At 41.7% G+C, this 72,089-nt stretch overlaps 3 protein-coding genes across 4 annotated transcripts in view; 2 read left to right on the top strand and 1 right to left on the bottom strand.

Annotated features, from left to right (window-relative positions):
* The window catches only part of LOC139699881 (extracellular serine/threonine protein CG31145), a 326,691-nt gene extending 317,786 nt beyond the window's left edge, over positions 1-8,905 (top strand). Inside the window, exon 7 of the mRNA XM_071598307.1 lies at positions 8,683-8,905. Within this exon, the coding sequence (XP_071454408.1) occupies positions 8,683-8,905 (223 nt within the window). The remainder of the gene's footprint in view (positions 1-8,682) is intronic.
* A 22,657-nt stretch (positions 8,906-31,562) lies between these two features.
* On the bottom strand, positions 31,563-63,212 carry LOC139699875 (solute carrier family 35 member E1 homolog). Of its 2 annotated transcripts, XR_011703615.1 has the most exons (6): positions 62,713-63,212; positions 62,422-62,630; positions 62,059-62,184; positions 58,725-58,967; positions 50,826-51,044; positions 31,563-32,590 (listed from the first exon to the last, which is right to left on the bottom strand). XR_011703615.1 is itself a non-coding variant. In XM_071598301.1 (5 exons), exons 1-5 carry the CDS (start codon positions 63,053-63,055, stop codon positions 50,892-50,894), a joined length of 1,074 nt encoding a protein of 357 aa, XP_071454402.1. In that variant the 5' UTR covers positions 63,056-63,212; the 3' UTR covers positions 47,921-50,891. The 2 variants fall into 2 exon arrangements, 1 of the variants encoding a protein (XP_071454402.1); XM_071598301.1 differs by lacking the exon at positions 31,563-32,590 and having other exon boundaries at positions 47,921-51,044.
* A 295-nt stretch (positions 63,213-63,507) lies between these two features.
* Positions 63,508-71,237, top strand: LOC139699876 (pre-mRNA-splicing factor ISY1 homolog). The gene is made up of 7 exons (XM_071598303.1): positions 63,508-63,610; positions 63,731-63,753; positions 67,023-67,186; positions 67,263-67,466; positions 68,422-68,571; positions 69,638-69,777; positions 70,422-71,237. Exons 1-7 carry the CDS (start codon positions 63,608-63,610, stop codon positions 70,662-70,664), a joined length of 927 nt encoding a protein of 308 aa, XP_071454404.1. The 5' UTR covers positions 63,508-63,607; the 3' UTR covers positions 70,665-71,237.
* Positions 71,238-72,089: the final 852 nt, after the last annotated feature.

The raw sequence follows: 72,089 nt of genomic DNA, 5'->3' as shown, positions 1-72,089 counted from the left end.
GCTCAGTTGCGGTTGCCATGATCAAGTCCGACATAGCTCGAGTGCATTGCAAACGCTCTGCGATCAAAGTGTCGCCATGTACCCGGGGGGGAGGGGTCGAACTAATAATCTTCCGAAGCCTTTAATGACCCTTTCGACTCGACGATCTCTGGCGACCTCTACGCGGAGCCTTCTCTGGTGGCGCCACTGTCGATGCACGAAACGTGAGTGTGCATTTTCATCGGGGGAGTTTGAGATTCATCGGAGGAAGTCGAAGGGGAGGAAGGGTTTCACTTCAATATCTGCGGGAGCGAAGGGTTTAAGACGGGGGAGGGAGAGGGGGACTCGCCGAGGGATAATTGGTTGCCACGTGACACCACCCCTTCGATGGAAAAGGGACCCTTTCGCCTCGCTGCGGCGGTAGGTGGGAAAAAGAGGGGAAAGGGGGGGGGGGAGCGAGGGGTGTGAATTATTGAGCACACACCGCCCCTCGCCACCCCCGCTTGGAACATCCGCCAACGGCGCGCCATTGTCCGACAAGCCCTCCGCCCTGCTCCCCGCTTACCTCACTCTCGGCACCCTTGATTCCATTACTACACTCTCCGTATACCCTTTGAAATTCTCCCGTCGCTCTCCTCTCTCGCCCCCGCCCCCAAGGAGCACCAAATAAAAACAAGGAAGGGGACCAGAATGTCTTCCTTCGCCACCGCCGAGAAAGGCCCCGCATCGGCCACCACAGACGACCCTCCGTCCTCCCGGGGCCTCTTCGAACCGTGTCACGGCGGGTGCCAGGTCAGTCGGCGATGCCCTGCTAATTGCGCCGCGTGCCATGCTGACCGACGGTGCTTCGCGACAATGCGTGAAGGGTTCCTATTTCGCGAATCCCTGCCCACTCCTGCTCCCCCTGCTATCTTTCAATGTCCCTCTTCATTTGAAGAACGTCCGGTGGATGGCGCACGGAAGGGTTAACTTAGGCGTCAGCTGTTTTAAGAGAAAGTCTGTGATGGGGGGATCATTTTATGCTAGGACACACCATAAAATGTACCGGTGAAAATGTTTTTCTGAAGAGTACGTGAAGTACTGCATTCAGACTGTCGGTAAAGTTTGCGCATAATCGCAGGTCGAATTGGCATTGATAAGAAGGCAGTTCACGCGCCATTATCACTGAAAATTTGCCGATGCGAAATATATGCGCTAAACTCGTCCTCCGAAGGTCTTTAGGCGAACGGCCAATAGCAGAGTCGGAAGTGTCTGCTGGCGAAGGCCTTCTGCAACGGCATTGCGACGATTCCCCAAGTCCACAAATCAAGTTCAAATTCACAGTCCCAACTCGGCACCAGTGGACTATTTCCTATTCCCTATAAAAGTGAAATCCCTGAAAAGACCTGGGACCATGGGACCCCAAGTGCCGTCGAAGAAGCTTGGACACACAATAAAGGACCTTCCGCCGCCTACCAGGGAGCCTCCCGAGTTGGGGCCGCGGGTACAAAAGTCGAGATGCTCAATGCATGTGCTTTGAAGAATTTTGAGGTTTTATAACAACATCTGAAATAAATCTCTTTTTCCGATACTTCTTGTACAAACCACACATTGTTGGTTTTTGTTTCCTCTCTGTCTCGTAAAATTATCAGGCCATTCATGGCTTTTTTTCTTAAAGCGTGTGTCGTAATAGTTTCCAAAATTGTGAATTTACAGACATTCAAATAGTAATCCCAAAGAAAATTGGTGTAACTTTTTCAAACCTCTTTTGCGTAATAATGATGATGAAAATGAAAATAAATATCGCCAGAATTGTCCAAAATTCACCAGAGAAGGACTCCGTATTTCAAGAACAATAATTTCTATTCGTGCTTCCTTGGGCACAGTATTCTGTGATTTGTCATGATTATTGATAACTTAAGTGATGGAAGTGATTCCAGAAAATAATGACGTCCTATACTTTGGAAAATAGTTTTGTCTACTTTCCTTCTAGAAAAATCTCTTCCTCTAACGCATACACGTGGCTCGGGTATTCATTTATCCGTCGTTTGTGTCCGTAATATTCCGTCGCCATGGCATTCTCCTCCTCTCCCAGCGTCGCACGAAGAAAGAGGTTATTCGTATTCTCGGGGACGGAGGCCTCCTTTGCCAAATAAGCCTCCCGCCACCCCTCCCCCACTGCTCGAGAGTGCTTTCCCACCCACCCACCAACAGTGGAAATGGAGGCAACAAAAATTATTTTGAGTAGCCATTATATATTCATGGGCACTCCAGCAAGAAGAAATTCTTTTTAATTGGCTACTTGATAAATCATCGGGGTCGATGGCGGGGGTCAATTTGACCCCAATTAAATTCCAACTTTTCCTTCCACCCCTGCTTTCCTTCCCGCCCCTTGCCCCGCCCTCTCACTCGCACACCCTCCCTCCCTTCACCCCAGCGTTCACCGTCGCCATATCTACGAACATTTCGGTTTGCGCTCCATGCAGCTATTCCCATTGGCTACCTGAAAAATCACGTGCCACGGCAAACGGCAAATGTGTCCAGATTTTTGAATTTTCTGAACCGATTGCCGCAGAAATGTCTTTTCTCGGGTCGTCGGACGTCACCCCCTTGGTTCTTTCGATCAGTTATCATCCATGACTTATCCTCTTTATGAAACTTCTTTATTGAACAAAGCTCGCTACAAGGAGGCTACAATTAATAACTTCGAGTATTATAAGCAAAGCCGTGAATTCAGTAATCGATCCGAAAGTCGGTTTTGTAGGAGATGACACAGTTCACCCAGGACTGACTAACCCCAACAGTGGCATGTGTAACTCACGCATTAGCAGGGCAATAAGGGCGAACAGTGCCCACTGTGGTTTTCCTGGAATCTGGTACCCGAAAAATCACACAGTTTGTGTTAAACTGTGGGTTCCCAGAGAAACGTACCCGAGCATCGAACCCGAGCCCTCCGGTTCAACGCTCCACCCCTGGGTTACCACGACTCCTACTTAAAGTTAAATTTTAAAACGTAATATCGCCATGATCGTAATATATTTTTAAAACAATTTTATTCGCTGAGTCGAGTATCGGTGTCCGAAGCCTTGTTTTAGTTCGGGGTCCTCGCAAGAGGTTTCACACAGTTTGCGACAGTGTAATACGACCAGTATGCATGTGCTCAGAGAAGGAGCGACTCCAACGCCCAACGGGTCAGCCCTCGAACGAGGGAATGGCGGCTGGAAAATCGGGTGGACAGTCCGTCTCCACTTCTACCGTCCCCGTTTCACACTGGAATCGTGTTCGAACCGCACGAGAACCGTACGATGAGTTCCACATAAATGAGCTCGGGGACTGTGTCCGCCTTCAGGTCACTCGTGAACCCTGCCGCATCGCGTGGGAGAGGTCGTACGACAGCGTCCGGGCGGATGGACGGAAGGGGCGTCCTCGCCCCTGCCCCTTCCCGGTGAGCGACTCCTCTCGTGGAGTCGGAGCCACGAGAGGAGTCGCCCCCGCACGACGGTCGCCTCGGACGGTTTCTTTGGGCAAACGAGAGAGATGAAAGGAAGGAATTGGAAGGGAGGGAGAACGGAGGAGGAGAATGAGAAATCATTCTACGCTCCCTCGAAATAAATAATTAGCCGTGCCAAATATAGACTCCCAAACCGCCCCCCACTCCCTCCACCATCCCTCTCGGTTAAATTTTGTATTATCTCCGCTTAAAGTTTGTCATTTGCCTCCCGGCTGACGTTTTTCTATTTGCCGCGACTTCTCCTCAAGCGACGGATCGCGAGCAACTTGCCCCATCCCCCATATTCTCTCCCCTCACAACTCGGGCGAATGCAAAACCGTTGAGTCCCGTCGCGTTGCTTCCGTCGATTTCTCCCAGAGCGCGGATTGAGTTTGGACTACTTTAGTCATGTCACCGCCAGGGTGGCCTTTCGCGTGTTTTTTAATCGCTTCGCGTGCCCCAATGCGACCGACGCACCAACCGCCCCTCGTGTCTTCACAGCGCCATGATGCGTGTATCCATTTTCGCCTCACTGCATTCATTTCATGACATTTTCAATTAGGTAGATCCTTCGCCATTGCCCATTGCCTCCATCTTATGCAGAATCACCTGCCGAGGGAAACAGTTTAACATTTTTCGGGCTGATTGATAGTTTTAAAGTTATATTCACTCTTTCTTTATTGATTCATTTTAGAGTTTTTCTGACTAAATTTCATTTACATATATATATACATACCCAGGCGCCTGTTTTCATACTCTCTTGGAGCAAGTCCAGTCTGGCACGATGAAATGAAAGTATCTCAGTGCACAATGCAGTCAGTAAAGACATACGAATTAGTTTATCACAAAAGGTGTGGTGAAAATATTTCACTGTCTGAACTTTACTGTTTTATTGGCTGAATTGGCTGAGCAAATATCCAAAGTGAACGCATTTAAACAACCATTTCTCGGCATTGAAAATACTTTTGCTAGTAAACAATTCTTCGCTTTTGGTAGACCAATGATTTGGGCCCCAAATAAGGTGTGATCAAAAAAGAGAGGACTCATTTTATAACTTGTTTATTTCGACGGATACAGCTTAATCGAATGTTTCGCCCTCAAAGTACACGCTTTGGCTGATGACACACCTTTGTCACTGTTTCTTCCAGCTCTCGAACTCGAAGGTGGTACCTTAGGGATCCTCTTCAGGTCCACCGCACTATTAGTTTTAATATCCGTAATAGATTCGAAAAGGTGCCCTTTCTAGGTCGATTTTAATTTTGGGAATAAAAAGAAAGTTTTAAAAAACTCTGGGTCGGACTTGGCTCGATCCAGGAGTTCCTGACAAATGACCACACGTTTTTGTCTCTCTGCATCGGTCAGCACCAGCGGGACGAATTTTGATGCGACGCGCGTCATGCCCAAAATGTCAGTCAAAATTGTCTGACTGGATCCAAAACTAACTTCCTCGGCTATCTCCATAACAGCTAAACGGCGATATTTCCGCGCCAAATTGACGTGGTTTGGGTCTGTCGAAGTGGAAGACCACCCCGTTCGCGAATCTTCATCTATCGAGGTTCTGCCCGATTTACAACGACTGTACCACTGGCTTCGACTCATAGCTTCATTAGTAAAGGCTTGCTGAATCATTCCAAAAGTCTCTCTAGCACTTTTGCAAGTTTGAAACAAAATTTCACGCAACCACGCTGTTCCTTCGCTTTTCAACGTTTGTGTCAATCGGGCGACAACCGTCCAGTGAACCAATCCTCATCGCGAGAGTAGTCCTTTGGGCATCGGATTGGCGAACTTGGTCCCCGACGATGATGACTTGTCGCCCTCGAAGACATTTTAATTGTTAAGGAAGGGAAATTTTGATCCGTTGCCCCGCTGGGGGGTGCAGGGGGGAGGGCGAATTAAGAATTGAGAACTCCCCATCCCTTTCCGCGACCCCCGAGAGCCCCATCGACCACGGTTTGGTTGGCCCATCGCCAGCCAACCCCTCCCCCACGACCGAATTCCGCATTCGCCGCGGCGGTTAGAGAAACGAGTGAAGAGAGGAAGGGGGCGTGCCAAGGTGGGGGAGGGATATGGTCAAGAGAGTCCTGTGCCGAGATTAATGTTTGACCCACTCCTCCCTCTAAATGAAGCCCTTAATGACTGCGCTGACAGACTCCTCTTGAATGTTTAACTGGTAACCTCCCCCTACGCCTTCGTCCATCGCTTTTCTCTTCGCACGTCTCTCTGTTCCCACGACCCTCTCCCCTCGAAACCCCTCCTCCAGCCAACAGCACCTCTCCCCCCCACCGTCGGGCACTGTGCTGGTGCCAGGAGGGACACGAAAGTACGTACGCATTTGGGGCACCTTCCTGGATGAATGGGAGCGATTAGGGCTGCGACGAAGTAGGGCTTCGATCTGAGCGAATCCCACAATTTTTCAATCCCGAGATTCATTCCCGATCCCGGAAAGAAATGTCTCTTCAAATCCCGGCCTCCCTCGATTCGTGTTTTCTATTGATGGAAATTCCCGCTTCACCCGTATGTCTCTCGCTCGAATTTCCTCCCGCTGGCGGGCGCTATGCTTTTCCTGTGGCGACCGCCTGAACACAAAAAGAATTTAGTGAATCGTGCTTGAAACTTTCCCGAAAGAAACTTGAAAAATCAAATTTTGTAAACTCCAGGGAATTTTATTTAAAACGATCGGTTTCGTCGAACAGTCAACGCCTTCAGCCAAAGGTCTACAGAAGTAGGAATATGCTATTAAAGGGATTTTTATCTCTATTAGTTTAACATTAGTCCGAAATATTTCTCGAAATATTAATTTTTTGGGAGTCTTTTTTGAAAATAAAAAGCAAACTTTCTTAATTCTGGGCCAAGCCGAAACATGGTAAAAATGAATTCATGGATATATCACTAGGGATCTGTTTCTATAAGCTTGCAAGTATTGAGAGTCAATTGTATGTTTAGCATTGTGGAAGTATTCCGAGTCCGCTAAAGATGAAGATTGGTCCGCGCATATCCACCCACGAATGCAAGATTGACTGCGCAGATGACGCAACCTCCCTCCTCTGCCCTGAAATATTTCCTCCATTTCTATTCTTAGGAAATTGGGCCGGGCGACATTTTTTCGTCTTTTGTGCTCTTCTGGTGTATTTCATTAAACCTTCGAAGCGTTTGTTTGCAAAAACCTGTGGCTTTTTAGAAATAATATATTTCCCGTCATTCGACACAGATGCTGTCGACAAACAGACAATTTCTACAGAGTCGAATGATAAAATAGCTCTCTATGAGGTGCATTCTTATCGCCAATTTCGCCATTATTCTTCAGTGTTGCAATAAAAACCGCATGTACTTGGTGGTTTGGACTGATTTTCAAGATCTATGTACTTTTAATTTTTAAATGTTTTATAAAGTTTGCCAGACTGTTTTTCTAATAAATAAATGTTCTTGAGGAATCAAATTAGTTATTCAATTAATTTACCTCTTTCGGTGCTGCTGTTTTCTCAATGTCGCATACAATCAGCACATGAGCATAAAGCATAAATATAACCTTTTTTCAGGATCAACATTAAACCATTTTCATTTCAAAGGAAGAGAGACTCTATCTTGAAAGCATGCTCCCGACATTTTATCGTAAAATATTTAAGTTTTGGAGATGCGAATGATGCTTTCATCGAAAAAAGTGGGTTTTCGCTGTTTTTTTAAACATTATAAATCTATAGCATCAATAAACAATTTCTGCACGACTGAATCATAGAAAATGCATGTTATTGTATGATCAGTCGAGTTCTCAAAGAGTTTTCGCTATTCATAAAGAAATTTAGCTGTGTTTCGGTGTGGTGGGATCCAACAGACCCCATGCGTCACCATTAACGAATGTATGCATGCCATGGCTGACCACAGAGCCCGTTTCATTCCCTGTTGCGTTTTGCGAAGGTGACGAGAGACTCGCACAGTCAAGAGCTGCGTCATCTGCAGCCGGGGGTATAAGCAGATGCGTCAGCCGGGGTTCGATCCAGAGGGCAAATTGTCTCTGTGCACTTGGCCGGCGTGCCACTAGGCTACCCGTTTCTCAAATTCTTCAAAAAGTAAAATATTGTCTCCCGAAATGAGAGCCGTTTCGGGAGACAATATGGGTTGCATTACACAATTAAATATTACATAGTGCCCTACAAGCCACCTCTAGGATGTGTGGTAGGGGGTGAATTTACTAATGTGATCATGACCGGGCCGGACAGGACCGGGTTCGTGGAAATAATGGAATCTTAAATCTACAGGGTTCGTCCGGAAAATAAGTGTACTGAGCTCAGGAAAAAAAATTTATTACACTTTTACATATCTTAAGCTAATATTCCTCAAAATAGGACCCTTGTGAGTCGATACACTTGTTCCAGCGGCGTTCCCATTCCTGGAACGCTCCCGCGAAGGCATCATCGGGAACCTCTCGAAGACTCGTCGTCGACCTCTTCTCTGCCCTCCACGAACACCTTGTTCCACCGAAAGATCATGTTTCTGGATATGGCTGACTCCCCGTAAGCCTGGTTAATCATACCGACAGTTTCGGTAGACGATTTCCCAAGTTTTACCGCAAATTTGATGGATTAACGCTGCTCCAAAAACTTCGGCATCGCGTTCCGTGACGTAGGTCGAAGCGTGGAGGTTCGCGTTAACAGAGCTCCTCACTACACCACAGCTCAGAGCCGACTGCCTTTTTCAGCGTCGCTTGCCAACATACTCCCCTCCAATCGCAGCCCGTCAGAGCGGTGCTGGGCGCGCCTGGAGCGGCGGGAAAAAATCAGTAGTCAGTACACTTATTTTCCGGACGAACCCTGTATCTGTTCTACACTTAATTTCCCGAATTTTATTCACATGATCAATGTATGCAAGAGATTTAATCTGTAATTTTACCTACGATCCATTGAGTGATTCCCAGCCTAGGTCCTCCAATATTTTGGATTCGATGCTAAGTTTTTCATAGCAATGTTTTACAAATCTAGTTCATCTTCGCTGCACGCAATCAATCCTACTTCAGAGGGTCCTATTAATACTAGAAGCATATTCTAAATGAGGTCTAACCAGCGAAAGAGAGCATTTCTCTTTGGCCTAGTCATCACATTTACCCGGTACCCTTCTAATGAATCCTAATTTTTGTTCGCGTGTCCACATTGCGTTCGCGGCAGTCCGTGGGTTGGCCTTGAAGATCGGGTGTTGACCAGTTGACCAAAACTTCGTTTCCTTTTTCTTCCGACAAAACGCAGGTTCCACAACGGCATGCGCAAGCTGAGCCACCTGATGCGGGACTCGATGGCCTCCGACCCGGTCAACCCCGTGCTGTGGGAGCCGCACCTTGCGGCGCTCGACCGCCGGGTGGCCATCATTCTCAAGGCCGTGCGGCAGTGCGTCACGAGGAGCTCCGCGCCTGCGCAGTCCGCGGCAGTCGACGAGGAGGCCTACGCGGCCAAGGACGCGGAAGTGTCCTAGTGATCATTGACCCGGAGGGGGGGCGGCGCCCCCCGGACTCGAGGCCTCGACGGCCCGACACGGGCGCCCTTTGGCACACCTAGGCCCACTACTATCCAAATTAAAGTATACATCGAGGAAGAGATGGAGTTGAATGGGGAAAATGCAGGGTCTTAATACGTTTTGCTCGTATCTAAAAACTGTGGTTGATCATTAAGAAGGGAATAAAGGAGAAGGGTTCGATACATTTTTAAGGGGTCGACGGAGGACTTACATGATCTTCTCTCTCGCTTCACGTCGAGAGTTCTCATCCCAATTTTCTAAAACGACGGGGGTGAATTTGCGTCATCCATTTTGCTGGGGGCAAATCCCCGCACAAGTGTCCAGTCATGCCGAAATCTTATTTTCCTGTAAACTTAAGCAAAATTATCCTCCATGTTCTTGTATCTATGGGCTCCAACTTGGGGTCTTGAGGCGACGAGGGATCCTGGGTTGTACAATAAGGGGAAAAGCGCTGAAAGCCACGGATGAGTAGGAGGTACTTACATTAGCAGGAAACGGACCCCGAGTCGGGACGAGCGGAGTCGTTCACACGTCTACTCAACATTATGTGGTGATGCACTGCACACACACTGCCAGGTATTTGTTATTCCTCGTAACAATGTCAACAATCCCGTTGTTGGCGCTTGCATATAATAAACTCAAGCCGTCAATGAGCCACTGTTTGAGCCTGGGACTCGTCGAGGGGAAGAAACGTGTCAATTTGGACTTCAAATTGATCACGTGGTCCCTTCCGGAAATGTGGTTCCTCTCTGCTCGCCCCTCTCGACCGCTGTCTGCTAATCTGTTTTCCGTCACACCTAACACTTAAAATATAGCCCCGTAATTAAATGGCCATTTCAATTTTGTAATAGGCAGAGTAGAATTGTGGATTTACGAATGCTCCACGGTTTCACAATTCTACTCCACTTGTCCAACGGTAAGAACTTCCGCCGGCATTGCATCGACGTCGGATGGCGATCGATGAATTGCCAACATTTGAATGCTCTTCATCTTCGTACATCCTCCGGATACAGGCGACCCGCTCTCTTGTGGCGTTCCGGATCAAATGGGTGCTAAACACATTTCTCCATTTCTTTCTTCGGCGATACCTTCCGTCTATCGATCAATGTTTTTCTCACATTAGCTACAGACTGAAAGATAACTTAAAGCTTTGAATTATTTACGAAAATTATTTTCCAATAAAATTGAATAAATTCACATTCTCAAAGCCGAACCTCGGCTTTGATCTTTGAGGCAAAGCTGTTTTGATTGTCATGTCTTTTTTATACACATGTTTTTTTCTAGCAGAGAGAAAGATCTTTTCAGCATTTACTATGATGTGCTATCTCCTCTCCACCCCACCCCTCGACCCGCCGAGTTTTTCTCTCGTTTCGTCCATCACTCATCGATCTTCGCGGGGCGCTTCGTAAGATTGCAACCGTCTGAATCGAAGGCGTCACGCCTCTCCGCCTGTCGTCGTAATGCAACTGGCAGCGACTTCCGCCGTGGACCTTGGTTTTGTTTCGACTCAAACGCTCACTTCCATTTAAAAAGGAATCAGTCCCAGTAATCCCCACCGTCTCAATCTTTCCTTTTTGTCTCTTCCTTCTGGCGTCGAAGACCGAGGCGTGCTTTGACCGGGGGCTGTGAAGGTGGCGGGGAAATTCTCCCTTGGTTTTGGTGGACTCCGACGGTTCCGTAAGTCTCTTCAACGTTATCGTTCCAACGGACTCCTTCTCAATTTATTCTCTATTTTCTATAGTCTCCTTGGATCTTTGTAGATAATATTATCAGCGCCATTTCCGTTTTTTATTTCAATTGTGGAGGATTCGCGGAGGGTAAACCATTCCCTTGGATCGACCAGAGTCAATGATTCTGGTGAATGAAACGTTCTCTTGAAACGTTCTCTCGTGCCGAAGGGGAAAGAGGAGGAGAGGGAGGGGGAAATAGGAGAGGGCCATTGGATGAACCCGTGTTTGTTTTTTAATTTTCTGATAAACAACATGGTTTTCCACTCTTTCGCGTAAGACAGCTCAAATTACTGCAGGCGACATTTAAGTGCTCGCCGTCGTCAGCTTCTCCACATTTTCTCTTCCGGGCCACTTTAATAATTCGCACTCTTCCGAGTCCCGGAGACTTCGACGCTTCGAAATTCAGATCTCGTTTTTATAAGTTAAATGATTGTTTCTTTCGAGTCTCCGCATATGGAGACTCGAAAGCTCCCATACGCCATTTTCTTCTTCCTCCACATCATTTGATAACGCTGTGGCGAGGGCGCTCTTGCCCCATTCCTATTTTCCTCCTTCCCTCTTGGGCGCGTTGCCCACCGACGGAGCCCATCACCCCCGAGATGTTCGTCCGTTGCTCTTGGGAACGACGGACTCTGGGAGAGGGTGCGAGGGGGCGGACCGGCGTTTTCCTCCGAATGCTCCGTTGCAGGCGAAAAATTCTTTGAAGAACAATCCCGTCGGGGTTTGAAATTAAACCTCCTTGCACTTCTAAAATAAACTTTTACCACGATGCATTTTCAGACTCTCGCATCATTATAACTAAGATCGCATAACCGCTGCATCCAAACTCGTCATTTAACAGGTGAAAGTTTCTCTGCGAACAGGTGAAGGTCAGGTTCCCTTTCTCTTCTGCTTGACGACGGGTAAGAAAGACGCTTTACTGGAAATCCTATTTATTTTTCTTCGTCGGAATCGACGCGTTTCCTCAAAATTTTGCCTCCATTCATTTAATTAAAACATTACTGCATGAAAATTCTCAAAAGGTAATATGAAAAAGCCCATCATTCCCGCACTAACCCGCATTTTAAAGATTTCAGTCCTGCCACCTGTATTTTTTTCAAATCTCATTCTCTGCTATTTCCCCATGTTACTCAGAATGGACGACGATTACCTTCCAGAGCTCCCAATCCCTTTTCCATTTGAATCCCAAACCAACCTCTCGGAGTTTAACTAGGCCGTCGTCACCTCAAATGGGCTCATTGCTTGAATGTGTTAAACTTCACACCTTTGGGGAAGCTTTTTCCTTCTTATCTTGTATGTATTATGTCGGGGGACGGGAGGAGGGGTTGACGATTGCGTGTTGCTAGCGGTAACGGGCTGCCTCTGTAACTTCACTCTCGAGTCACGCGCCACGTTCTCCGCGCGTGTTGCGTCGAGGTGAGCCTAAGTGTCAGCTGCTTCATAGAAGGGTGTCTGTCGTCCTAGACGTTCGCTCGAGACAGGGCCATTTTATCGATCGAGGAAACCTTTCGCGGGACATAGTTTTAGAGTAAGAGTGCGATGATACCGAGACAATCTTTTGCGATTATACCGAGACAAGGTGTCGAGATTTCCGTAGAGCTCTTAAAAAGTGTTGGACTTTCATGAGGACAATTGAACGATAAATATTCTCCAGACCATCTTCAAACTGCGCAGAGCAATCTCTCTCGATACTAAGAGAAAAAATGATTATAATTTGAGAAAACTTTGTTCCGGATAATACTAATTTATCGTAAATTTTTTTCTTTCTTAATGGCGATGTTAATTTGCGGTTAAGGGAAGTTGCGTGCCGGTGCGGAATTTGAATGGGAGCAATTTGGCGGAGTGTGTTCTTTGCTGATTGGGACCAGACTCGGTAAATAGTTTTGCCATCCCACGAGAGAAAAGAGGGCGTCCGACAGATGGGAAGGGAGGAATGAATTCGTCGCGCTAGGTGAAGTAACAGCGAACGAAGCGAATGAATCGTAGGCAAGAACCCCCAGGTACGCCCTCTCTTGGGCGATAATCGTCTCCCCCTCGGCAAAAAAAAGAGAAGAGGAGGAATAATGGCAGGGAGGGAGCGCTCCCTGGCGCATAATGAAACGAAAACAATGTTTAACGGTGACATAGAAAGGGAAAAGAGAGATGGGGAAAAGAGTGGTGAGGAAATGGAATGTTTCTATTTTCAATGGTTGAGATTAGAGAGAGAAATGAGGGCAAATGCAAACACTCACATATATTGTACGGATATCACACACACATACATACAAACACACACACATATATGTGTGTGTGTTTGTATGTACGATACGTATACACGATAGCAATTCGCCCGATAGCGACAGCGTTCTCCCAAGAGAGAGATTGATGACGTGGCAGTGATTCGTTTTTCCATTCCAAGTGGGAGTCTCTTCAGCGTCCGTGTTTTGCCCGTTACCTTTCCTTCAGAAAGTTTTTGCAGGTATATTTCAGTTTCACTCACCTCTGCTATTCTATACTCAATTATTCGAAGAATAGCTGTTCTCTTCATAGCGGAGCATTCATCCAAGCGGAAAAACGTAATTTAGGATTATTCTTCGCACTTGTATTGTCCGATGTCTTTGTATTTTTAAACTTTAAACAGGAAGAGACAAACCTATGGATAAATAGATGCTTTGTCTTCATTTGATATGCATCATTGACTGATGACCCAAATTACGAACATCAGAATGGAGTCTTTTCTTGCGAGGACAGTTGGGTCCCTCGGAGCTGGATCGGACCACCGCCGATGACCACACGCCCGTCTAAAGTGACACAAGTCAGAGGTCATTCCGGGGCCAAGGGGTCGCTTAACAACGGTCGAACCGAGGCGTTTCTTGGCCTCCATCCCCTTGGCTCTCTCGGGATGCGAGGTGCAGAGACGTCCCGTCTTCCGCCTGAAATGAAATCTCACGCCTAATATCTCAAGTGCGCCTCGATCTGATCCGAGGGGGTCTGATTCCTTTGTATCCGGCTGGCCAGCAGCACTCCGCCAGCCGTCCATTGTCCGGGATGTTTCCTTTCCGCGTGAACTCATTACCCTCTGCTTCTTTCGCGCCCCTCCGAGTGTCGAGTTTCGCTTTCCGTGCTGTTTGTTGGGCAATCAACTGCCGTTGGCCTCGGAGGTGGAAGGCCACGCTCCCCTCCCTCCTCTCTCTCCGATCCTTGGTCGTCCGAAATAGCATCCATCCCAAGGAGGCGAAGATGACGGAGGGAGGAATGGCTGTAGATGTTCTGTAGACTCATGCAACTTAGAGAGAGGGAAATCATCAGGTAGGGTCATCTTCCCCGCCCAACCCAGTTGCCTCTCTTCGATTCACTCCTCTGAATCAAGCACTGAGTTTGGGGCACCTTTGACTCCCAAAGTTTCAAAATGACACACATTTGCATAATTCAATAAATTGTCATTACAACCATATCAGTGGTACTTCATACAATGGGATAAAATAATGAAAATGGATACATTAAATCAACTTGGTCCTTCCCCATTAGAATACAAAACAGATACAATAATACAGCACAAAAGAACACAATAAAATAATACATTAATGGGATATCATATTAACAATACAAGAATGCAGTGATTCCGTTATTCAAACCAATTCAAACCGTTATTCAAAATATTCTTGAGCAAAGTTAGATATGTTTACAATTATTTTTACATTTTGGGAAAGTGTACATATAAATAGCCTCAGACATTTTGTGATATTTACAAATGCCTCCTCAATAGATTATATTTGTCTTTTATCTGTGGCGTCATCCTTTGTTGGGCCTATTTATTTTCTTTGATAAATGCTTCTTTTGATGCTTCGAAATCCGCTGCTGATCTTTGGAATTATTCCGGGCCAATATATTCCTTCAAATGCTCCTCGCATGGCTTGGTTTCTCCACCTCGCCTTTTGTGTGGCTGGTCACCTCGGCCGCCGCAGGAGAGCACGCCTTATCCTTTGTCGCCCCGGGCAACCCGTCCACCGAGCAACCTTTTACGTGAACGAGCAGAAACAGCATTTGTTAATCCCTTCTTCCTCAAAATTTTCGCTCTTTTACAAAGATTCATTTCGGGCCGAAATTCAAACGGATTGCAGTATTAGGATCCTGTCTTGACTCCACAGTCGGTTGGCGGAGACAACAATGCGGCTGAATTGCAAAAAAAGAAATGTTGCTCATTATTTCTTTGCTTAAAATTCCCCTCTACGTACTTCCCGCATCATATTTCCTCCCCCATGCTCGATAAACGATCCTCGTCCTCTCGTGACTCGCCCGGTCATATTCTCCGATCTTCTCCGCTTTCAAGACTCGACGCAATGGCGACGAAGGATCGAGATCGGGGGCGAATACCTCTACTTAGCCGACGACTCGCTTCAAAGATGCCGTCCGTGGTTCGAAGACAACAGCGCACTTGTGCCATTTCTTGTCAAATAATACCGAAATTCTCTGTTCGATTGATAGTACGAGTAATTAAGCGATCCAAACTTAAACTAGGCATTGCAGCACGCTTATTCGCAATTCTGTTTTCGGCACTGACTCCGAAGTTAGTGCGCAAACAGTGATTCAATTCGGCGGATGGCAAAGGCCTGTTTGCCGGCTTGCGTCACTTCCCTGGAGGAGGGAATCTTATCGATCATTTCGGCATGACTGGACAAAATCCTCCCTTCCCCTTCCCAAACACCTTGATTCTAAAATGGCCGGCGGTGGCGCTGCTGAAAGCAAGTCTCCCCCGACGTCGCCGGGAGGGACTTGCCATTCCGCGCGAGCAGGGGAGGGCCGCACGGGCCCGCCCCTGTTCCCTAGGCCCGCCGGCCGCGTGTGCGTGTGACGTGGGATCCGCGGCGTGACTCCATTGGCTCTTCTTTTGAGAGCGTGCTACGCCTTGGAAGGTCAACACCGTGTGTGGCTGGCTGCAGCCTCCTCTGGACTCAGAGAGAGAGATCTTTTTTTTATGTGTGCACAAGTTACCACTCTTAGCCAAAGAATTGAGGAAGTCAGTTGAAATGGCTCCGATTTTTTTTAAGGATCACAAATTCCTTCTTTCAACATCATTTTGTCGTGGTTATTGCTATTTATTGTTGTTATTTTTAAGTGTAAAAGATTTTGCGTGTGGTTTATTTTATTTTCTTCGGCATTGGAAGGCGGCGGAAGTTCGCCCTCCTCCATGCCAGGGGGTTTGACATGGAGGGCACCCGCGAGGGATTTGGGGTTTTTTTTCTCTTTTTTTTGGAATTGTTTGTACGCAACGGTGACCGCGAACGAATTATTTGAAGTTCGTTTCCCATCGTTTGTTGTTTTTTTCAATCCATTTCTTGTACTTGTGAGTTTTTTTAAGTGCCTGTTGATTTTTTTTGTGTGTAAGTTTGCATGGAGAAATAATTATTTTTCTCTCATCAGGGATGCCATACCAAATGTTTGTTTTGTCGGGCGGTCTGTTTGGAGCGAGCACCGCCTCTAGTCGAGTGTTACTCCCACGAAATTATGATTTGCCAAAAATATGAGCGGGAATTTTTCAAGTAGCTTTCGTGGTTGAGTATCCGTTGCTACTGCGCGCTATTGGGGCTGGGGTTGTTGTTGGGGTTTTTTACGCGTCCTTGGGACACTATCTCTTATATCTTGTACTTTTTAATTTGGGTTTCTTTTTTTTCTTTTGTAAAAAAAGGGATAAAAAAGACTGATCGGTGATCGGTGCTTCAAACTGCATGGCGGCTCAAAGTGGGTTTCATTCCTAGGGCGTAAGTTCAGAACCAATGTTTCCCGAGGCCATTCATATTCAGGGCTCACGACGAAGAGTGTACCTCGGGTTAAATTAGTCCATTTCGATGTTAGGAAAAGAGTAAAAAAATGCATTGTCGTCTGGTGAGAATGATAAAGAACAGTTTTTTATTATCATGAAAGCCGATTGAAATGCTAAATTAAAACTAGGAAGCATGAAATTTAGTGCTGAAGGAATTAATCTATCTGATTAATTGAAATACTTTTATAACGTTTGGAAAATGCATGAAAGAAAAAGATTCGGCGAAGGATGATGGGGTGTGGTTTGTGTGCTGATTTCGTTCTGATTCGAGTAGCCTTGCGCATGCGCCATACGCGGACCTGGTGTTGTTTTCCACAGTTGCGCCATTTTTCTCAGACGTTGCAACTTTACTCGCAGATAGCCTCTAATAAGAAAGGGTAATGAAAAATATATTTTGCCAACGAAGGGTACCCGTCGTAATATAACGGCAGCATGAAATATAATCAATGTCTTCATCATTGAAAATTTATCATATGCTGTTTTGTATATTTAATTAGATAATTATTTGTCTTCGCGTGGTGGAACTCCCTCAGTTATCACAAGAAAACACACAAATATAGAGCAAGTCATCTTACGTGCGGACGATGCGTTTCAATTGCTCCGAATAATTTACAAATCGAAATGTTTTCACTAATTCGACTCAATGTTGATAAAATTGACCTTTCCTAACTACATTTAGTGAGCTTTCCAAATTAATTGTTGGGAAAACAAGTGCGGGTGCCGCATCGTCAGTACTTCCGCGACACCCAAACATGTCTCAGTTGCCATGGAAATCAAACAGCCCTGACCGTACGGAACAAGCTTTCGTTAGGGAGAGAGAGGTACGTTAAACTCGAAGGGCAGCTTTTTTTACATGTTGTAGGCTTTCTTGTTCCTCGGTTGGACGTAGATTCTAACCGCCATCAATGTTCTCAATGATAATATGCCAAAACACGACGACGATCTAGCGGCGCTTGTGGTCACGTGGTCGCTGCTTTAACCAGTCCGCATGTCGCATGCGCGTCCTCTGTCGTCTGGGCTCGGAACGATGTCGTCGATGAATCACTCTGGCGACCGCGAATGCATGATTAATGTAATTCCATTTCGACGAAGTTCAGCGTTTGGGCGCCGTCTCTATTTTATAAGGAAAGAAACAAAACGAAGAGAACGCTACAAAAAGGTGCTAAAACGAGGATACACACACAAACGCTGACCCATTCACATACTATAAACATAATAAAAATGATAATATAGAAAGTATGCTATATGATATAAATATATATATGCACACACACACACACACATATATATATATTTTTTCCAACGAGCTCTATTTTTTAGGCACAGATGTGAGTGCGTGCGTGTGTGTGTTTCTGTTGTAAGAGATTTCGCAGATCGCAGTGTGAACTGTATGTATATGTACAAATATGTATATATATATATGTATATATATATACATATATATAATATATATATATATTTATATATATATATATTTGTTGCTTTTGTTTGGTTTTGGTAGCAATGTGAGAAGGACAGACAGAAACTTGTGTAAAACTTGAGTGCGTCGTCCTCGGATCGGGTTGGAAATAAGTGAGCAACCCGAAGAACTTTGAAGAACTCTTCGGAGCGGAACTCCCGGCGTCGTTGACCGCCGCCGCCATTTCAAGAATCTGCCAGTGTTGCCCTCTTCATCGAAGGACGAATGGAATGTTAAACATGGTTTAAGAAAAATATGTGAGTCTGGTGTGAGTGCGTGTGCGTGTTATTGCGCGATTTGAAGACAAAAAAGACAAAATTTTCAATAAAAAACCTGTTTTGATGTAAATTATGTACAGCGTTCATTTTTGCTGTGAGGGATGCTTTCTTTGTGAAGAGAAATAAAAACCACGTGATCGTTGACAAATTGTTTGATTTTTTACAAAGTAATTTCCTTTCTTGGTTTGTGTGATTTATTATTGAGAAATCCTGAGAAGATTTTATTATTATTTGAGAAGATTTGTTACAAGTCTTCGGGGAACCTTGAATTTTAAGTAATTCCTCAAACACGGTTCGTTATTTTGTTCATTTAGTGAACACTAGTCTTGAAAATAGTTTGGCTTAGTGCTCTCATGAATAAGGTAGGATTTTGATGGAAGTATACCGAACTTCCAAGCAAAGCAGTAAAAGACAGCCCACACTTCACTTATAGCCCCTCTTCATTTCCTTCGTTCTGTCCAACATCCTTATTTCTCACATTTTTCTCGTTTTCCCAGCAATCTCCTCTCGATCACAGCCTTCAACATTCCATTGCCATGAGGAATATCGTCAAAATAAAATTTTTCCAATCCATTTCACATTTTTTTCGTGTGAATTTACAAATTTTATTTGGACGTTATCCAACTGTTTCACAAAATCATGCCTAAAACATTGCCAATCAAAATGCATCCATATGTCCTTTGAGTCTCCGAGACGAACGAGCCAATAAGTCATAGATAAGCTGTTGAGATAAATGGTTTGGGCAATCTCTAATTGACTGTTGTTCCAATTGAGAAAAATATCAACGAATAAAAGATTGCTTTTTTCAGGAAATTTTAAGCTAAGCTATTATTGGCTGATGTGTCATGGATTAGCATTTGATGGACTGTCAAGAGGGAGATCGGGATGGTGTGGCGGCTAACGTAAATGCATCCCACTGAGACGGCCCGGGTTCAAATCCTGGAGATAATAAATATTTTTCAGTGGAAGCCCGATCCTTACTTGAGGTGCTTAGTGGAGGGCACTTTGAATGAGTACGACGTCCGTCGGATGGGACGTTAAACTGCGGACCCCACTACGCCTTTCGACAAGAGTAGGCTAATGCCGACGCCGGGTTTCTCTCCACCCTTCCTCCTTTCCCATCCACCCCTAATGGCGCAAATGACTTCAGCTGTCGGTCGCCTCCCATAAAAACTACTACTACTGTTAAGAGGAGCGTGTAGGCCAATCATAGATTAGCTGTTGAGAGGAATAAAACCGCATATATTTGTTGGATTTTTGCGATAAATAAGTCAACTACGAATAGTAAGAAATAAGACAACTCGTAATAATAGTTAAGCTGTCGCGAGAAAGTTTTCAGCCAATATCTGAATAATTAATGTGAGGAAAGTACTTAAAATGTACTCATCGTGCATAGGATTCAGGAGGACGTGGTCAGATGAATATGTTTGTAATAAGTCCATAAGAGGGCGACCTTCAGAAGGAAAGCAATTCGAAAATTGAACTCGGGATGTCCCCACCATGTCTGTGCATATTGAAACAACCGAGCGGCTGGCTCTTGGCGCCGTGCAGGCAAACTTCGCAGCATATACGCCGATGCATAGCGGGGAGGCGATGGAGGCAGGGGAGAAAGATGATGGGGAGAATTGTTTCCCGGGCGCATCCCGCAAGGAGCAGGTTTGGTCAAGGGCGTGGAGTCGTGTATTCAGCTAATTTCACGAATTGCTTCTTAAATGGTGCTGGGTGAGACTGATGGAGAAGGGCGGAGCGAGTTTGAGTAGATACGTGCGATTCGAGAGGCAAGTGATCTTCGGCTGCGAGGCATGGAGGCGTGGCGGATGAGTCGGTTGACAAGATGGGCGTGAAACTTTAGCAAACGATGACTGATGGGGGAAACTTTTGCAGAGAAAATTTTAGTTTAAGTCCCAAAATTTGTAATTAGCTGGCAGTAATTGAATGTGGGAATATTATTCGTTTATCTTATCGGAGCTTGCGTAATGGAATGGAATTTTGGGCGCTCCTAGCTGGGCGTTAATTTTCAACAGTAACTTTAAATCCAAAAATCAAATAAAAATCTAAATTCTTGAGGCACATGTCCGATACTTTTCGTCTGATATTTCTCTACCTGAATATTCAAAATTCAGGGACTCATTATTCATTTTTCAAAACAGAACTATCTAAAATGGATGATAAGGAATGAGGACCTGTAGTGTGGGAAGACGAAAGCCATCGTCTTCCAAACCGACCGAGGAGTGCCACCAAACGAGCGAATGTCGGTGGATGGAGTAGTCCTTCCGTGGGAGTCTGAAGTCCTTTATCTTGGCGTGCTGATGAATCGAAAGCTCACCTGGAAATCCCAGTGCGAGCGTGTCCGCGCCAAGGGCTTTGCGGCGATGAGTCGACTTCGGCCGAGTCTTCACCCGCGAGTCCTAAGCACGGACACTAAGAGAAGACTGTACCGGGCGTGCGTGCTCCCAGCAATTACGTACGCATCACCGGTATGGTCTGGAGTGCCAAAGACGAGTCTTGCTCGAGTCCTGGTAGTTCAGACTGCTGCACTTCGGTGTATATTGGGGCGGGGTCGCTACGAACCCGCCTCAAGCATGCACCGCGACGGGAATCTGGAACCGCTACACGTTCTACTTCCGAAGGCAGCGCAGGATTTCTTCAGAAAAGCAGCGGAGTCGGGCTTTGCTGCTATCCGAAGAATCTCCGTGGGATCGTCACAAACGACCCATCGCTAGCCTGGACACCCCTGTATCACCGCCAGGGAAGAAGCCAAGTAAGTGCTAAGAAGACTTCCGTGAAGTAATAAAGCCGCCAAGAGACAACGCAGAAGAACACAAAACGTCTTCATAGTCCCAAGGTAAGGCGAATGGGACGCCTCCACAAAGAGGTAGTCACATAGGGCGGGGAAGGAGGAGGACCCCCATTCCCTTCCCGATTCCCATTCCTTACCCATCCGATACCCTGTCTCTGGGCCCGTCGGTCGAGACATCAGAGATGTCTCGACATCAGCCTTGCCCCGTTCGCTCGTCCCTACTCCCCGGTGCCTGAGCCCCATTGCTTAAAGGGTTGAGTAAAAGACACATAAGCCGAATACGGCTCTCTTTCTGTTGCTACGCTCCCACCAATGATGTCGCGGCCGCCAACCACGCGACAGACCAATGAGGGTGGAGAGACGGCATCAATAAGGATTATCTCCCCAAAAAGGGATAGAGTATGGCGGTTTGGTCGAAATGAACGAATTTTCGATAATCGAATCCTAATAGTGCGTGAACGTTGCGTATTTTTCAGGCTGGCAAGCGGTAAAATATATATTGTAAATCGTATGGTCAATTGGGACTTACCGCATCGACCATTTTTAGTTTAAGAAGAAGATAACTTCAAATCGTGCGAAGGGAAGAAGACAGAGGCCGACATGGTTCACTTCCACTCAGCGCAACTCGTCCCGATTTTTCCGACCGATTTTTCTGGGTACTAGAGTGGAAAACTGCACGATTGATGCCACACGCCACCCCTTAATAGTGAATGTGTGCATTTCACACTCGCCAAGGGGCGACCATTCACCCACCTTCCGAAAGCTTCCCTGCGGTCGTCTGGGAAAGTTCGTGACTGCGGAACGAACAGTCTACCTCCAATCAGCCTTTTCTCTCTGGATGATGAGAATCTTGCTTCCCAGCCGCTGCAACCCCTTCCCCCACCCCACCCCACTTCATCGCGACTGTTTGCCCACGCCCAACGCGACTGCACTCCCTCCAGAGGCAAGAAGGTGATTCAAACCAAAGAGGAATCTTTATTTGTTCGCTTATGCAAAGAAGTTAATGAAGGCCGTTCCTCAAAGTTTACCTTCCTTGTATGATCATTTTTCCCAAGAATGAGCATTTATTTTCTTCGCACGTGTCACCTTGCCAAGGCACGCTTCAGATAGTTCCGAAGAATGCAGATTTGGTTTCTCGTGGAAATAAGTACACGGCGCACAAAGTTTGCCCTCCTAGAGGGAGCAGCGCCCGAACATGTGCATTGAATGCCCCGATGAGTCTTTTGAGTCTCAAGTTTGTTTTTGCATTGAATGCTACGCGTCATTAAGATGAGCAAGCCCAGAGCGCTGCTCGATCGTTTTCACGATCAGTCATCAGTTCCGCTTACCGATCCCAAGATTCGTATTTAGGAAGCAAGCGGAACTCAGAACTGGGCTCAGGAAGGCAGGCTTTGAATGGTCATCAGTTTAGAACTCCCTTCGTTCTCTATGACCTGCATCTCACTATTTTATCAGCGTTCTAATTACGGGGACCAGTTTATTTCTTCTAGCTTCATCGCATCATTCGACATTCCATTCCTCCATCTTTTTTTTCCATCCTGCCTCTAATGTCTCCTCTCCTGCTCTCCCTTCCATGCCTACAACTAGTTCTTCACTGGTTTTTTTCTTTTCTTTGCCGTTCACACACATGTTCTTCCTTTGCACATATCAAATCAAACGCCTTCCGCGTCCAAATCTAAAATCGTGCCTACGCCATACTAACCTCTAGAATCTCTGGGAAGATGACACAAAAAAAAGGGATAAGACCCGATTTGAATATTTCCCACCTGACTGGGAGGGAAAAGGAATCACGCGTGGAGAAAAATGAGACGAACGAAAATGAACGCTCGCCTCCTTCCCGCCATTCCTCTCTCCCCCCCCCCCCCCCCCCCGCCGCATTTGACGCACGACCGAAGCGGGAGGGGCGTCTTCCTAGGGCGAAGGTGACCTCTCGCCGTGAATACCAACGAGAGCGAAATCCCCCCCTCCACCTCTCCCCCCCCCCTCGCCCACCTCGTGCGGCGGTCATTTCCAATCGAAATAGCGGCGTTGTGATATCGGAGGAAACGAGCGGAGGTCACATTTCAGGAAGTCATCACCCAGACGAAAGCAAACACCTCCTGATTGCAAAGCACGGCAAACTTTTTCCCCCTTTGGCGCCTCTCGCCCTACATCGCCATTGTTTCGGAGGTCTTTTCGGAGCGTAAAGATCTGTGGCATAACAAAATGGCAACAATAGTCTCAAGAATAAAAAAAGGCTTGCTACCGAAAGGGCCCTGGTTCAAATCCCGGTGACGGCGGAAGTTTTTCAGTGGTACCCTGATCCCTACTTGAGGTGCTTTGTGGAGAGCACTTTGAGTGAGTACGATTTCCGTCAAATACTGCGGACCCCTTGGCGCCTTTCGACAAGAGTAGGCTCATGCCGACGCCGGGTTTCTCCAAATCCCCCTTCATCCTTTCCTGTCCACCCTTAATGGCGCAAATGACCTCAGGTCGTCTCCCCTAAAAATACTACTAATGAGAAAATCTTTCTTCCTGGTTAAACGGCTATGAATATGGATCGCCGTGGTCGTCTAGTGCGCTCGCGTTGTGTCGCTGGGTACACCGTCCGAGGTCCCTCACGCGGTCATAGACGAGGCGAGACGAAGCCAGAGGCTAGGTAGACGGAAGCTAGAGGTAGACGCGCGTTCGAATCTCCGCCATGAAATGCACACCATCGGCGACTTTTAATTTCTTAAAGTGTCAATCCTCTTTGAGATTCGCGGATATCATTCGCGAACGATCATATATGTCGATCATATCGTGTGGCGTGTACCATACGCACGCCACATCATCCCTGCCACAAACCTTTTTGGTGGCTCGCGGGGTATTGATTGATTGATGTAGATCCGTCAACTCCACCTTCTGTGTGTAGCGCTGCCATCCGTCTGTCGAGGGAACTTGGTCGCTCGAGTCGAGCCGATTCGTATCGTGATCATCGGGAAGCGAATACGAAAGATCGGAAGCAACACGTTTATCCTCGTGAAAAATACGATTCTGCTAATATCCACAGAAAAATAGAAAATATCAAATATCTTTGTGATTAGAAATAACATCAGCCAATTAAAAAAAAGTGAGATTGAGTAAATCAAAGTTGATCAAATTGGTTCCCATTTTCCCATGTCTTTCTCCCATCTGCATATCCGGAGAGGTGATCAGTTCTTCATACAGTTGACCAGAGGTCACCAGTCCGCGAAGAGGTTTTCTGCTAAATTCCATCGGTGAGCGAAATGGAATAATTGACCTCACCCAACCGATATAACTTTGGCAAGTTTTCCGGGCGTGACAAGTGGGTATAGTTTTGTTTTTAAAAAATTAATGAGTTCCTGAATTTTATCAGGTTCAAAAATAATATATTAAAATGAATCAGATGAAAAATTTCACGCATTTTTTTACGGAATTTATGATTTTACCGCAACTATAAGAATATCCTGCTTGTCTCTTTCTCGGTCCAGTTTCCCCAAGAGGTTCACTCAACTTTTTAAACCTTCGATTAATTGGTCACTATAGATTTAATTAGAAATATGATTAATGAAATCAACGACTTTTCAAATTATTTTATTTATCTCACGATATTTATTTTTTCCTATTAACTTATAACCAAAACAGGGTACTAAAACCGTAACTTTGAATTTTTTATTTTTTTCTTTTTAACTTTCTCGTGGTTTGCTTCCCTTTCCTATTATTTTCCCATGTGGGGCATTTTGATCCATTAATTTTGTACGCTAAAAGTATGAGTCTCTATAGTAAATTTCCTATTTAATCTTAACATCAACTCAAAAAAAACCGAATCATCTACCTAAAAAATTAACTGGATTTTTTTGCTCTTACTTGAACTTTAAGATTAGCTTTTTACCTGGAGCGGTGTCTAATGACATCTGTACTTGTTGTTAGCAATAATGGTGTAGGCAAACGTAACAGAAGTGTTAGAGAAAGAATTCTGGAGCGCTATAATTCATAATTCAAGAATGACGTCGATTTCGTTATCCAGTGATTTCGGCTGACATGTAAAAACAATAATAGTATTTTCTAAAAAGTTGCAAAATAGCCCATCTCAATCGACCCTACTATTAGCGTGTACAAACTCCGTACTAGGAATCCTTTGGGAGGGCACACAGTAAGTGAATCCTCCACTTGCTGCGCGCGAAATTGATTTCGCTGACATTCACTAAGGTATGTTACCATTTCTAATTCCTAAGATTCCCTTCTCATACTGCTGCGCCCCCATTACTTTTCGGCGTTTCCCTCCTCGATCATTCCCAATCATTATTTATTCATCGGCGTCGCACCAAATGTCTCTTTCTTCCTCCCAGTGCCTAACTGCTGGTACGTGCATTACCTCATGAGATTGGTTGAGCCCACTCTTGTCTCTATCACTCCTTTGCCCTCCATTCCCTTCTGGGTAGTTTCTTTTCCAGTATCACAGCCACTCCACTCTCCCCCCCCCACTGTAAATTACCCTGTGAATATCATTCCAGCATCCTCCGTCTCTCTATCCTCCGACCTCACAGGAACGTGACATAGTCGCCCATAGCCACCCCTTAGACCCTTCCCCCATTCTTCCTATTAGCAGTATTTAGGGGAGGCGACCGACAGCTGAGGCGCCGGCATTAGCCTACTCTTTACGAAAGGCGTCAAGGGGTCCGCGGCTTAACGTCCCATCCGACGGACGTCAGACTCACTCAAAGTCCTCTCCACAAAGCAACCCAAGTAGAGATCGAGACACCACTGAAAAATAACTATCGCCACCGGAATTCGATCCCGGGCACTCTGGATGGTAGGCCAGTAGGTTAGCCACCGCACCATCCCCTCCATTCTTCCTTAATGTTTTCTAGCTTTCCTCTCCTCGATATCATCCTAACATTCCATGTATCTATCCTGCGGAACCCTAGACACCTTTTTTTCCTCTTCGGGCGGGTTTCCGAAAGAAAGCAGAACTGAAGGTCTTAACACGGGTTCGGGCGAATCTTCCCTTCCCACAAATTCCCCACCTCCCTCCCCGCTCCTTTACACCTCCGGTATGCTTCCTCAAGCTTCCCACACACTTCCTCTGGATCACCGTCGTCCTGGGATCCAGCCTATCGGCAAACCACGACGAGTGACATCAGAGGGAGCCAGAGCAGGTAGAACAAATTCTCCTTTTCTGTTATTGTTGTTGTTTTCTGTATTGTCTCCTTCAAGCATTGCTTCGCCCAAAAGCTTTCGGCATTCCATGCAATGATCCACCGTTTAACCGCTATTCCTATGTCAAAATTCAATGTAAATAAGGAACTTAATGTAATTAAAACGTTAGCAGTAAACAATGGCTATTCAGAAGATCTAATTAATAAACTTAACCGGAATATACTTACAAAAATAGCCTTAAGCCACATTTACAACCCCGAACATCTAAAAGATCCCACTGCCATGGCGAAGAATACCAGTCTAGAACCATCTTGCGCTCCCGAAGACCATCCGGGACCAGATCCGTGAGAAAAATCGGCTCCGCAGGCGATTTCAGAACTCCCGCTGTCCATCTGATAAGACCATGCTGAATGCTGCGCAACGCCGAATCCGAGAGGAAATCCGAGTGTTCCGGACAACCAGCTGGGAGAAGGTTTCCTCGCTCTCACCGGACGACGGCTCTCTGTGGAGACTGGCGAGGCGACTGGTGAGTCGCGGGAGGAAGCCCCGCTACGTTCGGCGTCCGGACTGCTGAGAAAACCGGAAGAAACAAGGGTCCATTGCTTCACACCCGAGACATAAGAATAATGAAAACAATGGATTCAAAAGGGAAAACTGGCTCCAAAGAAGGCGTAGAGTGTTTCATCAGCAGGCGTCGGTTTTTTGGGATGCGCGTGGGACAATTTGCGTTGACTATCTTGAAAAAGGAAAAACTATTAGGCGAACGTCTTGCAACGTTTGAGCGAAGAAATCAAGCAAAAGCGGTCGTATTTGGCTAAGAAGAAAGTGCTTTTTCATCAAAACAATGCACCTGCTCACAAATCTACTATTGCGCAATGGCCAAATTCATGAATTAAAGTTGAAATTGCTAACTCATGCCTCACCCTATTTGCCAAATGTAGCCCCCTCGGATTATTTTCTGTTCGCAAACTTCAAAAAATGGCCCGGTAGTCAAAGCTTTTCTAACCGTGAAGAAGTGATGTCGGCGATTAATGGCTATTTTAGATAGATAGCAATGCAGTTCTTATTATAAAAAGGGTATCAAACTTATTGAACAGCGCTGGGAAAAGCGTTTAGAGCTGAAAGGAGATGGTGTTGAAAAATAAATTTTTTTCCAAAACTTTTCAAGTATTTTCTTAGTTGGGTCGGGTACTTAGGGGATTACCCTCGTATTAATTCTGACAGTAATTTTTTTAATCGACTAAGCCCGGCTAATTTTGGGACAGACTTTGCAAATATGATAAAAATAATAAAAGGGTGCCTGATTAACCTTAACTTTACTTGTCCTGCGTTTTATTCGCATACTCGGGAACATATATATATATATATATATAGCATATATATATATATATATATATATATATATATATATATATATGCTTTCGTAGACTTAACGAAGTGCCGAATAGTACTATACACAGTAACACACAATATAGAAACACAAAAAAAAGAACACTCACACGTATTTTCTTGATATTTCGACGGAAACAATCCGTCTTCATCTGAAGATATAGAAGTAATTCATTACTTCTATATCTTCAGTGTTCTTCTTTTTTTTGTGTTTCTATATTGTGTGTTACTGTGTATTGTACTATATATATTCCCGAATATATATATATATATATATATATATATATATATATATATATATATATATATATATATATATATACATATATATATTTTTTTAAAGGTAATCTACCGGTTAAGGTAGGTTTTTGGATGAACACAACTAATAAACAAACATTTTATTACTCCTAACAAAACACAAAATCCATCATCCTACTCTTCATCCCTCAATCCTTCAATCATCCCTCTTAATCTCTGAGTACTTTCTGCCTCCCTTCATCCCGTCCAACATCCCTATCCTGTTCCTTCCCTTTCCTCTTTTGCCCAACATTGTCCCCTCTATCACAGTCTTCAACATCCCACTGCCGGCCCACTTTTCCTGCCTCCATAGGATTGCTCCCAACAAATCCCTCTCTTCGCCCACTATACCAAGTGCTTCCTCATTTGTTTTCTTCTCTGTCCATTTCACCTTCTCCATTCTTCTCCACACCCACATTTCAAAGGCCTCCAGTCTACGTCTATCCTCCTGCTTCAATGACCACGTTTCCGCTCCGTACATAGCTACGCTCCATATCAAAGTTTTTAAGAGTCTTTTCTTAATGTCTCAACTCAACGTCCCCGTCATCAACTCCCTCCTCCTTGTGAAAGCCTCTTTGCCTAGCGCAATTCTTCTCCTTACGTCCCTACTACTTTGACCGTTTTCGTCCAAAACACTGCCGAGATACGTAAACTGTTCTACCTGTTCTAGTTTTTGCCCTCCTATTTTAATGCCTTTTTCTTTCTAGAAAATCGCAAAACCTTTGTTTTATTAATATTGATTTTCATCCCATACTTGTCGCACTGAATTTCCAATTCACTCAGCAATGCTTGCAACCCCTTGGCTGACTGACAAACTAAAGCTTGGTCATCAGCGAACCTAACTGATTTTACGAATTCCCCGCCCACTTTCATTCCTATCTCCAGTTCTTCCCATGCCTCTTTGATCATTTCCTCTGCATACAGGTTGAACAGCAACGGTGATAATGGGCAACCCTGCCTTACACCCTTTCCTAACACTGCCCATCCTGACTCCCCGTTTCCCACCCGCACCTGAGCAGTCTGAGACATGAGGTTGCGGATTAGCCTCCTTTCCCTCCAATCTATTCCTATTTTCTGCAGAATACTCATTATTTTTTCCCAATTCACTCTATCAAACGCTTTTTCGAAATCTACGAAACAGGCAAATACCTCCTGGTTGTTTTCTATATTCCTCTCGTACCTCTCCCCTTACTAAACCCAAACTGATCATCTCCTAAGTAATCATTTGCCCTACTCTCTATCCTTTTGTTTATGATCCTGAGAACAACTTTAGCTGCGCGGGATATCAAACTTATCGTCCTGTAGTCCTCACATGATGTAGCCTTTACCTTTTTCGGAATAGGAACTAACACTAATCTCAGTCTTCCGGCCAGATTCCTTCTTCATAAATACTACGAATGAGCCCATATAGCCTCTTCCTCCCACATTTTCCTAAACATTTCAATAGTTACGCGGGAATGTCATCCACCCCAACGGCCTTATTTAGTTTCATCTCCCTTAATGCCCTTTCTATCTCGTTGTCTAGTATGCCTGGACCTAAGCTGTCTAAGTCATATTCTTTTTCAATGTCTAACTTTGTTAGTCTAAGTTCTTTACTATACTTTGCTTTTATCTCCTTCCATCTCTCTTGGATCTTTCCTGCGTCAACTAATATCTTACCCGCCTTATCTCTGTTAGCATAGATCTCCCTTTCTTACTTCCCGATAAGGATTTAACTTTGCTGTACAGCGCACCGATTTCACTTCCTCTGCAGACTTTCCATATCCTTGCACTGCGTCTTCCACCATGCTTCTTTTGCTTTATTTGTTGCCCGCCTCAATTTATTGTTCTTCTTTTTACTTCATTTTGCCTAATTCTGTATATATATATATATATATATATATATATATATATATATATATATATATATATATATATATATATATATATATATATTCCCATTTGATGTGTAGTCGGAAAAAAGAGAACGGCGACAAACACGTTAGATCCCCAACTTTTGAATCGGGATAACTGGGAACTAGTCAATTAACGATCACGTCCGTATTCACTAGTAAGATACGTTTATTTGCTGAAGATTAACAGAGATATCCATAATACTGAGGAATACACTTGAACATTAAAATTAAACTTAAAGTAGTGACTCGAGAATTGACTCAGCGTAAAAATGTAGTTAACTTGTGAACACTTTCATGCGATGATATTTTAAGACTTTCGACGTGGATTTTCAATACAGCTGTGCATCGCACTTTTGGCGGTGATGCCCCAATGCTGGTACAACGAATTCCATCATGGCCGCCGTTCGCTCAGCGACGAAAGTCGTGAAGGTCGTACAAAATCAGTCGTGGTGCCAGAAAATACTGATGCTGCGCAAGAACTAGCAACGAAAGATCGGCATGTGACTTATCGCGAGATTGAGGCATCTTGGGGATTAGTATGACGAGCATCAATAAGAAATTGCATGAACATATAGCTGTGAAAAAAATGTGTTCGCGTAGGATCCCGCATAATTTGACAAACGCTCAAAAAGATGCTCGTGTCAATTGCTGCAAAGAAATGCTCAACAAATACAATTGTGGTGCATCAAAAGCTGTGTAAAACACAGGTGGTGAATCTCGGATCAATGTGTATGAGCCCGAAACAAAACAGCAATTCACTGTACGGGTCTTCCGAGACGAGCCAAATCCGACTAAAGTGATTCGTGCACGAAGCACATTGAAGCTAATGATCGCCTGTTTCTTCGGAATAACTGGACATGAGGCTTACGTTACGTGGTTACGTTAAAGCAACCGTAAATTCTGAAAGATACACGAGCATTTGTTTGCCAGTGGTGCTTGGAGTAATACGGAAAAAGAAGCGGCAACGAAGAATCATTCTTCATTATGACAATTGGCAAGCTCTCACAGATCGACTGAAACAACTATTTCACTGACCAAAACGTCGAAGGTCATCCTCCGTACTGCCCTGATTCAGCACCAAATGATATCTTTTTACTCCCGCTTATCAACAAAAAATTACGAGGCCAACGTTTTTCGGCGCCTGAAGAAGCCGTTGATGCATTCAAAAACCATGTTTCGGAGATACCTCAATCTGAGTGGAAAAATGTTACAAGAATTGGTTCGAGCGTATGCAAAAGTGTATTGATAATCATGGAGATTACTTCGAAAATCAATAAATTAGTCTTTTCATTACTAGGCTGAAAATATAATTAGCAATCCTCGTATATACTATCATGCATGGCTATAATAATATATATATAGCCATGCATGAAATTAACACCCGATCATGAGTGACCATGAGTCAAAATCGGTGGTATAATATAGTTTTTATGAGAGAAAAAATACGAAGTTTATTTATTCAGTGGTAATGAATTTTCACCAAGTAGAGCCAGAAAACCATTAAATTCAATACTGAGAATTCCTAAAACAAAAATTTAGAGAATTTTTTTGTACCAGAGAAATATTAAAATCCTTAATTATTCATTTCCATCAAAATGTACCATCACACAGAAATAAATTTGAGTTCAGGACTTGGAAGAAATGGATGGCAGAGGAATTATCCCTACTAGCCCTCGAAAGAAATTCCTTCTGCAACAAGACATTCCAAATTTTAGGCAAAAATCACCACTCATTACTTAAATAAAAGAAAAGCATGTAAAAACAAATGGAAATTCTTTGATAAATACACAAAGAAGAATGGCTTTATATTCATAAATTTATTTCAAAGATAGTTGGTGGATTAAAACAATGGCATTAACAGTTTTTAAGAACCTTAAGCATTACAATTTATAAAAATATTTATCAATAAATACTCTCCAAGCACAAAATATTAATGATATGAATAAATATGGACATAATTACCAACTTCTATGTATTAACAGAGCCAGGGTCACCAGGTATTCCCCCAAAAACCTATGACACATTTATAGCAGAATTAAAAAGGCAAATCAACTTCCATCCGGCAATAAATAAAGACAAATATTCACTTTGTGAATACTCCTATTTAATAAAAAACCATTTGAAATTAAGTTACAACTCCAAATTTTATAGCACTGCAGCTTCAAAAAAAACATTGACGATCAATATCATTAAAACTATAAATAAAGAACAATACTATCTCATTTTATATACAATTACAGCAAAATCATTGATTGAACATATTTCAAAATGAAGAAATTATATTGATTTGACACACCAATCATTATGTAATATTATCACAGACTGTAGAAAACTTTGTTGCATTCCATCAAATTATTCCAAAGTGAAAGTTACAATATTTATGAGATGACATAAACAAAACAGTCAAAATTTCATGGCATCTACAATCAACATGAATTATTTTGGTGGTTCTCTTTAACTTTTTACTAATACTCCCTCTGCAGTTTGGACTGCCCAAAGCACCTTGGAAACTCCTGCCCAAGCCCCCAAAATACTGAGAAAAGCAACACTGGTGGAATACCAAAATGAATTGCCCATTTACAAAAGTGAGAACTATAGAAGGAGAAGTATTGCAGCTTTCTGTTGCCTACTCGATTTTTTAAACATTCGTCAGCTTTGAGGAAAACCAGGTACGTTCTCGTCACGAGCACCACACACACAAGTCAATGCTGTTCAGGAAATCACGAGTGGGACCTCTGCATCTCAAATGAGAGAATTCCTTGGCTGCAAGATGACTGCTTCTCAAGCAGTCCTCCCGTTGAAATGAACTCGGGAACTGCTTGGTAAATAATCATCTCTCAGCCAGGAGAGAGCCTTGAAAAATACAACAGCAACACAAAAACAGGAGAAGTCAGCCCTTCAGAAAAAGGACATCATATGCACATCAGGACAAGTAATCTCCAAGAAATTGCAAGTTATTAATGGATTGGCATCATATCAAGTGCTGTCAGATTCCACACTCCACTCTACTTTCATTTAATTTTAATAAAATGGAACTGCAAAACATTAAGCAGGCCATAATCTTTAGTCAAGTTCATTGAAACAAATGTTGACACAATTCTTGGTGACTTATCCTGCAATGCATATGTGTGCTTCATTACTGCAGATCTTTATGGAGGTGAACAGGATAGTGACAAGGGGAAAGATCTTTATTTATTGGAAAAACAAATAAATGTATTCAATACCTCTAATAAAAGATGGAAAATTGTTTGGAGCAATAAGTGCCAGAAACATGCTCCTTCCATGATTCAGCTCATACAGCATAACTTTGTTACTACTACCATGTCTCATTCACTGAGAAGTACCACGGTCACATCCCATTGTATGCCTTAGATGGAACACCAAACTCACTTGACTTCAATTATGCTCACTCAAGAATACAGGAAAACATCACATGCAACTCTCACTAAGAAAACAATGTCAATGAGACTTCAAGGGAAGTTCACGCCACCTTAAATTTCAATACATGAGTGTATCTGAATAGCAAACTTCTTCTCTAGGAATTGTCACTTAGTCTATAATTAGTCAAAGTCTGTTTGATATTTTTGCTCCAGGAAAACAACTGAGTTCAGTGGGACCAAATCGAACATGCTACGTATGTTCAATTTGACTGGCACAAATTCCCTAAATAAAATTATGAGATTCCTCTTATTGAGAATAGATCCTCCAAACTCAACTGCCCCACAGGCAGGTGACATTCACATGCTGGAAGCCTAAAAAGGGGGGTTTCCTATTCCCATAACTTCCAGAGGCCATTGTCACTATGTACGTTAATTACTTCACTTCTAAATTTTCCTTATCCTTTATATTTACCACAACATCAACATTAGTTAGGAAAGGGACCAAATCCTTATGGACTACTGGAGAGACAGGAGTGCATTGGATTCATTGGTGCTTAAGGAAATATCACAGTACCGCTCTGCTTATTTCTCCTTGACCAAACAGCTCAACAGAACTTAAATTACAGGATTCTTCGTGACTTATTCTGAGCTCTAGGAGAGAGTATTCTAATGACAACATTATGCCATCCAAAAAGAATTGCAGGGCTCGGCACGACAAAATGATGACCAGCAATAAATAAGATGCATCTTGGTACCCTCAAAGATATTCATTGAGAAAAGAAATATAAATTTTCCATGAGATACCATCCAAACTGTCCATAAAATACAATAGAAATTTATCAGCCCAAACAAACACTACCTCATAAATTTTGGCAGCATTGCTATGTACTGCACGAAACCTGATAAACATTGATTTCTTTGGGCAACTCACTTTCAAGATTTTTTAGAACTTAGCACAGAAAAAAGAATAAGATAACTAAGCACAGAAATAAGTGAAGAGCTTGGTGAGGAGGCTTCGATAGGGTATTCGGATTGGATGGCCAGGTTTCCGGGGTAGTATTAGCACATTGGTCCAGGTGGCTGAGAGAGAGATCTCACCAAAACTGCAATCTCAAGTGAAGCTATCACCTATGGCAGCACAGATGATGTTCCCTCAAACCTGGATTTTGATAGGTCTAGGCAGTGGGAGGGAAATCTCCAACTCCAGACGATTATACATGTACACACCACAGATTATATGATTTAAGGTCTACGACAGAAGATCTAAAACTCTCAAATCTCAATGAATCCAACAACACAATGAAAAGAGAAAAAACAACTAATGGTGACAGCATTCCATTTCCTGAATATGAAGGAATTAACCAAGAAGTAAGGAAATAAAATGACGGCAGACAGAAAAACATGCATTACATTAAAAAACGTTAACACTAATATCACAGTGAAATACTTTTTGTCTCTCAATATATTATTTTTCTCACGTACATTCATATCCACTACTCATGTATTTGGCAATGCACTTTCGCAAAAGACAAATTATTTTGAAATGTGAAAACAGGAATACATTTTAAAACAACATAAAGATTCTAACCATCTCAAGTATTTTTGCCCAGCCAGTATTGTGCAAAATGTCTTTCTGAAGACAAGCACAGCACCAAGCCCTGGGCAAGTTCTTATTGGCTGTATACTCTTTTGAAAGGTCTCCTTTCTCAGTTGGTCCAAAAATTTAGGTCATAAATACATTTAGGACTTTCTAATGATTAAAAGTCACAATTTTTCAACAAACTATACTTCCCTTGAAGGCATTCTGTAATTTATAAACTGTGCACGTTGGCAGGAACAGTTTTTAATTAGCATTAGCACAGGATGAGAGTGCGAGAGAAGGGACAGAGAACCTCCACAAAGGGCACGACAGCAATGCTCACAGTCAAGGATAAGAAACAGTTGCAAGCAACAGAAAACGACAAGTGAGAACACAGGAGATGTTATAAAGACCATCTGAAGAGAGCCCATCAACTCCAAATATGACTCAATGTCAATCGATTCCTTACATTTTAAAATGCACTACACTCATGAGTCCCATAAACACTGCAGCTGTGGCATGAGAGAACATTCTAAACATTCTTGACAGTGACGAGAGTCGGAATTCACTTAGGAGTGCTCTGACTCACGACATATTAATTGACTTCATGGCAACAATGTTTTCCACGAGATACCATAGACATTGTCCATTAATACACCTGGGAGGTCATCCGCCATGGAAATAACTGAATCTAATGCCTGCAACTGCAGGTATTAGATTCGGTGGCAAAAGCGATGATTTAGTGATGAATTCAACACCTGTAACTGTAACAACAAAATTCACTGATCTCTCTAGGCACTTGTAAAATTATTATTACCCCCTGTGATTAAACACCCTTACACTCGATTCACAATGCTATCCATTAACTTCAATTAAATCAGGACAAATATGTTTCAATACTCAACAATCAATAACAACATAATTCACACAGAAATTCAAAAAGGTATCAAGCAAACGTTCTTATGGGAGCATGGAATACAATGAGCTCATTAAAGACTTTTAGACAAGAAAAAAGAGATGGGATTCACTTGGCCTCAGAGGGTTTCCCCAATGTCATGAATTAGTTTAATATTTGTTTTCAGGATGTAAGACTCCCCTCAGGATGTAAGGATGCAAGCGGCCCACCACTCGTACAAGGCCTTCATGAAATGTACACACTTGCATATTCCATGGGATCCATAATTCACGGCTATGTGCCAGACATAAGATAAGAGCAATATAACAAATCAATCTCCTGAATATCATTTTTTAAAGGTCTAACATTTTCGTCAAGAATTAATGCCATATGAAAGTCGTCTTTGTCACGTCGAAATTATAAGCAGGGAGGCCAGCACTTTCCATACCACACATCAATGGGATTATGCTCCCCATCTTTTTCAAATTCCTCCCCCCCTTTGGCTAGTCCCAAGTGCAATGCTTCAGAAGCAATGGACATGAATCGCGATGGCGTCGATTGGCTACTCCAATGTCCAAGAGCCAAGTCTTTGCCTCATCAATGCTTTCATTTCAGTCTCTCCAAGGGGTCGTGGACCACACCCACATGTCCTTGGCTCCAGGGGATCAACACTCCAGGGGATCAACAATCCCCACCCATAGCAGGACATCTCCGGAGACTCAAGTTATAGTAAAAACAGATGCCGACACATTGCTACAATCAAAAAATCAATTACATATCTTTTCCCAAAAGTAAGTACAACAAAAGGAGCACTAATATATCAAAAGCAAATAAGGCACGTCACCATGGTTAATGAACTTCCTCATTCACCATCAAATTATTGCAATGCTCGGGAGTAATATAATTTGATTAGGCTTTCTTCTAGAGGGGAAGAAGAGATAAACCACAACATGATCCTACTACAAGTAACAATTAAACCAGCCTCTTATGAACTAAAATCATTTTACTAAAATTTGGGGAATTTGAGATCCAGTGGAAAGAAGAATCTTATTCTTGGTGGCCGCGTCCAAAATCTGGTAGTAGTGATTCTCAACTCTCCTGATTGGACTTTCCACCCACAAATTATTTTAATTTAAAAATAATCATTGTATAAAGCAGAGAATGGGAATATGAGATGATTTTGAAGCATGCCTATCTTTCCCTTGCTTGAGGTCTCTTCAAAAAGTATCACCAATTTTGATTTTTCACGGGTTACATATACTTGATTTTTGATTTTTTGTGGTGTTATGTTGGTACCTATGTCTCTCACTTATGCCAAAAAGTTTGGCCATTTTGAATGTTCAGTTAATTGCTGACAGCTGTTCTGCTTGGACATGTTTTGGCTTATCTTCGATTTTTGCCTGTTCTTAAAAGTGAATCAAAGAATCTGTATCAAATTTTGCGTGAAAAACGAAATTAAGTGCGCGGACGCATTCCAAATGTTGACTGTGGCATATGGAGAAGCTACTCTGGACCGAAGCAACGTTTATCGGAGGTACAAAATGCTCTCAGAGGGCAGTGAAGATGTGAACTACGATGAGTGTGCTGGATGCCCGAGCACGTCAACAACTGACGAAAACATTGATGAAGTGAAGAAAATGGCATTGGCCAATTGGTCGAATCACCATTAGAGAAGTTGCTGAGGACCTAAACATGTCGATTGGCTAGTACCATTCCATTTTTACCAATGATTTGAGCATGACATGGGTTGCCGCGGAATTCGTCCAAAATTGCTCAATTTCGACCAAAAACAGCAACACATTAACATTGCTAATGAGGTGTTGGACTCTGCCCGCGACGACCTCAATTTGCTCCAGGGGGTCATAGCTGGTGACAAATCATGGGTTTTATGGCCATGACGTGGAATCTAAAGGTCAATCATTCCAACGGAAGCTGCCAAGACTGAAAAAAGCATACAAAGTTCGGTTGATTGTGAAAGTTTTGCTTACAGTTTTCTTCGATTGCTGGGGCGTGGTGCATCATGAGTTCTTGCCACAGGGTAGAGCAGTAAATAAGGAATATTACCTGCATGTTGTGGGCAATTTGCACAAAGATATCCGCCACAAATGCCTGGATTTGTGGAAGAACAAAAATTGGCTTTCGCACCATGACAACGCCCCTGCTCACACATCGTTACTTGTGCACGAATTTTTGGCCAAAAACAACACACTAAAGATGCCGCAGCCACCGTATTCCCCAGATCTGGCCCCCACTGACATTTTCTTGTTCCCAAAACTGAAGAGGCCCATGAAAGGACAACGCTATGCTACGATTGATGAGATAAAGACTCCATCGAAGGAGGAGCTGAACAAGATCACAAAAAATGAGTTTTGAAGTGATTCGAGGATTGGAAAAAACATTGGCACAAGTGGATCCAATATAGAATGGGGATTACTTTGAAGGGGACAAAATAGATATTCATGAATAATTACATGATTTTTGAAAATACACCAAAGTCTCAATACTTTTTGAACAGACCTCTAAAGTCATTGAATTCATCACGTTGCTAATACCACTGAGATCTCCCAAGCACAATATCAAGAATGAATTAAGACTCATTGCTCTAAGGTGTGACACTCTAAATGCTTTTGGTAATTGGACCCAGCCATAACCAATTTTGAAATTTCGAAAATACCTACATTAAAACTTCATCCTTTTAAATAACGATCAAAATAAGTGGCTAGCTTAAAAAACATTTTGTTGCTTCTTTTAAGAAAAAATAAACATTTGAGCATTTTTTTATTGATTATGTCACTAATGACTTCCATGACATTTTCATAGTTGGTTACTGGCATTGAATTTTTAAACACTGACTCTTCAAAAGTGGAGCGATAAAAAGTTGATTTAACTGAAAACTGATTACAGTTGTTTAGAGAAAATTATTCCTAGAACAAGAGTCATAGACAGCATTTGCAGTCCTACACCTTTTGGCCAAATAATACTGATAGATTACTCTTCAATGATCCTGCTTATTGCTGAATTTTCTTTGATAAACATGCCACAAGTAAATACTAAGCTAATGCACTTTCGTCACTAACAATACCAACTAAAAGTATACAATAACAATCCCATCCACATGGATTAACACACAACATTAAGTGGAGCAACAGGCTTTAAAAATTGGGAGAATGTAACACTGAAAAACCTACATAATTACTGCATTTGTAAATAAAACTAACCACTTAGTTCAACCATACATAGTAGAAGCATAAAAGCACAAATAAACCGGTACCTGTTAATTTGGACCGAAAATATATCCTTCCATAGTGGCCAAAAATATGGGTACAAACCTCAATTGGGGCAACGTATCCATCAACATTAGATAACAAGAGTCCACTCATTACCAAATGTAAACTGATGTGAGAAATGCATCTTTCCGATCCGCAATTCACGCTTCTCAACCGGCACAGAACAGATACAATAATGCTCTATCGGGTTAGCTTTTGGCAGAGCAGCATATGCATAGCAATTTAAGTGAAGTTGAACAAATCAATGCCACATGAAGTGGTGAAGAGAGAGAATAGTGCATGAGTTGGACCTGAATTCAAAGAGGGGCGATAAAGAGAGAATGATTGCCTGAAGCCCAGGACTGCTGGCCCGCAATTAAACATATCCCATTCTCACCAAGTACCACTTGGTCCCCCCCTCACAGACACAACTTTAATTTGTACTTAAAGCATATCCTCCATTTATTTCCTTTTTGGATTGCCCACTGAAACTGCAGGCATTCAACCAATCCATTCCGTTAACTTCACTATTCCTAAAAATAATCATCATTTCCTTTTAAAGGAGACAAGATTTTTCATAAATAGTAACAAAACACTTTTTATTGCACAACAGGAAATAGTTTTGCTCGAAAAAACCCCACTCACTCAATGTAGAAATAGGAAACAGTAAGAGAGCAATGTTGTCACAGTCAAGCACTGCCATTAAGCCGGGTCACCAGTCACTGTGAGAATAATTGGTGATTCCATGATACGTTTTGTCGGAGGTTGTGGCGAATCTATCTCAGAAAGCATTTCATTGACTCCTAGTCATATATGTATTATGGCTAAGTAATTGAAAATAGTATTTACACATAAAATCTTGTTTCTTTTGAAGAAAAAGGACAGTCGTCATAATCATTACTAAAATAAGGTGGAATTAACTGACTGAGTAGCCACAGTTGGTGTTTGAAAGATATTCACGATATTTCTTTTCTTTTTGCTGACATTAATTGATGCTTTTAAAGTCTATTTTCTTTAATTCTCCAGAATTATCAACACTAAAATTTGGTTGTAAATTTGCACTGAATGATCACAATACACGGAACCCAAATTGGAAGATAAATTATATATATCTATATATCTATATATATATATATATATATATATATATATATATATATATATATATATATATATATATATATATATATATATATATATATATATATATATATATATATAAAATATTATATATATATATATATATATATATATATATATATATATTAAGAAGAAAAGATTTCAGAAAACGTGTACTGATCGCCACTCAGCTACGATGACAGGGCAAGAGACATTCAGACAGAGGACAGATATATATCCAAGTGACAGGACAGCAGATAACCAGTGATATGGTGGGAGAGATAAACCATTCTCCCCTATCGCTATATATCCAAGTGTCGACATATATATCCAAGTGACAGGACAGCAGATAACCAGCGATATGGTGGGAGAGATAAACCATTCTCCCCTATCGCTATATATCCAAGTGTCGACATATATATCCAAGTGACAGGACAGCAGATAAGAAGCGATATGGTGGGAGAGATAAACCATACTCCCCTATCACCAGACACGAGGATGGGTCAGCAGGCCAAAGTTCACCCTGGAGCGAGAGACCTTGCACTCCCCTCCCCTGTTTTCCTTTCACCCCCACCCCATCTCTCCCCACGGTGGATGAATGTATTTAAACGCCCCAAAAAGGGAAAGAAGGGGCATTCTCTGATTATTAGACTTTTAGCTCTTGGACGGGTCACGTCAGACCCGGAGGGCAGCCATTGTACTCTACTGTAACTCTAATAAACTCCTTGTTGATTCTAATTTACTTTGAGTAATAACTCTTTAGTGTCCAAAGATCCTACCGGAGATTCTTTGCAGCCACTCGAGATGAATCTCCTCTTCCATGTCTGATCAAGAGATCACTGCATAGGGAAAAATTTGGTGTCAGGTGTGGGGTATTGGCACAGTAAATTAGGATTGAGTACCGGCGGACCGGAGCAAGGAAGATAGAAAGAGAGAGACAAGGCGGAGTCCCAGAGAGTCGACGGCAGAAAGACGGAGAGCCCCGGCAGGTGACCACTGCACAGCCGAACGGCAGACCGAGAGCAAGTGGAGACCACGAGACGCAGGAGGGAACGGAGGAAGGAGCTTGGGAACGCAGAAGACTGCAAATATAGAGAGGGTAAGTCACACCCTAACTTTCCTTTCCTTTTGCTCCATCTCAGATTTCATTACTGAATAGTGATGGCTCCTCCGGAAGCCCACGTTAGCGCAAGCCGTGAGTCGTATTGTGGCATAATGGACGCAATAAAACTAATTGCTTCTCCATTTGAGGGAGATAAGAAGAAATTGAAGGAATTTAGAGAACGCGGACGTTGCCTTTGAATTAGTCAATCCTGAGGAACATGGAAAATTATTGAAGTTTGTTAAAGCTAAAATAACCGGTGAAGCTCGAGCCAAACTTATGGTGAGAGACGAGTCCAATTCTTGGGAGCAAGTTAGGGCCATTTTGGAAGAGAACTATGCGACCAGGCGGACACTTGATTACTATGCCTGCACTATGTTCAATTCGCGCCAACATGCAAAGGAGAGCATTGCTAATTGGGCAAGTAGAATGGATATGATGCAAACAGATTTGCGAGATGCTGCGGCAAAAGTAGTCGGGAGTAGAAATGTTGCGGGAGCCATATCCCTTATTAATCATTTAGCTAAAGCATGTTTTGTGCAAGGGCTTGAAAATTAAAGAATTCAAACGATTGTAAGAAGTAGAAGGGATGGAATTTTCCTTCCCGAGGCCACTGACGTAGCCTTAGAAGAGGAGAGTGCCATACTCTCAGCAAAAGAGCTGAATAAATTTAATCAGAGAAGTAATTCCAAATGTGAGAATTGTGGAAAAATGGGACACGTAGTTTCGGACTGCTACTTAAGGAAGAGCAAGGTTGAAAATAAAGCAGTTAGGGCATTAAGTGGGATTAAATGCTTTAATTGTAATAAAATGGGACACTTAATGAAAGCCTGTAGGGCACCGAGGAAAAATGGCGATAGGAAAAGATGGGAGAATCAGGGTGAAAGAGCACGTCATTTGTATGGCGAAGTGCGCCAAGTGAGGTCCGTTAATATTGAAAGAGGGTGTACTGTCACTTTCGAAGCTAAGGAAAGTAAAAATGGAAGGCTCAAATTATTAGTTGATACGGGCGCGGAGGTAAGCTTAGTAAAGGAAACCTCATTGAAGAAGGGCACAAACTACCTCTATGAGGAAAGGGTAACCTTAAAGTGGGTTACAGATAAAAAATTTGAGACGCTGGGAATTATTAAATTAGGGCTGATGACCGGAGCAAAAGTAAGAAGCCACAGTTTTCAATTAGTGGATGAACAAGTCGCCCTAGGAAACGATGGAATAATTGGTAGCGATTTCTTTAAGGAGACGAGAGCTCAAATAAACTTTGCACAAAGAATGATCAAAATGGGGAATGTTGTGATACCGTTTGATACGGAAATAAACAAAGAGATACGGGTAAAAGCGGTCAGACGGTTAAGGCTGCCTGGGCAAAGTGAAGTAATAGTGAAGTGTCCGACTGAGAGTGTTGGGGAAGGACTAATCGAAAAACAATCAGTTGCTCCTGGGATATATTTGGCCGAGTCGCTCACCATGGGAAAGGACGGCGAGTGTATCACTAGTATGGTCAATACTAACAAGAAAGACGAAGAGATAGTGCTCCCCGAAATAGAGCTGAAAGCGGTAGAGACGGAAAAGGAAATTTTGCGGTTAGAAAAGGCTGACCGAGTGTCTGAGTGGAGGGCTTTAATGATCTCCCTTCTTAGACTGATTCATTTGAACGCGGAAGAAAAGATGGAATTATTGAAAACCTTGGAAGGATTCAGTGATGTATTCCACCTACCGGGAGACACTCTCTCATGCACGAAAGCAGTGGAACATGCAATTCCAACTCCTTCCCTTGCAACTAACCAAGCGATAAAAAGTAAACCTTACCGTCTACCTGAAGCCCATAGAGAGGAGGTGAGCAACCAAATGGAAAAGATGTTGAAAGATGGGATAATTGAGAAGAGCAGTAGCGCCTGGAATTCCCCGATAATAGTGATCCCTAAGAAGCTGGACGCCTCCGGAGAGAAGAAATGGAGAATAGTGATAGATTACCGAAGGCTGAATGATGTTACCGTGGGCGATGCTTTCCCCCTCCCTAACATAGCGGAAATATTGGATCAGCTGGGTAAAGCATGCTATTTCTCCACCCTTGATTTAGCGAGTGGGTACCACCAGATATCCCTAAGGCGAGACGACCGGGAAAAGACGGCGTTTAGCACACCCACTGATCACTATCAATTCTTGAGGCTACCATTTGGATTAAAAGGAGCCCCAGCCACATTTCAGAGGCTTATCAATACTGTTTTGAGTGGGCTACAAGGGATCAAATGTCAGGTGTACTTGGATGATATAATTGTCTATGCAGATTCCCTGGTGAATCACAATGAGAGACTGAAGGAGATATTGAAGAGATTACGGCAACATGGCCTAAAACTGCACCCAGACAAGTGCGAATTCCTGAGGAAAGAAGTAAACTATTTGGGGCACGTGATCACGGAGGAAGGTGTTAAACCAGATCCAGACAAGGTGAGAAAAATTCAAGAGTTTCCTGAACCCAAGACCACCAAGCAACTGAAAGGATTTCTTGGATTGGCGGGATATTACCGCAGGTTCATCCCTGAGTTTAGCCAGATCGCCAGGCCTTTGCACACCCTGCTAAAGAAGGAAGTAAAGTATGAATGGAGTAAGGAGCGACAGGAGAGTTTTGAGAAATTAAAACATCTCTTGACGAATGAACCTGTTCTCCAATACCCCGATTTTTCACAAGAATTCATACTCTCCACCGATGCCAGCAACAAGGCATTGGGTTGTGTGTTATCGCAAGGAGTCATCGGTAAGGACAGACCGCTGGCTTACGCAAGCAGGACGCTCAACAAGGCCGAGAAGAATTATTCGACCATAGAAAAGGAACTGCTAGCGATTGTTTGGGGGACAAAATATTTTCGTCCTTATCTATACGGAAGGAAATTCACCATTGTGACCGATCACAAACCCCTAGTGTGGATTATCAGTGTGAAGGACCCGAGTTCAAGACTTATGAGATGGAGATTGAAGTTGGAAGAGTACGATTACCATATAGTATACCGAAAGGGAACTCAAAATGTAATCGCGGACACACTCAGTAGGGTTCATCATGTTTCCACCCCGAATAAGCCTGGAAGGGAAGAGAAGGAAGATGATGAGAATGAAGAAGGAAGAGAAGAGAAGGAAGATGATGAACATGAAGAAGGAAGGGAAGAGACGAAGATCTCGGAAGAAAGAAGAAAGAAGATTCTCCACGAGTTCCATGACTCATGGAGGTCATCAAGGCGTAGCGAGAACGTACGAAAGAATAAAAATGTATTACGATTGGCCAGGTATGAAGACAGAGGTAAAGGAATACATGAGAAAATGCGAGAAATGCCAGAAAAACAAAGGTAGCGACAAGAAGACAAGAATGCCTTTAGAAATCACCAGCACGCCGAGATGGTAATGGAAAAATGTGCAATGGACATATGCGGACCATATCCAGTGACAGAAGGGGGAAATAAGTATTTACTTACTTTTCAAGACGAATTGTCAAAATTCACCCTAGCCATTCCCATCGAGCAGCAAGATGCTCAGACAGTAGCAAAGGCCTTTGTGAAAGAAGTAATTTTGAAGTTTGGCATTCCTTAAGTGTTACTGACGGATCAAGGAACAAACTTCCTAAGTGCAATATTTAAGGAAGTTTGCCGGATGATGAAAATCAAGAAGATTCAGACCATGGCATTTCGACCGCAGAGCAACGGATCCTTGGAGCGCACGCATAAAACTTTGACAGAATATTTAAGACACTTCATAGCAGAAGACCAAAGGAACTGGGACGAATGGATTGCTTATGCAATCTTCGTTTACAACACAACTCCTCATACGGCTACGAGATTCACCCCGCATGAACTAATGTTTGGCAGAGCAGCCAACATACCTGGATATCTTCAAAAGGAGACTCCTGCTACGCAATATTGCCATGATGACTACTTGAAAGAATTGAAGTCCAGATTGCAAACGTGCTATCATAAAGCAAGAGAAAACCTGCTAGAAGCAAAGGAGAAGAATAAGAGATATTACGACAGATCAACGAAGGTTGAAATATTCAAACCCGGTGACAAGGTGTTACTGTTCGATGAGTCGGTCAGAAGAGGTAGGTCCAAAAAGTTATCCGCACAATGGATAGGACCGTATCTAGTCACTAAGGTGGAAGGGGTGAATGTAGTAATATCTAGACAGGGCAAATGTGTGAAGGTACACGCGAACAGATTGAAACTGTTTTTCTAATGTTTTGCAGGAACAATGAAAGGGATCGCCGCCGTGCTGATAACGACAACGTGGATCTTTTATCTGGTGGCGGGATTCGATTATACGGTTACCAACATCCGAGTTTCCCCTGGGTTATATTATGAGCACGAGGGAGAAGCTCAGTTATATCATTCTGAGTGGAAGTTAGTTCGTTACGTAGATTTAAAAAACCTAAATGAACAGTTTAATCAAGTAAAACAGTATGTCAGCGCGACGGAGGGATTTTGCAATAGATATCAAAATACCTCCTGGGCAAGTCTAACAGACTGCGCGACCTTAATACAATATGCTCCGCACAAAATAGAGGAAATCGAACAAATTAAGGGAATGATTGCGCAGATAGCTAAACCGACTGAAGAACCGTTAAGGATCAAAAGGGGAATTCTCAACTTTGTAGGAGAATTGGGAAAGGTATTGTTTGGGACTATGGATGACAAAGACGCTAGCTATTACAGCGAAAAAATAGGGAAATTAGAGGAAGAACAGAAAGACGTTTTGCAATTGGCTAAAGAACAAATGACCGTAGTTAAGTCCACCCTGAAAACAGTGAACACGACCATTCGAGGGTTGGAGCGGAATGAGGAATCCCTGATGGAAAATTTAAAATCAGTAGAGGAACACATTAGTCAAGACGAGGGAGAAATAAGAAGGAAATTCGGGATAGTTTCTGTAATGATCACTGTTAACAAACACATGATCCAGCTGAATAGGCTAATGGAGGAAATAAGGAGAAGGTATGAGGTACTGCTGACCTCTATTATAAATGCACAAAAGGGTATACTGCAACCTCACATAATAAGTCCGGCCGAAATAGTAAGGATAATGAAATCTGAGGATACCCAAATACCTAAAGACCTATCCTTACCCTATCCTTCGGGTGTGACTATAGGCAGTGTCTTACTAAAAATTGTGGAATTTGATGTGTTTGTAAACCATAATGTGCTGGCCTATATCCTGAAGATCCCGCTGACGGATCGAGTACAGTTCAATGTGTATCGTGTGATTCCCTTTCCTATAGCCTTAGGATCTAAATTTATTTTTATTTAACCGGAGAAACCGTATATTTTTATGGATGTTACTAAGCAGTATTACTGCAAAATTTCCCATAGTGTGTTCGCCAAGTGTAAGGTAGTGAGTGAGCATTGGAGGATGTGCAAGCAAGAATTCCCCGTGCATTCTACCCACTTCAGGGAAGAATGCGAAGCTCAACTACTACAACCCATCAGAAAAATACCTTCTGATTGTTCTAAAAGAATTGTAGAGCTAAATGAGACCCTATGGACCAAATTAGATGGTAACGAGTGGTTATAGCATATATAACGAGTGTAGCACCAAAAACTGAAAGATTAACCATACTCTGTGAAAATGAGGAAGCCACTGATGTATTGTTAAAAGGTTCGGGTTAATTGAAATTCTTGAACAGGTGTAGAGGATATAGTAACGATGTAATGTTTCAAACTCAAATACGTGTAGCCTCAAATACCACCAACAAGGATGTGATACCTGATCTAAACATTATATATGACTGTTGTGAGGACGATGGGGTCAAACTAAAGTTTGAACAAGTGAAATTGTATGCACCACTTAAACGTGTCACTAATAATTTAGAAGACTTACAATATGCTAGCCATAAGGTGGATGAAGTAGAGAAATTAATATCAGAACAAGAATGGAAACTACACCATTCTGCCAGAGTGATGCATCTGTCCTATTTAACCATTTTAGGATTAGTGGTGATTGGATTGATGATTTTACGTTACTGCTGCAAATGTTGTCACAGATGTTTTCCAAACCATTTCAAATCCTGTAAAGAATGTGAATCTTTTAAGGCCATAGTGTTTAAACCAAAGTTTGTGAATAAGGTTAACCTGTCTGATGAAAGATTACCTCAAATAGAAGAGGAAATTGAACTAACTTCCAGTGTTGTGCTACCATCCCCTGGGAGAGAGAGACGATCGGTTTCCGAACCTGCCCGAGGGAAACGCTAATGATACAGAGGAAAACACCCGGAGATAGGTGTTTCCTCTTCTCTTAGGAGGGAGGTGTACTGATCGCCGCTCAGCTACGATGACAGGGCAAGAGACATTCAGACAGAGGACAGATATATATCCAAGTGACAGGACAGCAGATAACCAGCGATATGGTGGGAGAGATAAACCATTCTCCCCTATTGCTATGTATCCAAGTGTTGACATATATATCCAAGTGACAGGACAGCAGATAAGAAGCGATATGGTGGGAGAGATAAACCATACTCCCCTATCACCAGACACGAGGATGGGTCAGCAGGCCAAAGTTCACCCTGGAGCGAGAGACCTTGCACTCCCCTCCCCTGTTTTCCTTTCACCCCATCTCTCCCTACGGTGGATGAATGTATTTAAACGCCCCAAAAAGGGAAAGAAGGGGCATTCTCTGATTATTAGACTTTTAGCTCTTGGACGGGTCACGTCAGACCCGGAGGGCAGCCATTGTACTCTACCGTAACTCTAATAAACTCCTTGTTGATTCTAATTTACTTTGAGTAATAACTCTTAAGTGTCCAAAGATCCTACCAGAGATTCTTCGCAGCCACTCGAGATGAATCTCCTCTTCCATGTCTGACCAAGAGATCACGAAAAGATTTCAGAAAACGTCACTGAAATGTACAGAAAAAAGGAAAACTGGAAAAAATCTACGCGTGTTAGTGCAGCATTCAACATATTACCTCAAGTACCTCATAAAATGATTTCATAATACTTTTGCACAGCTGATAGTGGAACCAGTTAGTAGAAATAACATGATTTAACGATCACCAATAAATGAGGCATAAATAAATGGGAAGTTGAACTTAAGGACAAAAACTGGAGCATGTGGAATAGTTTACCTACTCACAAAAACAGCAGGTAGATAGTAGAGAGTAAACAGTAGGTAGCTCCAGTTTTTGTCCTATAGTTTACCTATAAGACAAAAACTGGAGCAGTTGGAATAGTTCACCTACTCAAAGGGATTTGGACCAAAATGGTCCAAGTAGTAGAGACATACGAAGAAGAATTACAATAGGCAAAGAAGCTTTCACAAGGAGGAGGAAATTGATGACAGGAATATTGATTACAGATTTTAAGGAAAGGTTGGTCAAAACATTGATGTGGAGTGGAGTTGTGCACAGCATGGAAACTTGGTCATTGAAGCAGAATGGTGAAATGGACCAAAAGGAAAATAGACGAGGAAGCGCTGGGTATAGGGAGGGGAGAGGAGAGAGGATTTTTGGGAGAAATCATAAGGAGGCAGGAAAAATGGATGAAGGGCATATTGACTGGCAGCGGGATGTTGATGACTGTGATAGAGGGGAGAATGTTAGCAGAATTAGGAAGGGGCTGGAATAGGATATGGATGTTGGACGGGATGAAGGGAAGAAGGAAGTATATGGAATCAAGATGTTCTTACTATAAAATAGGATGCTGGGTTGTATCTTGCTAGGAGAGACTTTTGGTTCAAGGGACATTTTGGGCAAGGGAATTGTTTGGTTGATGTTTCCATCCTAAACCTACCTTTGCTGGTACATTACCTATATTAATAATAAATAAATACAGAACAGGAGCTCAAATCTAGAAATCACAGAATGATTCCTGTATTTTAAGTCTTCAATAGGGAAAACCATGATGTAGGTACACATTTTAAATTACACATATTTATGTAAAAACCAACAATGATGGGAAATGCTTGCAAAGATCAAATTAAAATAATTTCATCAGTCTTCCTAGAGTTATTGTGACTTAATTTGATTTTTGCAACATTTTCTTTTGAGCAGTACATTTAGTCTGATGTTGAACACCCAAATCTTGAATCATCACTTTCACCAAAAGAACAATCCTCATTTTCCCTAAACATGCCACTCAATGATAATTGTTTCACACGATCCACCTCATTTATTGACGATCAGTCCACAACACCACAAGGCAGCAGTTTCAAATTGGAAGGACTATTTCGGTGACAATCATGAAGGTATTTTGGACTGGATGTGTTTTGCAAGTCCAGATATTTGGGATCCTGAACTGCAACTGGGTAAGAACTACTTCAGGGATTTAAGTAATTTTATTCTTTCTATAAAAACATTCAATAACTTCCAATTAAATTTAAAAAATAACACCACTGACTATTTATCCCTTGCGTTGACACAATAACAGGATGACGGCAAATATCCATGGACAAAATTTCAGGACATTTCGAGACTAATATCTATTATTTTTCCATGTTGTTTTATTCTACAACTCATGTTATACACATGTTCATGAGAACATAATAAAAATGTTACCTTGCACAGAATCAAGTCTGCAGTCTACTGAGAACCAATTTCTTCATTAAAAGAAGTGGACTTCATTTAGATTAAGAGTAGTACTATCCAAATTATGACAAACATTTCCATGAAGGAAAAACATAGGTAGTGAACAATGGTAGGGTAAAAGTCTTTGAATATTGCCACTGGGCTTTACAGTTTCAACGGCATAATTATGGGAGGAAAGTGCACTCTCCAATACTGAACTTCAATTAAAATTAATTGGCCGTTACATACACATAAACAAATTTCATTCCATTGGGACAATTTCATAATATTCCAGGGCATATCCAGGGTTTCCAAACAGATCTAAAATCCAGGGAAATTCCATTTTTCCCACCGTAGGGTAATCATATGTCTCACAATGTTTATAAATATTAAAATACATGTATAATTGTGGGTGAGAAGAGAGATCAAAAGGCTTTTCAAAAAAACTTACAAATTATTTCATCCTGCCATCTTAAAACAGAAAAGCAAACAGAGGTGAGATTGCTCGCATTAGATCATGTTTAATAAATGAATATCCATGGATCATCTAAACATCAACACCACCGTCATTTTTATCATAGAGGTCAATAAGAGGGGCTATACTATGCCAGCAAAAAGTACTTATAATACGAGACAAAGCTCCAAGTGTCTGACTCGAGAAAAAATATAGAATTTGTAGAAACAGAGATTTGCAATACGTAAGAGTCTGCTTCTGCTTCTAATGTTTCCCAGGCCTAATAATCTGGGCGATTCGAGATGAATGCTCATGGAAAAGTTTTTCAGGTTGTCCGATGACAGATGCCGGTCGGGCGGTTGGTGAACCACTACTTTCAAGGACACTTCCTCCAAGGAATTTATTGATCCGTGCCGGCAAGCACCACTGCCAATGCCCCATCTCTTAAAAAATCACAGCTGAAACCAACCAAGGGCTTTCAAAATGGCCAATGTGAGTAATAGAATTCTTACTAAGTTAGGTAACTGTACTTTATGATACCCTTGCCATGCTTGGATCATAGCAACCACGCTGAGGAGTTCTGGGATGATTCTCTTCGAGTTCAACAGTTAACTCTATAGTTATTCGGTAGGTGACAACTTGGGATCATATTCACAAACTTGTGCCATCAAATGAAGAGGGCACAACCCCTAAGGGACACTGCCCCCTCTCGGAGAGAAGCAAGACTCTTAGAAAATCCAATGGCAGTCCCACTCACCTCTCAACGCAGTCCATCACAAAATCTACACCACCACTTGATAGACACAAGGAAGAGTACATCTGCTTAGACAAAATACGGCTTCCTACCATTGGCAACAATGCCTGCATGACCATTGTGGGTACCGTTCATCGTGGGAGAAGAAATGAAGCCAGTTATGTTCTTGGAAATGGGTAGAAGCACTTGCCTCTTCTTTGCCTCATTAGCGTCATACTTTGCCTGTAAAATGAATAACACATTATCATTCCTCCTTTTATTTAAATGACTTAAAAACAAAAACTCATTGCATATTCATTTCCCACGACACATTATTAGGGATGGGATTAATGGGTACTTCTTCTTCTGCCATTGGAATGGCTTGAGGGAGTGGCAGAGCTGCCCACAAACCTATTTTCTTAAGAGAAAATATTTTCAGCAAAAGACTGAGACCTGTTATGACTAAACAAATAAAGGTATAATTTGAATGAACAACATCAAACTGTATGTTCACATGAATATGACTTGAGTCTAAGAGTATTCAGCAAGAAATTTTAAAACTTTAAAAGCTATCATAACAATGGATATGATTACAGTTATTTAAAGGGTGCTTACAGTTTTCCACACCATTCACTGCTCAATTGGGGTCACGTTGACTAACGAGAGCGGGAGAGAAAAACTTTGATTCGGTAGACTGTTTACACTTTATTGTGTCTTATCATGACTGGATCTTTACTTCTTGAAATTTAGAATCTTAACACATCAATAGCATTTATTTTCATACTTATTATTAAGTGAGATAGCAATTTTTAAAATTTTCACTCCTGCCATTTAAGTATGATTATACCATGCTCTTTTCACATACATGCACTCTAATGAGTTAACTGCATTATTCAGCTACTTTAATAAAATACAATTAATCCTTTATTTGTAGTTTTGTTGCACAGGCATTTCGCTTTCCATGAAATGCAAAATTTCTGATAGAATCAAGAGACATTACCAAATCTTTCCATGAAATGCAAAATTTCTGATAGAATCAAGAGACATTACCAAATGTATACTTACTATACTTTTAAGAAACACATATACTTGGAACACATATACCCGTGGATTATGTATGCTTTCAATACCCTCATCATAATATTATATTTCTTCATAATAACTATTTTATTTTATGGTATTTAGTTCATACATTTCCTACAAATGTATCATTTTTCCTTAACGATTCTCACGGACCACCTGCTAGTAGGATTGCTATTTGATAACTACCTTATTACTATAACTCCCTCTTTGTGATTAGAACGCAAAGAATGTCCATTCTTTTCTTTGAGGTCCTTCTTGACTTCCCAACTAACGGCTGTCTTGTCTGTTGTGAAGTTCCTAACGAAGTTGTGCGATGTTATTCATCTGTAGCATTTCACTCACAGTGGCTTCCCTGTACGCCACAGTCTCTCGAGGACTATTGCTATGATGCTATGAAAACTAATTACATGCCACCTCGATGTGACTCATTGCTGGCTAACCATATCACTAACAATGCCCAAACCATGCTTAATGCAATTATAGTATGAAACAGTATTTAGTTTTGTAAAGATTATACTTACTAATTAATCACACCTGGGAAAGCCAGCATTTGAGTCCTCCAATTTTTTTCTCAAAATCAGTTTTTCAAACATTCAAATGAAGAAACCTCAAAAAAGTAAGTAATTTTTTATGAATGTATTCCCGGCAAAGAAAACCAAAACCATATTTATCACCCTTTTATTTATCGGCGGTATCAAGTGTTGAGTTCCTGAATTCAATGGTTCGAGCCTCTACTTCATTCATGATCACCGAATAAATAAACGCGGCATTCAGTGTTAAGTTCCTGGTGAGTTTTCATCATGCCTCAAAAACCTCATGATTTAGTAGAAACAGTTCATAGGCAGGCATCACATATCAGTAATCCTCAACAGTTTGAAGTTCCTCGCTTGCTCTTACTGACACAACATGATGAAATTATGCATGCAATGCTTCCGACACACTGATGATGATGGATCTCTGTTCACTCTTTAACTTCATTCAATGCTGACTCATGCCATGAAAAACATCAAGCATTGTCTGTTTCCCCCCAAGTACCATTTAGCATGCGGGGCTTCCTTTGAAACATTTTGCCAATAGTACCACCAAAGAGATGTAGCATCCATGGCAACTTCCTTTCATTTGGGAAAACGAGGTCTTTACTCTTGTGCATCTCGCTACTCTCTACGCATACTTCTACTGAGATATGATCAGGAATGTCAGCCACCTTCAAAGCAGCCCACACAAGTTCTTCACAAGCACCAAGTAAGCAAACACTAGCTCACTGTGAACTTGAGAATGATTAAACAGTCAATTACTGAACATAAACCACCACCGTTCCAAATTCTGATTTTGCAAAGGAAATTTCCTAATTACTATATTGTACTGGAGGTTGATATATTATTTCCTGCATGCATTAAAACCTAATAAATTGAATTTCAATTCTTAAGATGCTGTACATTATTACTATGTATGAAAACAAATTAGGCCTGATTGACTTCAAAATGTAGTTTACTTGGAATTCTAAACCTTAAAACTAGATGGAAATTGAACTAATCATTTAAGGGAAAGGGAGGTAGCAAAAATGGATTGCTCAGTGAATGGGCGGGGTAGACTGTATGAAGCATTGGCACGCTTAATTGACATTGGAAGAGAGAAAGCTAAGTGAACATTAATAATAATGATCTTTTGTTGTCTCAGGCGTAACTTTGTGGAATTTGCATAACATATTGAAATGTAATGAAATAATTGACTTTGTAATTCCACACACTTTATTTAAAAACACACGACCCAGGTTTCGACGTTGAACGTCATCATCAGGTGGTCCTCATAGAAGCACGCTGGCTATATATACCTTCTGATCATAGGAGGGGGGGGTTGGTCAGAGAGGGAGGTCGGAGGGGTAAAAAGGTTACAATGTAGCTGGGAAGAAAAGAGAATTACATTTTTGATTTAGAAGAGTGGTAGGTCTAGGAGTGGGGAGTGGGAGGGATACAAAATTTCGTTGGCAAGATCATCTTTCCAACGGACACATTTCAAAATTTCTAACTGCTCCAAAGCATTGAGCCTTTGACCTTTTTCTTCAAAATGAATAATTTTTGTCACAAAGTCACTTTTGTGATCACTTTCGATGAGGTGTTTTGCAAAGAGGGATGTTATGTTCTTATTTTTTACACATGTTTGGTGTTCTTTAATCCTTTCTTTAAATTTCCGTCCTGTTTGTCCAATATACTTTGTGCTACAATCCGAGCACTTTAACTCATACACTCCACTCCTCTCGTTTTCGGGGACTTTGTCTTTAGTGTGAGAGATCAGGTTCTTAAGGCATGAACGACTGTAAAAGGCACATTTAATTTTTTCTTTAGGTAAACTTTTAATTACTTTTTGAGAAATAGTCCCAAGATATAGTATTCTCCGCCATTTGGCAGTGGGATCTTTTACATGTTCGGGGTTGTAAATGTGGCTTAAGGCTATTTTTGTAAGTTTATTCCGGTAAAGTTTATTTATTAGATCTTCTGAATACCCATTGTTTACTGCTAACGTTTTAATTACATTAAGTTCCTTATTTACATTGAATTTTGACATAGGAACTCAATGTAAGGAACTCAATGTAAATAAGGAACTTAATGTAATTAAAACGTTAGCAGTAAACAATGGGTATTCAGAAGATCTAATAAATAAACTTTACCGGAATAAACTTACAAAAATAGCCTTAAGCCACATTTACAACCCCGAACATGTAAAAGATCCCACTGCCAAATGGCGGAGAATACTATATCTTGGGACGTGTGTTTTTAAATAAAGTGTGTGGAATTACAAAGTCAATTATTTCATGACATTTCAAATAATGATCTTTGTTGGTCACAGATCTGGTATTATGACTCTCCATTAGTGTCACTTTTAAGCTTTAACCACAAGGCATGCACAAAGTGTACTCAGACTCTGTTTGAATCTTTGATGTACATAGTTAAACACCCAGTTTATTTAGTTTCAGAATGAAGCCTGTACTCACGATTGCATGTTTACTGAAACTTGGTCAAGCATTAAAACTCAAACAATCTGAATACTTGACATAATTGATACTTAACGATTGTTGAACTTCATTTTTACCATTATAATCATACATTTTGAACATAAGTTATTGGCATTACTAAAGACAATGCTTATCAATTAGCAGGAAGAATTAACAAGATGAATGACTAACCAATCTTTTTATATTCATATAAGTATGATGGAAAGCCATTTAAGTGTCTCTGCTGCTGTTGGATGACTATGTACTGCAGCACACTCCGAAGATTTGAAAAAATGTGAGACACTCTTTGTAGATTTTCACATCTTGTGTGTCATCTAAGGGGACAGTATCATCAGCTAACTTAATAGCTTAACTCATTCGCTTGTTGCTGCAGTACTATCATAGTTTTTCAAGAAATATGGCATGAGGGAATATCATGGGTTGTGGTAGCCCAGGGGTAGAGCATTGGACTACTGACCAGAGGGCCCAGGTTTGATTCCCAGGCAAGCCTCTATGGGAACACACAGCTCCACCCAAGCTGTGTGATTTTTCGGGTGCCATATCTTCCTGAGAAACTGACCGGCACAGGAAAAGGAACTGGCCCCCCTACCCTGATGTGTGAATTTCACACGCCGTATAGGGCTTAGTACTGGGTGAACTCTACCATCACCTACCAAACCGACCTTCGGGTTGATTACTGTGTTTATGGAGGGAAAATCACATCAATCATTGGTGGATGGATTGAAGCTGGCATGGAATAGGCATCGAGAAATTGAGTAAGCATATTTGGAGGCATTTAATAATAAAGCAACACTGAATTTGCCCCTTGAGGTATGTAGTTTGAATATTTCACTGCTGAAATTGCAATGTAGTTACCCTCATGGCGTTGTAGCATTAGGCTCTATGTTGACACTTCCAATGTAATTGCTGATGCAGAAGATACCTCCACTTTCATGTTGGAGCAATTCTACCAAATTATAAAATCGAGATTGAACAAGATTCAGTTTTGCGCAAAATTACCATGAAACCCCTGGATTCTTTCCAATCACCCTTCTGAATTAATCCGCTGCTTGAATTTATCCATAATTATGAATCATAGTCAGCTACATTTCTCATAAAATATTAGTAGGCACATAGTGTGTTTTTGAAGAATCAGGCAGGGCAAATTATATCAGGTTTTGGAACCATCCCTGAAAACCTCCCTTCAAACATCTTCAAAAGCATTTCCAACGCAAAAGTTTATTTGCATCATAGATATTCAACTGGGTAAGGTATGTCTTTGGCGGACACGACTACGTAACAATGCAATGATAATTCCCTTGTCTCTCCCAGCAAAACACAACCCAACATCCTGCTCTACGACAAGTCCCTCTTCATCTCCGTGTACTTCCTTCATCCCGTCCACATCCCTATCCCGTTCCCACCCTTTCCCCGTTTGCCTGACATTCTCCCCTCCATCACACTCTTCAACGTCCCACTGACAATCTAAACACTCTGCATCCATTTTTCCTGCCTCCTTTGGAGCTCTCCCAACATCTGGGTGCTTGAGATTGTCATCAATGTAATGTTTAGGGGTTAGGTGCAAGAAGTGACGATGAAGTCTCAATCTAGCCCCAATGAAGTCGTTAAATAACTAAACAATCCTCTCTTCTCCCCACCACCATGCCTCGCAATTCCTCATTTGCTTTCCTTTGAAAATAAAAGGAAAGTTATTGCTCTACCTGTGTTATCACCATTGATTTTTACCCAATTAAAAGAAGATCAATGCATTTTATTAATAAAAGCTCGATGCCCTTGTTTGCATTGCCATTTCCTGACTTTTAAGAGTCCTCGGATATTTACAAAATCACCAAGAGTAGACACGAAACTCCAAGGCATGAGATATAAACAAAAGGCAATCTAATTGCACATTGCTGACAACCTTACATTAAAAATTTGATATCCAATAGTTTCATATTTATCAATTAATAAATATTCACAACATGATCTTTTAAATTTAAGAGTCAGTTGGCTGATCTGTAAACTAGCAGAGGCATTTAATAATAAGTCATGATGGCGGTCTTTAGGAGCACTTAACATTCCGTGCATCTTTTCAAAGATTATGTTCATAAGAAAAAAAGAAATTAATAATAATACATATTAGCTGATGTCATACTTCCTGGATGCTCTTCTCAATCTCAAGCATGGAAGAAGATCTACATTTCAACTGATATAGAAGTAATTACGCATTGTGGCACCAAAAGATATCTCATCCAAACAAATAGTGTACAATGCAATGATGACATTTCTTTTACACTTCCTGACGTTCAGGCGGAGGCAACATGCTTAACAAATTGGAATAAATTTGTCACCAACCAGTAATTTCTTTGAACCTGGCAAAACAGCACATTTCCCATGATTTAAAAACAACACTGTTGCCTCCATTCATTACTGATTCACTTGCCCTGCTGCCATGGCAGCCAGTAGCACTATTAAATTAATCACCTGATACTGTTTCATACTTTCTGTGCCCTCAAGACATACACTGAGCCATCAAAGCAGACATTTATATGAATACTAGTCCTGTAATGCCGGTTCCAATTACCACGGAAGTAGCCCCTCCATTGACGGGTGTACTGTAGCCGCCGTTATTCATAGGGCCAAGTTCAGTTTATTTCTTGGTACCCCGTCCGATAAATATGCAAACTGAGGCCATAAAAACTTTAATTTGCAATATTTAGTCTACATCTATTTTGTTCCCTTTTTCAATGTATTCTCAATTCGTCGCTATGCACTTATTCCATCTTCTTCTTTTCATGCACTGTTAATAAAGCACCCTTGGAAGTCCTCCTCGGCAGTTAGGAATTTTAGTTGTCTCATCGTTTCTCCCTTTATTGAGTCTTCCACATCTTCCCAGTGAAGTCCCCTCATTACATTTTTGCATTTAGGGGGAATAGGAAAGGTCGCAGGGGGTGAGATCTGGCAAATACGGAGGATGATCAAGGATCAAGGTCATTGAATTTTTTTGCCAGCAACTGGCAAACAATTAATGCTGAATGTGCATTGGTGCACGTGGTCATGGTGAAGGGTCCATCCACCACGTTCGGTTGAAATAGTGTGCACTGTCGATTTTCCTAAATTCAGTTCATCAGACATCATTCGGACAGTTTTTCGACGATCGGTAAGGACAAGGGACCACACACGATCAATGTTGTCGCCAACACAGGGGGTTGAAGGTCGTCCCGCCCTTGCATCATCATCCGTGCCATCCTGTCGCCCATCTTTAAAACGCCTAATCCACTTGAAAACTTCTTTCAGACAGTTTTCTTCAGATAATTATCATCATAAACAGCTGTCAACATTTCCGTTACTTCTTGGTAACTTTTACCACTGCACTTCACCAAAATACTTGATGTTGATTCGTTGCTCCGTGATTTCGCCAATTTCCATTTTCCACAAACAATAGAAACAAGGACAACTGAAACTAACAAAACTGGTATAGCTCAACGATCCGCCAAGCACCAATGGCCCGTTGAATCTCAGGCAAACTGGCACTGCTAGTGGGCGGGGGCTACAGCCCGCAGCATAGCCGGCAGATGTCACCAATTCGTGCATTTAATGCACAGACCACATAGCCATACAGTTTCCCAGATTACTCCGGTGCCCAGAAAACATAAAGCCTGGATTTGGCTCAAAGTATCAAGAGGACCCCAAAACACAGAACTACAATGCACCAGTCAAATTGTTAGATTTTTTTTCCACTAACCTACGGTATAATAGGTAAACAACTAAGGACACCATTATTATCAATTACTATTCAAAATGCCATATTTTACAGGCTGGATGAAACACAAAATAAAATAATTACGTACCTTATTGTAGCAAAGGACTCCAAAAATGGCTAAAGCCATCCCAACAACATTGGTCATTGTAACAGGGTTTTGAAGAAGAAGGAGAGATGCTGCGATGACAAATAGCCGCTTGGATGCAGATGCCACGGCATAGGTTAATGGGGTGACAAGTGAGAGCACACTGAAGGCCACAATGTTTTGGAACCAGTTGAGAACTCCATCAAGGAAAAGTAGGAGAACTACTCGATATCCATTGTTCTGGAACTAGATCAGAAAGGAGAAAAATTCATGGAAAACTTATACATTAGGATGAGCTAAAAAATATAATTTCTTTAATGCAATAACATAAAGGTTCATCAAATTTTAACTTGCCAAATCCCAGATGTAAACACAATAATACTTAAATGTGGTGAAAGGAAAATTACATACACAAAAACTGTAGTAACTCCAATGCAATATTATTTCGATGACATACATAATGAAATCTACCGCCAAACTTCTTCTTTTCGCTCATCTATTTTAAAGATAATAACATTAAAATTTTTAAATTACTCACATCTCTAATCGGTTTCATTTTCACAGAATAAATAAACTTAGTATTTCTTCACACACACAAAAAAAGGATTCATTTTCATTCATTTTTCAGAGATTTCAGATCCTAGTTTCACTGCATCCCAAACAAGGCAAACCCCAGGCATGACTCCATTGAGGAGATTGAAACTGATAGCAACAAAAATTATCCCAGCCAGAGTACATTGAAAGGCTAATTCTTAAAAAGTGGTCTTTAAAAGAGTCCAAGTCGTTCTTTCCTCCATTAATTACTAAAACTAAATAAAATGGTCCGCAAAATTTGCTAAAATTAGTAGTTGGGGAAGGCGATTAACAGCCGAGGTCATTTGCAACAATTGGGGGGGTTGTGAGTAATATGGTAAGGATAGCCCGCTCGGGGAAGAGAGGGTGTAGAGAAACCCAGCACCAGCAATTGCCTGCTTCTAGCACCAAGAGGTTTACAGTTTCATGTCCCACCCAATGGACAGACATGGCACTCACCCCAAGGGCTCTCCTCCCAAGCAACCCACTCCGGTATTGGGATACAACTGAAAAATCCGACCACCACTGGGATTCGAACTCAGGCCTTACATTAGCCACCACAACATCCCAATTCCCATTTGTTACCATGCATCCCTAATTGTTATATGCACAATCAATGCCCTCCCATAAGGTAGAATGAGCTTTAAAATCTCAGTGAGAGAGAAGAATGACATTGGTAGATGTCTCACAAGTAACTCCAAACTGCTTCGAGGCCCAGGGTCTCTCCAAGAAATACACATTACAGAAAATATGATGCTCTCGAGTTGAAACTGACACCAAAATGGCCCTGAAGGGCATCTCTAAGGTTGCCCTGGAGGTTTAAGGTCCTACCAGATGGCCATGGACAATCCCTGCCCCCTTCTAGTTTATTGAGGTCTACCCTTCCGTTTGCATTCGCTGGTTTGACTTCCATTTCCATAGTCTCTCTTGCGTTCCACTTCCTCGGTTGGCGTGGATGGCAGGGAAGGATCGCAAATAGGTTGGTGCGTCCAGCACACAACGCTTTCCACGCAACTCAAGATGAATCATTTTCCCATCATTTTGATTTGCACCTTCTTGCCTTCCTCTTTGACTTTTGAGCATTCATCAAGGAGTATGTTGGGGGCGGATGAAAAGACCTCCCTGCATTGCAAGGGGCACCCGGGAACTTTTTTAACCACACCTGGTGATGCAGATTTTTCACATAACCTATGACATGATGCATCGAATAAAAATATTTTGCACAAACAAAGTTGCACTTTCTCATGGGACACATTGAGGCTCAGAGAAGCCTAGTTCTTCATCATGTTTCTTCTGGCCTCGGCTCAGACGGGATGGTTGTCCTTGGCATCGCACATGCTTGTGGCCAAAGCGCTGGTAGTTAAACGATCTTTTAGGGTTTGGAATGAATGAGCAAACCGAAACAATTTCACAGCCGACCTTCACCTTGCACAGAATCTTCTCCATGGTCAATGTTAATACCAATGAGGAAGTGTTTATTGAGTATCTGTAATGCTTCACAGTGACCCTGAGACGACCCCATGAGAGGCAGATGAATTCCTTTGAATATCCTCCTCAACTGGAAGGTTATCATGCGAGATGACTCTTTTCCTCACGTGTTCATAGCCCCCTGGGTCTCAACTTTGGCTCCGGCATGCACTAGAGTTTGTCAATGTATATTGCTGGATGTTTTGATAAGGAAGCCGCCCCTTTAATTTTTGTAAATAGAATGCAATTTACCTGGGACAGGAGTTGAAACCTAAACGTGGATTAGAACTGGGATCACTTTTGTCAATCTTTCATTTTTGCCCAGAGAGCTCTTTATCAACTATTTTCTACATACAAAAAACCATCTTCTGTGTCCAGATTGGGATCTTTTCGGTAAGGAAATTGTACCAAAAACATTGCACCACACAAAGTCATCAGGACTAATGAGAGGGGCATAGCATACCGGTCATGGTGTCAGAGCATGCGGCCTCAAAATCCATAACACTGACGATTACCCCCATCAATCACACACTGGCCACCAATACACGGCAACTTGGAAGCCGGTTGGCTGGGTGAATTATAGCTTCAGGCCACCCATTTACCGAAAACCTGGGGTCAAAGGAGGTCACTCGGCCTCCCTCCTCACCCTTACGGCATTCAAACATGAGCAACGCCAGGGTGGACCACAGGCCATGTAACATCGCTGCACAGAGACAGTTCGCCCGCTAGACTGTCCAGACACATCCCTCGCTGGCTCGTATTTTTTTGGGCAGCCTCCCCCCAGCCTTTAATGACAAGCAGGGAGTTGGCGAGAGTGTTCACCATCCCCTTTCCTACAGGAGTGGCATTAAAATAATCAGAAAAAATTAGGAATCACTTTCTCTAGAGAGACTGCCCAGAATTCTGAGTTTGGTCATGAATGTTTATTGTGAATTTCATTTTGTATTTATTATGTCACATGGCCGCTCTGTCACTCATAAAATATCTCAATTCTCAGACACCCGCAGAAATACATAAATCATCTTCCGGAAACCAACACAGCCTACAAGTACTCCAGTCTCCAAACAGTGGAAACAATTTGAGTAAGTTATTTCCTTTTCCTTCCTAAGCCATTCCACTTGGGTCCAACCCCCATTACCTCTTTCTCAACCATCGGGCATTACATTATGGTGATAACAACCAAAATCCACCAAAGTACCAGGGCAATTGCTTAATATGCAAATTGCTTAATATGCAACCTCAAAAATGAAAACCTAATACAACTAAGGGAACATGATTTTCCAATTTTTCAACTCACCAACATTTGTTCTTGTATCAACGACTGCAAATCTAATAACATCCAAACAGGAAGGAACATTATTAGGGCAAGTCGACCTAGGATATGCAACAAACGTAAATGATGAACTCCTGAATCTCTAAGTACCTGAAATAAATTATGAGAGTTCCATGATAACCACAGCAATGCTATTAAGCAATAGAGTTATACCCAAATGGATTCAAATTGTTATGACTACAGGTCACAAATATATTTTTCTCATCAAAAGCAATGATAAACAAATTTAAGTCATGCAATAGTAAACATCAAACGAATTACCATGATGGTTGGAAAACAGCATTAAAATCCAAAAAATATTTCATATTGATTAAACAAAATTCTTACCTTCTTAGAAAATATATTTTGTAACGAAAAACCCAACGTTGCTATAAGTGCACTAACAAGACCTATAACATCAAATGAAAGCTCAGTCATCGTAGCAATTGCTACACCAATAATAATTGGTGCAAGGGAAAGATACACTCTAAAGGTTTGTTTCTCCTTAAGAATAATTCTTGATAGCACCACAGTGAAGAGAGGCATCGTGGCTTTCACTGCAATGACAAATTTACATTTATTAAGTTAACGACACACATGAACCACATGGAAAACAGTGTAATCACACATACTGCTTACCGGTGTGCGCATAAGAAACTGGAACTTTCCATATACTGACATGTGAGAGTACCGATGCTAAAAATTTTCCCAGAGCAAGCGGGACTATCATTTTGAGGTAGTATTTCCAACTTATATCAACAAATTTCCTAATACCCCATAAATTAAAGAAAGGACCTGAATACAGTGTTATTGATGAAAATTGAACCATAGTCACTGTTACAGGGTAAGGGAACTCACTAAGGAGCATTTTCCCTATAACATTATTACTAGAACTTATTATATACCACAGTATGCAAAGCGCTAAAACTGTCAACACTTCTTTGGTATGTTTCTTTTCAGCCATGCTGGCATATGTCATCATGAAGTTGGTAATACTAACTGCACATAGCTAGAAACAATACGTTATGCCGAAACAACGCACGTTGAAACAACGATGATGCAATACGCGAGCGACAGTGAAAAGCTTTTCATTGCAAAATAATATAAATCACGAATAAAATCACTACAAAGCACAGAACTCAACAATATAAAATTCAAGCATATGGAAATAGGAACACACACATCGCTTGCAGAAAGTCTGTTCGATATGAATATCGATTGACATTAACGTGAACACCGAATATATGAAAATCTTCTCTCTATACCGAATTTCAATTATATCGATTTTTAAATTACAATTAATCTATATTGAAATAAATATCTGACAGATTACATTCCAGATGCAAAGAAAGTATATCCAAAACCAACGTTAGGAACGAACGGAATGGACTGACTTTCGATATAAATTTGTGGCGTGTTTATGATTCCGTCGATTCTGCCGTCGGAACAAAACATTAGCGCTTGAACTTCACAGAAGTACTTCAGCTCCTCGTCCTTGGCTGCTTGTTAAATAAATCAAATAAAGACGTAAACAATGGTAAGAGCTTTCCCTTCATTTATTTTATCTCAATTGCGTGATATTTACCCTAATGTCTGAAACATATACAATGGTATCTGTGGGCAAATAATATTATATGCATTTCCATTTATTTAACAGGCCCGTAATGCGGAAAAGGCAATGTGAGTTGAAAGCTATAGCTTCTATTTCTTTTAACTATATATTACAAAGTTTTGCCTGAGTATACTGGCTATGTAGGATGTAATAAGATCTCAAAACAGTTTTGTTAGCGTACATAAAACCGAAAAACAAGAAGTTATTAGCCATATTAAAATTATAACATTAAACTGCCGTAGCATTAGAAACAAAATATCGGATATTGAACATATTTTTGTCAGTACAAACGCAGACATAGTAGTTGGAACGGAAAGTTGGCTCACGGGAGATATAGCAAACAATGAGGTTTTTCCAAACGGTTTCACAATTTACAGAAGGGACAGACCAAATAGGTTGGGTGGGGGGGTATTCATTGCAGTAAAGTCACATCTTAGTAGCCAACGATATGAATGCGACGTAGATGACATAGAAAGCGTTTGGTGCAACATTAAGGACTACAACGGCAGAAGCCTATACGTGTGTTCATTTTATAGACCCCCAGATTCTAACACAGATGTCCTACACAAGCTCGACGAACAAATATCCACTATCAGCAGCAGACAAAGCAACAGTATTACTATAATCGCTGGTGACACAAATCTACCGTCAATTGACTGGGACAACTACTGCGTAGGAAAATCTGCCAAAAACAGAGATTCATGCCAAGAACTCATTCATATATTCACAAAACACTCCTTAGAACAAATTGTTAAATCACCAACACGGGTCCCCAGCATACTTGATACCTTCGCGACTTCTACGCCCGAAATCGAAACAAACATTGTTTTGATGGACGGAATCAGTAACCATAAGGCTATTTTTGCGGAGTTAAAAACTAAGTTGGCGAAAATAAAAAAAGAAAATCGTGACATATACTTACTCAACAAGGCAAATTTTAACGGACAATGGGAATATTAAAAAAAAATAATTTCCCGAATACAAGACTAAAACACTGACAATCGATACAGAGAACGCTTGGAAATATTTCTTAAATATTTTACATGAAGGAATGAAGACGTTCATCCTATTCAAACTTAAATGCGATAGCAAGGAACCTATATGGTACCACGGGGAAGTCAGATCGGCATTAAGAAAGCAAAGAAGACTGCAGTCGAATCTTAAAAAGAGTTTAAAAAGTGGCGATATAATTTATATGAATACAACCAAACAGCAACTAAAAGAATGTCGTAGTAAGACGAAAAGTAGTATGCGCACAGCACTACACTCTTTTAAATATAAAATGCTAAGCGAATATCTTGAGGAAAATCCAAAGTCATTCTGGTCCTATGTTAGGGAAATACAGGGTAAACGTCCCACTGTTCACTCTTTGAAGACGGAAAATGGAGAAATCATTACAGATAGCATGAAAAAGGCAAATATTTTAAACCATTTTTTCCAGAGCGTCTACAACAAAAACACAAACGCACCAAACGATCTTCCACACCCACCCGGGGAACACGAGTGATCTTACACTGACCAAGCAGGGAATATTACATCTGCTCCGTATTATCAAAGCAAACAAGGCACCTGGTCCGGAAGAAATACCTGCTAGAATATTAAAGGAATTAGCTGACGACATTGCCCCATTTTTACATATTGTTTTTCTAAAATCGATAGAAGAAGGCTCAGTGCCTCGCGACTGGAAGCTAGCCCATACAAGCCACATCTATAAAGACGGCGATAGGGATAAACCAACCAATTACCGACCCATTTCTTTAACATCGATCTCTTGTAAAATATTGGAACACATTATTGTCACTAACATTATGAGATTTCTTGATAGTAGGGAAATACTAATCCACAACCAGCACGGATTTAGGAAAAGCAGATCTTGCGAGACACAACTTGGTCTCTTCATTCACAATATACTTAGATCGGGAGAAAACAACACACAAGTCGATGCAGTATTCCTGGATTTCAAAAAAGCCTTCGACAAAGTCCCACACAATAAATTGTTACATAAACTTAAATACTATGGGATCAATGAGAAAATAATTAATTGGATTAGAGACTTCTTGTCAAACCGCAAACAAATAGTAGTCATAGATGGGTTATGCTCAACGGAGAGAGATGTAACTTCGGGCGTCCCCCAGGGAAGTGTAATAGGGCCTCTTCTGTTCTTAATATACATAAATGACTTAAGCACACACGTCAGTAGCTATCTAAGGTTATTTGCTGATGACACGGTGATATACAGGGAAATAAGGAGCCAACTAGATCGCGAGCTACTCTCTAGAGACTTAGACAATATCTCGGAATGGTGCAATAAATGGGGATTAACACTTAATATAGATAAGTGTGCAGTTTTGAAATTTTGGAATAAAGGAAGCGAGGAACAGGATATAAACTACAAAATAGAGGGTTCAGTATTGACTACGGCCAATGAAGTTAAATATTTGGGGGTTGTTCTAACACCACGCCTTTCATGGGGAGCACATATCAGGACAATATGCGGATCAGCTTTAAAGAAACTTGGCTTCATAAAACGGGTGGTGGGGAAATGTAATGAAAAAGTTAAAGAGAGGTGTTATTTTGCTCTAGTTAGACCTCATTTGGAATATGCCGCAAGTATTTGGGATCCATGGGAGAAAATTTGGCAAAAAGAATTAGATAAGTCCAGAGAAAATCCGCTAGATTCGTTAAAAATTGTTATGATAAAAACACAAGTGTGACAGGTCTCTTAGGGGATTTAGGCTGGGAACCACTTGAAGTGCGGAGAGAACAAGCGAGGCTTAGACTTTTAGAAAGGTTCAGAACAAACGAGTTTAACTATGACACTGAAGGAATTATAATGGCCCCACACTACTTAGGTAGATCAGACCACAACGATAAAATAAGGGAGATAGATTCCAGTACAGATAGATACAAAGTCTCATTCTTTCCCCGAACAATCAGAAATCATAATAGCAAGAAACCGAAGTCACTTTAGAAATATTAAAAACGTTGAATTTACGAGTAGGAACAAAATTAAACACTATAGAGTTGTTAGGTATACTTTCAGGTGCATGTGTATATTAGTTGGTAGTTTGAGTGTTTGCATGTGTGTGGGGTGTAAGTGTTCATGCATGAATGTATGCCATGTTTTTTTTTATATATCATTTTGTCGTTATTGCATGCGTTTTTTTTTCTTTTTCTCTTCTAAATTACGGGTGGTGTCCTAGCACCCCCCGCCACACGCCCTTGCGGCGGCTTGCGGGGTATTAAGTAGATGTAATGTGATGATTATGGTGTACTTGGATCCAAATACTGACTATATCTATCTCTTAAATGAATGAAACTGCATATTTTTAATTAGGACTACTTTAGCGAGATGGAGGGCTGCCCAAATACAAGACCAAGGAAAAGACAAGGAACGCAGGCCATATCTTGCATCAGAGTGTTTAGATTTGGCTAAAGCCGAAAAATGGCGTATGCAGATTATCAGGGAAATCGCCAAAAAGGTTGCTCAGATTCAAAATGGTTGGTATTCCACTTTGTTGTGTGTGTTAACGTAGAGAAATAGATCAATTATAACACTTTTTATTCGTACTTCCAGCTGGCCTGGGTGAATTTCGAATCAGAGATTTAAATGATGAAATCAATAAACTCTTGCGTGAGAAAGGCCACTGGGAGGCCCAGATACGTGAAATAGGTGGCCCAGACTACGCCAAGATTGGTCCGCGGATGTTGGATCACGAGGGAAAGGAAGTACCAGGCAATCGCGGATATAAGTATTTTGGTGCCGCGAAAGACCTTCCAGGTGAGACAAATGAGATGGAATCAGTGTTCGGATGGTAAATGTTGATGGGGCATTGATGTATCTCTAATGAATTCATATTAGTAAATTAAACCATAATAAGTGCATTTGGGTCTTGGTAAAATGGGTGAGAGACTCATTTGGCAGACTGAATATTAATATCTAAGTAAAAGTATACTTTTAAACCACATTTATGTAGTCTTTAGAGCTAGTGAGTCGTTTTCAATTGAGAGAATTGAGAATCTCACTTCCAAGGTCGAACCAGAAATCAAATGCAGGAATTGGGTTTAGTATCTGTCTTAGGCATCGGAAGAATCTACTGGCTGACAACAGACTAATTTTACAATTGTTTTCAAACCCCCTCACTATTCTCAATTCCTCATTTTTTCAGGTTTTGATTCTGATCCTTCTTAAATTCCAGAGTTGCCTGAACTTGACCCAACGTGCACATGTTGGTACCCTCTTTTCAATCCTATTCCACAAAGTGGTCAACTCTATCTTCTAAACCAAAAAATTAATCTCCCTGAAATCAACACAGTACATTAAGTATTACTTCCCTATTTGCCTGTACATTCTGAAAACCCTTTGACGTAGTATAAGATCTAGGGCCTGCTGATCGTGAAAACAGTTAACTGAGCTTGGCCAACAAAGGCAGTCGTCTTTTCTGTTGGATTGTCCATGTATTTGACCATGTCTCCTCAATCATGACATTTTTCTCTTTGAAATTGACACAGTACTTCAAACAGTAATCCCTCCATTTGCCTATGAATGCAAACCCTATGCTCATGACTTGAGCATAACATCCAGGGCCCTCTGCACGGTATTCACTACGAGATAAATGCAACTTAGAAAGCCAATTGGTTCCTCAAAAGTATAATTACCAAATATCGTATCTATGCAACAATATATGTATTAATGCACCATTATTCTAAGCAGATGTCCTCTTGTTTTATTGTAGGTGTGAGGGAACTGTTTGAACAGGAGCCACCACCGCCCCCGAGGAAGACACGAGCCGAGCTCATGAAGGACATTGATGCTGACTACTATGGCTACAGGGATGATGACGATGGAATATTGATCCCACTTGAGCAAGAGGCCGAAAGGAAAGGTTTGTCTTCTGCTCACATTGATCACTCCAATAATATGTTTAACACACGTGGTTGGTTACTACACAAATTGCCCGTTCATATATATTCGATGTTTGCAGGCATAACCTTGTGGAAATCCATTATAACTGAAGTAAAAAAAACAATGCATCTTTCCTCCAATTTTTTTTACATCCATACATTATTACATTTTAACAAGCAGCAAGAGAGATGGCAATGAGTTGATACATTATCGCCTGAAATGAACATCCCTGGATTCATTCAATGTATTAGTTCCCGTCTCAATGTAGCTCGAATGAGCAAATTAGAATAATTTCAAATGAGTGAACTCGGGGAAATATCTAAATTTGTTAAAAAATGTATGCTGCATTTCTACTTTTTCATTTTTCTAAAGCAATAGCAACAGAGCCATGAGAAAGCACCATTTGTCACATCTGCCTAATAGTTGGATGGAGTTGGATCAAATCACTTGGGGTGGGTGGGGGAGGATCCATTGGTCCATGCTCTTGCAGGTTTCCCAAAAATTCCAAGTTTTTGAAACACCCTCTAAGCTTAGCCGCGAACCCAGTCTCGGTGCACTTCAAGCTGTGGACGCAGCAGCAGATTAGTCATTGCAAACCGCTGTGCGCCGACCGTGTCCTGAAAAAAATGGAATCGACAATCGAGCAATGTTACACGATTTAAGTTTTTAATAATTTTTTTGTGCTCAACTGAAAAAATCTCTTGAGGTGGCTGACAAAATGATTGGTGAGGATTATGGGGACTCTGCTATGGAGAATTTGAAGTGTTTGTGCACATCTGTTTTAATAAATTACGTCAGTTAAATAATTGCATCACTTTCAGAATGCACCCTGTATTTCTGTTTCATTAGAAAAATTGTCAAATTGATTTCTTCAGCCAGATTATTAAGTTTGTGGATGTATCTGATTTTAGCTTCAAGGTTGTATTAGTTCGCCAATTAAATTTCTGCTCTGCTCTGACTATGATCCAACTTCAATGGAATGGGCGCTCAAATGCCAGAGGTGCATCTTGTGCGGGAGTCTTGATTTCCATCCTCTTGTTGTTCAGCCATGGCCGAGGCGATAGCCGTGTGGAAGGCCAAGAAGGAGGCACTGCTGCAGGAGGGGGCGGGGAGCGAGGAGGGCAACGACGAGGAGGCCTTGGAGGAAGATGAGGAGAACATATACGCTGTGGAACCAGATGGAGAGGTGAGCCTTTTTCAAGTTGGGGGACGACCTCAAGGTTCACTTGATAACCATAGATGTCAACATGCAATGAGTTTCGGAAGGTCTATCAAGTACATGTGTCCTCTCAATGGAAAAATAATTTCAATGCGGTGGAACGTATAATTTGCCTCATAGAAAGTTTATTTGTGCATAAAAAATTTGTTGCCACCTAACAAGAAGAGACATGCTCTGCATTGCTTAAAAAAAAAAGCTGCTTTTCATTGCTTTGACGCACTGACAGTGTTGATTATTCTTAGAAGTTATAATGATTATGTTTTTCATTTAAATATATGCCAAGTCGTTATAAATTTGTAGTTAATTTTTGAGATGTATATCAAAAGGAGCTTTCATTGAACGATTGTAAGTATGCTATTATAATTTAATACATTTCTTCCTATTTCTAAATCCATGCCCTTTTGCTAAAAAAAATTATCACATTGAATGTGACAAAATGTAGAAATTATATTTGAAAAAATTATTATAAATGATATTCCGATACATAAGTCTTATAATTTATTATGTTCAACCAGCAGAGTTTTTGAAACCATAGCACTTAGCATGTACCTGTGTTACTAAATGTGCATCTCAAGCTTTTTGAGTGAAAAGTGCTCTTGTGTCTGCTTCAGTCGGAGGACGATAGCGTGGATGAGGAGGGGGAAATGGATTCGATGGACGGGCCGTGCGTCAGCCAGCAGCAGCACCGTGCCCGCTTCATGGCGCACGTGCCGGTGCCATCCCAGAGAGAAGTGGAAGCTGCACTGCTACAGCGCCGCAAACAGGAACTGCTTGAACGTTATGCGAGTGATGACCTTGTGCGGCAGGAGGGGGAGGCCAAGTCACTTCTTGGCATGAGCACGCCAAAGTCATGATGGCCGTGGCAGTGTGTTTGGGACGCGTGGATGAGATGTGCCCCCTTGTGTTGTGCCGTGGCTGGGCCACTGGACCTGCGCCACATTACGTGGAGTGACCTTAAAGAAACACTCGAGCAGAGTGCGCAGAGATGGGTGACCTTCAAGCTGTTCTCATTCTCGTGAAACCAGTTCAAATTTCACTCACTGTTTAGTATTTTGTACCTTTTTTAGCAGCAAGAAAATCACTGCCTATTCGGGGTGTTCATTTGATACAATATAATTAAGGTATTTATTTAACCCTGCTCAGAAAACTCAGGACGGTCAAAATAAAACGAATTAAAGACTCAACTAAACTCGCCAACAGCAAGTGCAATAAATACTTGATAACAAACGAGGAAAGGCCGAGGAATTCAATGTGCTGGCTTTACTTCTACGAGGGTTGCCATTTATATTTGGAGCCTAATTATGAAAAGACTGTAATTTATGGTTGAAAATAACTTTATTGTTTATTGAAGTTCTCTCCATGATTATCAATACACTTTTGCATGTGTTCGAACCAATTTTCGTAACACTTTTTCCACTTTGATTGAGGTACTTCCGAAGCATGGTTTTTTTAAGGTATCGACGGCTTCTTCGAGCCCCGGAAAATGGTTGCCACACAACTTTTTCTAAATAAACGGGAATAAAAAGAATTTATTTGGTATTAAATCAGGGCTGTGAGGAGGATGACCCATCAATTCGACATTTTGGCCGGTCAAATGGGTAGTTGTTTCCGCCGATCTGTGAGAGCTTGCGTTGTTTTCATGATGAAGAATGATCCTTCGTTGCCGCTTCTTTTTCCGTATTTCACTAAGCACTTCTGGCAAGCAAATGGCTCGTACACCATTCGGAATTCATGGTTGCTCTAACAGTGCAGTTGCCACATGTCTAGCTATTCCGAAGAAACAGGCGATCACTTTTGTTGGATTTGGCTCGTCTTGGAAGACCCATACAGTGGGTTGCCGTTTTGTTTCCAGCTCATGCTCATAAAACCAAGATTCCTCACCTGTGTAGATGTTATACACACACAGCTTTAAATGCACCGTGTTTGAAGTATTTGTTGAGCATTGCTTTGCACCAATTGACCTGAGCATCGTTTTGATCTCCGAACAAACGCAAACAAATTTATTTCATAGCTAAATGTTTGTGCAATTTCTTATTGATGCTCTTCATACTAATCCCCAAGGCTACCTCAATCTCACGATAAGTCACAGGACAATCTTTCTTCGCTAGTTCTTGCACAGCATTGGTGTTTTTGGCACAACTAATTTTGGACGACGTTCGTTGCTGAGGGAACAGCGGCCAAGATGGAATTCGTAATCCCAGTGTTTCACGGAGGCTAAGGTTGGGGCTTCATCACCAAGAGTGCGATGCACTCCTGTCTTGAAAATCCACATCAAAAGT

The sequence above is a fragment of the Hetaerina americana genome, unplaced genomic scaffold (assembly GCF_022747635.1).
Source record: "Hetaerina americana unplaced genomic scaffold, ioHetAmer1.1.p SCAF_97, whole genome shotgun sequence".
NCBI lineage: Eukaryota > Metazoa > Arthropoda > Insecta > Odonata > Calopterygidae > Hetaerina > Hetaerina americana.
Note: the sequence above shows the minus strand (reverse complement) of the source record. Positions and strands in the feature narration are given on the sequence as shown.

Excerpts from the sequence above, each read along its gene's own strand:
- LOC139699876 (XM_071598303.1), top strand. Across the intron at positions 67,187-67,262 it reads GGTTGCTCAGATTCAAAATG|CTGGCCTGGGTGAATTTCGA; the intron begins GTTGGTATTCCA and ends TCGTACTTCCAG. Across the intron at positions 69,778-70,421 it reads CTGTGGAACCAGATGGAGAG|TCGGAGGACGATAGCGTGGA; the intron begins GTGAGCCTTTTT and ends TGTCTGCTTCAG.
- LOC139699875 (XM_071598301.1), bottom strand. The coding sequence starts at position 63,055 with ATGATGACATATGCCAGCATGGCTGAAAAGAAACATACCAAAGAAGTG. Across the intron at positions 62,185-62,421 it reads AAAATATATTTTCTAAGAAG|GTACTTAGAGATTCAGGAGT; the intron begins GTAAGAATTTTG and ends AATTTATTTCAG. Across the intron at positions 51,045-58,724 it reads GAGTCCTTTGCTACAATAAG|GCAAAGTATGACGCTAATGA; the intron begins GTACGTAATTAT and ends TTCATTTTACAG.